We start from the raw sequence: 62,834 nt of genomic DNA on the forward strand, positions 1-62,834 counted from the left end.
AGACGAACACAATTAAGTTCTTGTATTGAGAAAAGTTTCTTATTGAACACTAGTCGTAATGAGTTTGAGCAAATGTGTAGTTTAGAAGTACTTGGATTGTAAGACACAACTAGAGAGTCAATGTTTCACTAAGACTTCAGCGAAAAATTTCATCAAACTGACGAAGGTTGTTATGAAACCAGAATGCCGTGGAAAAAGGGTGTTGTTAAACTGCCAAACAACAGAAATCTTGCTCTTAAAAGATTGGGAAGTGTAACGACTCGATCGAAAAAACTTAAAAAACTAGAACAGTATAATGATATAATGATGGAGCAGATCAATGAGGATATATTGGAAATGGCACCAGTAAAACCTACGGGAGAAATTATTCACTACAATCCTCATCAAGCTGTAATCAAAGAAAATGCCGAGTCAACGAAATCGAGTATTGTTAATGATTTTTCAGCTAGAAAAGACGCTCAATCATCTTCATTAAACGACTGTCTAGAAGTGAGACAATCGCTGCAACCCTTAATAATCGACTCATACGAAATCGGAGGAATAAACTCTGCGTATTAGATGACGTGAGGAAGGCGTTTCTACAAAGTCGAATACACGAAATGGATAGAGACGCACAACGCTTAATTTGGTATAAGGACTTAAAGAAAACGGAATTAACGGAGTTACGATTTACAAGAGTGATTTTTGGTTTAAGTTCAAGTCCTTACATTCTAGGCGCCACGATTAAAAAGCATATAGAAAAATACATGGATATTTATCCAAAAACGGTGCTTGCTTTGGAAGAAGATACTTATGTCGATGATATACAAGCAGGTGGAGAAACGGAAGTAGAACTTATCAGGTTTAAAAATGAATAAACGCAAATCTTAATGGAGCTGGTTTCCAGGTGCACAAATGGCATAGCAACGAAAGCAAATTGGAAAGCAACGCTGAGGCTAAATCAACAAAAATACTTGGGATTCCTTGGAAAAAAGAAATTATCGATTAAAACTATCGAAACTATCGATTGACTTTACTTCTTGTATCACTATCGAAAATAAAGAAGTGATAGCAAAAAGGACAATGCTATCCGCCATCAACAGTGTCTTTGACGTATTGGGATTTAGTGCACCTGTTTTAATCACTGGAAAAATACTATACAGTCGACTATGCTTGTTAAAACTCGGATGGGATCGACAAATTCCAAATGAATTTTCAGAAGAATAGAAGACCTGGATCAAGGCAATAAGAATTAAAAGAACTATTTCAATTCCGCGGAGCGCTTTGTCCGAAAGATTCATTAAAATGGAGCTCCATGGATTTTCAGACGCTTGTAAATCAGCAATATATGCATGCGTCTACATTTCAGTGTGGCATCAATATTCAAAAACGAGCAACCTACTTGTAGCAAAAGCTCTGATTGCATCAAGGGATCTTAGTATTCCTAGACTGGAGCTGGTAGCGGCGCACATCTTGAGCAAGTTGATGAATCATGTTAGGAAGACATTAAACAAGTATAATGTTATTGAAGTATATCATTGGGTTGACTGCAGTACTTTACTGGTTAAAAGAAAGGGGCAGTTGGTCACAGCTTGTGAGGAACCGAGTTCAACAGATCTTATTGAATGGAGAAGTAAAATGGCTTTAAGTCTCAACAAAAGAAAACCCAAGTGATCTTGGAACAAGAGGAGTGAGTCCTGGTATATTATAAAGCTTGTGGCTTAATGGACCTATATGGTTGAAACACAAAGAAAATTGGCCAATCCAACCACAATAATCGAAGCGCCCTACGCATCATGTGAAACTATTAGTGTAATAAAGAAACGAGACAGGCGAAATTGGATGCAAAGCAAAATATCAATTACATTATGGAAGACGAGATGGAAGATAGTTGGTTAAAGCCAAAGTCTCAGCTTTAATTTTATTAGTGTGTGTGAAGGTTTTAATATTTGTAGGTGCTAATGTGTGTAAGTGGTAATGTTTGTAGGTGCTAATTTGTGTAGGTGTTAATGTATGTAATTGTTAATGCATTCAATATGTCAAAATGACGCGATTGTAAAAATGTATAAAAAGAGAGTGTATTTTGTAAAATGTATTGATTCGCAGTCAGATGTAAAAAATATTATCAAGTTCAAAAAGAAATAGTGACTCTTTAGTGTTTAAGGGAAAGTCTAAATAATTCCCCACATCCATCCTCTGTAACGTTCTTTTAGTTTTCTTAAAGAAATGAATAAATAAACAGTAGCTCTTTAAAACAAAAATATTTAAAGTAAAAGTTCAATTGAAGGATTTTTTGGTTAAGCGTAAACGTTCTTCGAAGTTTCTTGTTCCGTGTCCCACAGCTCTATGTACAGCCAAAATCCAAAAAAACTGGCAAAAAGCCTCCAAAAAATCAGTTGCTAAGAACTAATAAATTGGGTTATAATGTAGCTAATACCACCAGAAAACTGGAAATAATTTCTTTTTGGTTAATTTTTAAGGGTTCATTAAACTTGGAGCTTTCCCTGAGACATACTATTTTATTTATTTTTTATTGAGAAACTTGGTAACAAAACGTTCGCTTTAGTATCACTCTTTTAAGGTTGATACGGGTAAAAACAGTTCAAAATTTAATTTGATGGGATTTGTTTTAGATATTTGGTAGCTATAAACAATATTTTTGGCACTGCCGTTTGATTTTAGATTTTCATTCCTAAGATCTTAAAAAAAGTGTCCCATAATGAATTTTATTTTATATCTATATTCAGATTCCACCAGATTCTATCGTAGTTTTAATATTTTCCCATCGATAAGTATACAGTGAGAACAGAATTTAATTGTACAAAGTAATTTTTCAATAAAATTAACATCTTTGAATAAAATACTATATCAAGCAGTAATTATAAAGAACTTTTTTTTTTCTCTAATTATTTTTTTGGTAAAAAACCTTCAAAAAAATTAAAGTTTGTCTATATGATTTTGAATTACCTTGTTAAGAATTCGAAACAAAAAGAAGGGGATAAAAACACTTGCACATAAAATAATTGTCCAAGAAAAACTTTATAGGTTTAAGCTAAGAAAAAATACCAGCTTATTAAAATAACTGAGAAACAGCTTCAAGTTTTTGTATTTTATTAATATACTTTAATATTTAGTTAGTCCTCCTTTTGCTTTAATTACATTTAACAAGCGTTTTGGCATCGATTCTACCAGACATTTGATTTGATTATTGTCAATATTAGACCATGATTTAACAACAGCTTTCTTTAAATCTTCTTTTTTCGTAAATGCTCTATTACCTATTTTTTTATCTAATTAAGTCCATAAATGCTCTATTGGATTCAAATCTGGGCTCTGTGAAGGCCATTCTAAAACATTTATGCCATTTTCATCAAAAAAAGTTTTAGTTTTTTTAGCAGTATGTTTTGGATCATTGTCTTATTGAAACAAAATACTGTTTCCCAACCTATGACTTTTAGCAGAAGATTTTAAATTTCGTTTCAATATATTGTTATACAAATCAGCATTCATTGTTTCATCAACAAATTCTAGTTTACCAACACCATTCCATACCATACAACCCCATAACATTACACTTCCAACACCATGTTTAATTGTTCCTCTTGTGCAACTCAAATTAAATGCTTCACCCCTCTTTCGCCAAACTCTCTGTGCACCATCAGATTTTTTTAAATTAAACTTGGATTCATCAGACCAAAGTACTTTTTTCCAAAATAATGCTGGCATTAAATAATACTTTTTTGCAAAATTCATTCTTCTCTTCATATGATTTTTTGTTAAAAACGGTTTTTTCCGAGCTATACATCCACTAAACCTTGCTTTATGAATGCGATTTCTAATTGATGTTTGTGAAATTGTTTTACTGTTAAACTCTTTAGACAATTTGCTATATTTTTTGCACTTTCAAACTGATTTTTTTTAATCATTCTTAAAATTTCTCTATCATCTCGTGAGGTTGTCTTCAGCTTTCGCCCTCGTCCAGTTCGAATTTCAAACGTTTCATATTGTTTGTATTTATTTACAATGGCTCCAACTGTTGTAAATGGAATATTTTTAAGTTGTTCAACTTTTCTATAATTATTTCCTTGTTTAACCAAGTCTACAACAAGTTTTCGTTGAGTAGTATTTAAATACTTACCTTTGGGTGCCATAATGTTCGATGAACAGAGTTTTTAATGACGTTTATTTATCAAAAATGTTAATAATTGTTGAAAATAATATTCTAGAAATATAAATTCAATAATAAAATTGATATTTTATAAATTAAAAAAAACAATAAACATTCATAATAAATAATAAAACAGTTTTGTACAATTAATTGTTGTGCATGCAAATTGATACGTCTGTAAGTAAAAAATCAAAAATTGTATAGCAAACACATTTTCTTATATTTTTACTGATTAATTATAAATAAGAAATAGCCATAATAAATTTAAAAAAATTGGTTCAGTTATTTTCATTATTAATCAAGATTAAAGCAAGCTTTAGCAAAATAAAATGCAAAAATTACTTTGTACAATTAAATTCTGTTCTCACTGTATATGAAAGCAGGAAAAAAAAAATCAGTTGCCAAAACTTTCCTCTATTCAATATACAACCTTTTAAAAAAAGTGAACTTTAAAATTTCACATTAATTATTTTTCACACATTTTTCACACTACAGTACTACGGAGCTAGTTAGTCAACTCAAAAACCAACATTCTAAAACTCATGCTCAAACAAATCATGCTAAATTTCAAATCTCAAAAACCAAACGTTGCATGATCTGACTGCCTGATATAAATGTTTGAAAAAACACTCATTCAAAATAAACGAATAATTTCGTTCGTTGCTTACAATCATCATAAAAATACATTTAGTTCCTATCATTCAAGAGTTAGGAACTAATCATGATAGGCTACTTGAGGCTCTTCCACTTGAGTTTCGTTGATTGAAGGGTCTAGACCATGGAAGTATTGATGAACCTGGAATGATAAATCTAAAAAAGTTCAAATCTAAGTTTCTAAAACATTCAAGAACCTTCTCAAAACTTCTGGAACATGAACCAATCCGGTTGGATAAAGAAAGAACAGTTAACAAAAAAGATATTGCGGCAGGTCCAGGTAGAAAGAAAAAGGACTGGGAAGATCTAAGTGAGGGAAGCAAAATATCTAAGGTATTAATACATCAATTGAATTCATACTAATTCCAGAAGTAGTTCACCTACTTGAATAACAAATATTATTTTGTTTAAGGTTACCGATTGGCTGAACATCCTGCTAAAGCATTGGCATTAGCTTCAATAAGAAGCAAGAAAGAATATTTTTCTTTATCTTAAAAAATGCTATAAGTCCAGGCAAAGTCAAAACCATGGAGGTTAGTTTTCCGATTACAATGAAGATTGAAGATGCCTTGAGCTAAAAAAGTCAGTGTAATCTTTCCGATGAACAGCAAATGATCAGAAATTCACCCATAATACAGAATCTTTACTTCATGAAATTAAGAATGAAAGACAGAAATGTTATCCTGTGTGAGGGTGTAGTTCTGACAGAAATATTTGTTTCAACTCCTCTACAGAGTACTCTGACAAGGATACTAACTTTTACTGAATTCCAAAACTCTATGAGAATATTTGCTGAGAGTGGTAGAAAGTTTGAAGGTGTACTTCACTTTAAAGGGTGTTTATATGGTGTCCCCTAAATATTGGCGTGGTTCAAGTTAACGAGCAAAGTCTTTTTCAGACAGAAGGAAACAGTATGGCTGAGTAAAAAGCCCTCTGGTACACATTATTATACACCCCTACATCTCCAATATCAAAAAGAAACGAAAGAGCTGATCAGAAATGAAGATGAACATCTTAAAACTGAAATGAATTGATTAGTCGAGTTCGAGGTAAAGTGAAAGTTGCGGAAGGCAATCCCTGAAATTATTAGTTTCATTTACCGCAGTAGTTTCAAACACCTGGAAATGGAAAACCACTTCTCCCTGAAATTTCGTCTTTTATAATGGCGTATTAATAAAATAAAGCTATTTTTGCTAATAATACATTTTCCTCCTTTTTTTGTTTGGTCATGGAATAGTAAGATAAGATAATACGGTATTTTGGTTTTTTGAATCCAAATCTTTTATTTTAATTAGTATATGAGCGCGTTTTAGTTTGAGGAACCCAAATTTTTTTGTTTATATATATATCTTTGAGCGCGTAAAAGACTCTGACAAGCATACGCAGTGTGTATTACTCGCCTTAGATACCCGTAAAATTTATTTAAAAAATATTTGGCATATACTTTACACGTGGTTTAATATGGTATTTGAGATCGAGGAATTCAAATTTTTTATTTAAATTAATGTTTGCGCACATAAATCGAACTGAATCGTGTACGCGCGCGTAATACGTGTCATAGGTACGCGTAAAATTTATTTTTGACAAATTTAGAATTTCTGACCCAGAAGTTCTAGTAATAATGTATCACATGTTTACATTTGATAATTATTATTAGAGGAAAAACTTACGAAGTTTTGCCGAGCTTAAAGATTAGATAATAAAATTACGTGCGTTCGTAAAATTAACCGAACACAACGATTAACGGTATAAATTAAATTGTAATATTTGTAATTATTAATAATTTGTCCTGCTTGAAATTCTTCGTCTTCTTTTTTCTTTTCAAAAATTGATCTATAAATTTCACTTTCTCTCCATTTGAGTTGTCTTAAAATTTTGCCTTTTTTCGTTCGGAAGACGTGAATTTCATTTCTGCCTGTTCAGGATCAAATTTTTTAATGGAAAAAGTTTCTCGAATAGGAGATCTCATTTTTTAAATATGACAAGAAATTTAAGTCAAAATTTTCACAAAATTAAATATAAAAAAGGGATGCTTGAGAATGGGGAGTTGGGTCCGAGAAGCAATCCGGAGCCGACAGACTCGTATCCTTTTCCACTTTTTACATAAAAGCTATCTCTGACTGAGCTCCCTTTCACCCACGGCGTTAAAAAAAGTCCATCACCTCTTAGAATTTTCATCTTTATTCCGTTTCCATTTCTTTTGACGTAAACGACACCTCTTCCTGAAATTTTGTCGATCACGGTGGAACCAATCGAAGAGGCACCTCCTCCAAGCAATCCAGCGGCAAGTACTGGAGCGGCTCGCGCTGCAAGCATGCCGATTAAAGGCAAAAGAGCTCCAATAAATCCTCCTTTCACTTTCGAGTTGTACTCCACCTGAGTTTTGCTCATTTTAAAGGTCACTCCAACTCCTCGTTGGAGAGCGTCCACAATTTTTTCATGTTGCCTTTCAGTCACAAACAAAACGTCTTTTCCGTTAAAATCATCTTTTGAAAGCCTGATGCTCACTGGCTTGCCTTCCATCATGGATCTTTTTATTTTATCGGTCTAACCCTGAGATACATTTACTTTGACACTGAAATATCTGCTCGTTTTTTTAACGTCGGAAAAATAATTATTTCACTTCTCGAATGTGATATCTGATCGTGATGTCTTCGCCACGAAAGTTGATTAAATTTCCATTTTGATTGAAAATGCTAGTGACCATTGTGGAAATTTCGCTCAGTTTGACAGGGAGATAAACCAAATGGGTCGGCCTCTCGATGATTTTAAAACCTGGACCAACGTCTGGGTAAAAGGAGTAAATGCAATTTAATTGGGAACCATTGATGTATGCCGACCCGATGACGTGTTGACGATTCTGATCGTGTTGACGCTTGAAATTCTGACGATATCGTCGGACTCGTATTCAGAATTGGAATCCAGCTGCCTTTTTGTAAATCCCAAAACTGACGAGATGCTGTTTTCTACGTTCAAGTCCATCAAATAATTTAAACCGAATTTAATCTTTGATTTTAAAGTGTTGAAATTGGATCCGATTTTGATGTTTTCCGGGGAGTAACTGATTTTATTTGCAGTGACGTAACTTCCGCTTTGTGACACGTAACTTTTTATTGTGTTTGAGACGGGACTTTTGCAAGTAATTGTTAATGTCGATGATGTCGTAAATCCCTTCTGGAATGACGATGTTTTCCCAATTGTTGCTCCATTGTTCATGCTGTACCTGAAAGAATTGTTTTTGCTGGTGATGTTTGGAAAGCTGTTGTACGTCTCCAGACCGAGAAAAGCCACTTCATAAGTTTTCCCTTTTTCAAAAACGATTTTTTCCAAAAAAGTTGTTGTGATCACGTTGGAATTTCCATCCACGTCGAGGATTATGCCTGACATATTTTATCATTCGCTAATTTTTTAAATTGTCTCTTGGAAAATAAAAAGTGTCAAATCCGCTCAGATATTTTCCATGACTCTTTTTGGAGGACAAATCAATCACCGCAAATTCGTGAGGCTCAGACCAACAATGCCTGCAAAACTTTTCTTTTTTCATGTCGCTCGAAACATGGTCTCGATAAATGTGGTCTACGTTTTTTGAATCCTGTGGAAACAGGAAATTAAAATTGGCATATTCTCTGATGGTTTGTCTCGGGAGCATGAAATAATTTTGAGCTAGGTAAATGCAATCGACGTTGGAATGCCTTTCTCGGATGTAATATTTTTCGCACTTGTTTTGTTTGATCAATTGCAAATCGTCAAAAATCATCAAATTACTTTTAGTTGAATCGAGATCTTCAGGTTCAGGAATGTTGTCTGCTGTTTCAAAAAACTGACACTCCATGTCCTCTTTGTCGACATAATTTTTTGAAAGGTCCTCAATGACGCATTCAGGATTTAAATTCAATTTTTCGATTTCCCCTTAAGCTTTAAACAAATCGAGAATAACCTTTTTCGGAAGCATCTTCTGGAATGAACTTTTCAGTATTTTGTACTCTGGCTGGAAAAGAGATTTCCCAAAAACTTGCAAATGGTTGTAATCCAACCATCCAGGTCTCAGCAGCAAATTCAGAAGTAAAGTCGTTTTTCCACAACCAGACTTTCCGACTATGATTCCTCGAATGCTCCTCGGCAAAAGCTTGTTTTTGTTCCTTTTGCTCTTTCCAATATTCCATGACAAATCAGTGACTTCCATTTTTATTTTTAAAAAAATATTTTAAATATAAAAACGTACTGCGTCAAATGCAAAAGGAAAACGGAAACGATCCATTTGAAAAACGAAGTCTCCAAAAACAACAGAAATATGCTCAAAGGGACTTGCGACGTTTGCGGAACGACAAAAAGCAAGTTTGCTCCTTCGCATGGATCATTTCAAAAAGGTGGAGACTTGGTGGAATTGATCAACAAACTGTCCAGAAAAATCAAACTCCCTTGGGGAAAATTCCCAAGAGAAATGCTTATTCCAGGATTGAAATTTGCAGGGCCTGGCACAAACTTGGACAAGAGTCTCACTTCCACCGACATGTATCAGGAGTGGAGAAAACCTGTGGATAGAGTGGACAACGCAGCATACTATCACGACCTTGATTACAAATATTTCAGTGACAGGCAAAACAGAAATTTGGCAGATCAAATGAAGCTTGAAGAATTGATCTCCATACCCAACCAAACTCAAAGAGAAATCAACGAAAGAAAGGTCATCACTCCCATCATCAACGCCGAAGCCAAATTCGGTCTCGGTGTTAAAAAAAAAAATTTCCCACGAAGAACCTGAAATGGACTGATCAGCTTGCAGAGGAGCTTCACAAATCAGTGATTCATTATTTTAAAAGAAGAAAAGTGTTTGTGAATGACGTCGATGAAATATAGGCTGCAGACTTAGTCAACATGCGCTCTTTTTCAAAATTCAACAACGGAATAAAATACTTGCTCATGGTGATTGACGTGTTTTCAAATTATGGATGGATCACACCCTTAAAAAGCAAAACGGGTCTTGCTGTGGCTGAAGTTTTCAGTAAAATCTTCGAAAAAAGAAAGTGCAGCAAAATGTGAGTGGACAAAGGAAAAGAATTTTACAACAAGCATGTGAAAGCGCTGGGTGTGCAATTATACTCCACGGAAAACGAAGAAAAAGTTGCGTTGTTGAACGATGGAACAGAACGATGAAAGAAAAAATGTTCAAGTTCTTTTCAGCAAACAGCACCAAAAATTACATTGACGTTTTAAGTGAAATGGTGAGCAATTACAACAACACAAAACGCTCTTCCATCAAAATGACTCCAGTTGAAGCCAGCGATAAAAAGAATAAAAATAAGGTCTGGATTAACCTAAATGGAAATGTGCAAACAGAAAGATCCGAGCCAAAATTTTCCATGGACGAAAAAGTGAGGATCACAAAAAAGAAGTCCAAATTTGAAAAAGGCTACACGCCGAGATGGACTGAAGAGGTTTTCACGGTGTCAAAAATTCAGTACACGGATCCACCCACGTACAAAGTCACCGACGCTAATGGCAAAGAAATTCAACGAACATTTTACAAGCAGGACATGCAAAAGACCCATCAAGACATATTCAGAATTGAAAAAATCATTCGCAAACAAAAGAACAAGTTATTGGTCAAGTGGTTTGGGTATCCAGACTCGTTCAACTCGTGGGTGGACCATAAAGAATTGATCCGTTTTCAAAAATGATTTTAAAAAAAATTTTCTTTTTAAAAAGATGAATTTTGTTACGATTCAATATTTTGACGAGAGCAAATTATTGGTTGGAGAAATATATTCGGCAACAAAACCAATTCAGTACCAAAATATTCCGCTGTTTTATGAATATTCGTCGGGAAAATGTCCTGTTGTTTTAAGGACTCCCGTTTTGTTTTCGCTGGGTGTGTTTGAAAGCCGCCGTTTTGAAACGAAAGAACTGACTGGATATTCCATGTCTTTTCTCGGCTTTAACAAAAAAAATGGAAAAGGCGAAGAAGAAAGAAAATTCATCGAGGTGACTAAAACAATATCAAAATTTCTTCGCAAACAAATCAAGGAAATGATGCCCACTTTGAGAAATGGAGGAAGAGCAAAAAAAATCATGACGGAAGATTTTTTCCATTTTGAAAAACAAATCGGAAAATCTAAACGCAGCTCCAATTTTTTCGGAAAGTTGTTCACAAAGAAAAATGGAAAAAACATTGAAGTGACTTCTTCGTTTTTCAAAAAGAAAACAAAAGACGAAAAGTACGTCAATGAAAATAAAATGCTCGTGAAAGCAAATCCTTTGGAATTCATTCGACAAAAGTGCTTCACCATCGCCTCTTTGAAAATTGAAGGTGTTTTTATCGGAGAGCAGATCGAGTCCATCCAAGTAAAACTTCCCGAAGTTGTCATCACAAAAAATGCGCCTTCTTTTCAAAGCACTATGGGTGACGATTTGGATTTGGGAGAAGTGGAATCTGATGATGACTTGTGAAATCACGGAAAATTCATGAAAATAAAATTATTTAAAAATTTTTCTTTTCATATAAAAATGCACGCTCCTCACAAGTTGTTTAAAAACAGCGCCTCAGCAGAAGTCCACAGTTTGGATTTGCATTTGGGTCATTTGGAGGAAAGAATTAAAGAGTTGGAACGAAAAAATCCAAAAAACATTATTGTGGTAAAAAAAAAATAGTATCATCCCACCTATTTCAACGTCAACGGACAGCACGAGATTTTTGCTCAACAAGACATTAAATTTGTTCCTTTCTCACACAAGCAGATATCGATGTCAGTCGGACTGAATTTGGAAAAGGGAATCGCTGTCGTCACTTTGATGAACAAAATCAATGATCAATTGAACTACCACAAAAACGATGTTATTCTTTCAGAGTCTGTGGATAACGTTGTCATAGTTATACACAATTAGAGCAACCAGGAAGTCACCGTCAAAAAAGGTGAAAAGCTCTGCAAAATTAACCACATCAAATCGAATTAAAAAATCATGACTTGGTTAAAAAGATGGAAATATTAAAAAACACGGATAAAATTTACCTAGTTCTTCCAACAGTACTGAAAGAACCGACGGCTCCGTTGGATGAAAGACTCGATTATCGCCTTCAAAAGATCAGCGAGATCCAAAAAGAAATTGAATTGAAAAAGGAGAAAAGGATGTCTCTTAGCAAAAAGTACCATCGAGCTGCGAAGATTATTTATTACACAGATGATGGATTGCAAGCAGCGTGTCTTGCCCTTGGTGCAGTCGGAGTTGGATATTTGTCAACCATTGCCGCCGCTTCCGTCGCTTTGGGAGCTGGTTTTTTATCGATTGTCGGAGGACAAGTCAACAAAAAACTGATGCTGAAGGCTGAAAAGCACGAGAAATCGAAAGTTCTTGCAGAGTCAAAATTGAACACTATCAGCGACCACATTTCCAGAGCTTTAATGGACGGTGTGGTGAGCGATTCCGAGTACGAATTTATTTTGAACGAATGTCAAAAGTTCAAGTCCCTGGAGAACGAAATCAGAACAAAGATCAAAACGAGTCCATTGGCTTTCACTTATCCAGAAAGCGAGACGTCTTTTGAAAATTTCAAGAGTGTTAAACTTTCAAAGCCTCTTGAAAGAATGAATATTGGAGGCCTCGCGTCTTTTTATTTGATGCATTACGCGATGAAAAAAGAAACGTGTGACAGAGTGTTTTGAATTCACGCAAAAGATGGCAAAATGTAGATTGGAAAAGAAGAAATTGTCATCGATGAAAACGACGTCATTGTTGGTGGAGAAAGGTACGAGGGATAAAGAGGTCTTTGGGAGCTGATTTCAAGGTCTGAAATTGATAAAAACAAGTTCACGGATGAGAACCTTCAAAATTATGAAAATAATACTTATAAAAACGAATGCAATGGTGAGAGAGGGGAGTAAAGGCATACCAAGGTGTTCAAGATCTCCAAAATGGAAAACGACTATTAAGGTCACGGAGTGATCATACTTCCGAGCGATCCGAATGCGCTTGTGCAAAGACTTAACTTGAGCATCGCCGCATGGCATGCTGGAAATGTCGCATCGAGAAACAAAGCTGTCGCGATTTGTGACGAGCTGCTGAGGCAGGGGGAATCAACAAGGAGGAGTGCAACTTGATTCAAAAATACATCGAGTCGCAATAAACCAAAGGAGTTAAAAAAGTATTTTCTCATTTTAAAAATGCTCATTGTGAACAACAGAAGATATGTAAAAAAGCACGTCGTCGGAGGGGGAGGAATCGTGGCCACGATTAAAAATTTTTTGAGGTGGCAGCAAGCGCGTCGAGATTGTCTCTTCACTTGTTAAAAAAGGCGGCAGCAAGCGAAATTGGGAGGGAGGCGATCACAGCAGCCAAGAATTTGCCTCTTCCGCCATATTGACAGCCAAAGACGTCGCCATCGACAAAGGCAAGAAAGCGATTGAGAGAGTGTACACCAAGACAGGAACGGTGAATCCAAACCAATTGATCAACACGATTGTGAACGAAGCGGCAAAGACAGATCAGTATGTGTCTATTAATCCGATGGAAGAGCTGCATAAAAAATTGTTCATTCAAGGAAAAAGGAAAATGACGGAAAAGAATGCAACCAGAATTCAAGACCTCGTCAGAATGGGGAGTGGACTTTTGATTGCGTGAAAAACGATTTAAGTTTTTTTATTTTTCATATAAAAAATGATAAACACCGACAGATTAAGAGTTGATGAAAATTCAGAGTTTGACACTGGAATTGAAAAAATTGATTTTTTTGAGTACCTTCCCACAAATCTCGATTTGAATTCTTCAGGAATTAGGCAAAATTTTTTTTCTTTTCAAAATAAAAACATGAGAATCACAAAAAATCATCTGAAAGAATTGCTGAGAGAAAATTTAGTCACAAAAACTTCAAACAATTTGATGACGTTGATGATGATTGCGGTTGAGAGCAATCTGATCAGCAAAGACTTGCTTTTGGAGGGAGCAAAAGAGGACAGGCCTGTGGGTCGACCGAAAAAAGAAGGGAAAAGGAAAATTTGAAGACGGAAAAAGTGAAACCAGAAAAGGTGAAAAAAACCGACCGACCCCAAGTACGAGCGTCTTGGTTTGATTCGTAAAAAACCTGTGACTGTGAAAACGTCCAACATCGAAACTGGAGAGGTGGTTGAATACGGATCCCTTTACAGAGTGATGAAAAAGACTGGACACGGATGGAGATATTTGGAGCGTCGAGATGGAAAGGTGGAAAATGTAATCAAGATTGAAATTTTTAATTCTGAAAAACTCGAAAACTGCAAAAAAAATAAAGTCGAAAAAAATTAAAAAAAGACGACAAAGTTCAAAAAAATTTTTTAACATGAAAAAAGTTAAAAAGTTAAAAAAATACGAAAAATTGATTTTGAGTTAAATAAATTTCTTGTCATAATAAAAATGGAAAACAAAACTGTCAAAGAATTGCGAGAAATTGCCAAAGACCGAGCAATAAAAAACTATTCAAAGATGGGAAAGGCTGATCTTGTTGAAGCAATAAAAAATACGAGATCTGTCATCGCTCGGCGTCAAATTGTTCAAAGACCTGTCATCGAGCCGAGATCTGTCGTTGTGAGACCTGTTCCTGCTCCGTGCTCGATTGCTCAAAGTCCCGTTTCGAGACCGGTTCCTGCTCCGCGTCAGATTGCTGAAAGGGCTGTTCCTGCTCCAAGACCGATTTCTGATTTATTTTCAAGGTTGACGACAGCTGCAAGAAATGCTGTCGTCGACAGTTTCAACAAAGTTTTTGAATCGATTGATCCGTACGTCCCAGAGGCGGTGAAGATAAAAGTAATAGATGCAAGAGACGGAGTCGAAAAAAGAATAAAGTTGATCATATTCAACAGACCGGTTCCAGCACCGCGTGAGATTGTCCAAAAACCGGTTCCTGCACCTCGTCCTGGATTATTTTCAAGGTTTGCAACACCTGTAAGAAATATCGTTGCGAGACCTGTGCCTGCTCCGCGACCTGTCGGGACACAAATTAATTTTCAATTAACCAATCACGCTCTTAGACATGTCACCAAACAATTTTCACACTCCGTTGAAGAAAATCAACATGACGTTTCTGTCTTTTTAGACTTGGCGAAAGACGGTGCGATGAAAACATTTCAAGAAAATAAAAATAAAAAAGCGTACATTGTTGTGACGTGCGAGATGAGGTGTGTGAGCATTGCCACCGGAGAGGAGACAACTCGAATTGTCAAAAAAGCAATCATCAACATGGTCAACGAAGACAACGAATGTTTCAAGTGGTGCGTCGCAAGAGCGCTGAACATGAACGAGAGAATTGACAAAGACTTGATTGAAAAATCGAAAGAGTTGAATTGGGAAGGGATTGAATTTCCAGTCTCGCTCCCTCAAATCAAAAAATTTGAAAAAAACAATCCAGACATCACCGTGGTTGTTTTCGGATGTGAAAACAATTCAATTTATCCTTTGAGAATATCGAAATGTTTGAACAAAAAGCATCAAGTCGATTTGCTGCTCATTTCAGACGAAATGACGAATCATTATTGTTTAATCAAAAGTCTAAGTCGAATGATCTCCTCTCAACCATCTCTCAAAACATTCAACTTATTGCAAAGAGCACAGCTTGGTCCGAATTGAACTTCCCGAAAAAAATTCGTCAAAAAATGACAAAGTGCGCGACCACTGCCATTTGACTGGAAACTACCGAGGAACTGCACACAATACTTGCAACACAAAATACAAAATTCCAAAACTCTTCCCTGTTGTTTTTCATAATTTGTCAGGTTACGACAGCCACTTGTTCATCAAAAAATTGTCTGGTGGAAAATTAAGCTGCATCCCAAACAACGAGGAAAAGTACATCAGCTTCACCAAGGAAATCAAAGTGGGAGAATTTGAAAAAAGAGGGAAAGGTTGTTGAAATTAAAAAAGAGTTGACATTTATCGACAGTTTCAAATTCATTGCTTCCAGTTTGGACAATCTGTCCAAAAATCTGACCAAAGACCAGTGCAAAAACATTGCCAAATATCACTCTGGAAAAAAGTTGGATTTGCTTCTCAGAAAAGGTGTTTACCCTTACGATTGGATGGACTCGATCAAAAAGTTTTCTGAAACGCAATTGCCTCCCAAAGAGTCGTTTTTCTCCGAACTGAACGACGATGAAATAAGCGACGAAAACTATTCGCACGCCAAAACGGTTTGGGACGAGTTTCATTGCAAAACGTTCAGAGACTACCACGATTTGTACAAAGTGTCGGACGTTTTGATGCTGGCGGATGTCTTTGAAAATTTCATGGACGTCTGTGTGAAAAATTACAAACTCAACCCAGCATGGCACTACACATCCCCCGGATTGGCTTGGGACGCCGCTCTCAAAATGACAAAAATCAATTTGGAACTGCTGAGCGATTTCGACATCACGCTGATGATCAAAAAAGGAATCCGTGGAGGAATCTGTATGATTTTGAACCAACTTGGAACCTCAAACAATAAATACATGGGAGATTTGTTTGACCCCAACAGAGAGTCAACCTTCACCCAGTACTTGGACGCCAACAACCTGAACGGATGGGCCATGAGCAAACCTCTTCCCACTCATGGTTTCGAATGGATGAACGAAGACGAGCTTTCCGATTGGAAATCTTTGCCGTGCATTTTGGAAGTTGATTTGGATTATCCGGAAAGTCTCCACGATGAGCACAACGACTACCCTCTGGCGCCGGAAAGAATGACCATTGAAAAAATGGACAAACTCGTTTCAAATTTGAACGACAAAAAGAATTACGTCCTTCACAGCGAAAATCTGAAATTGAATGAACGATTTGAATGAAAATTGCAAGGGTGCACAGGGGCATCAAATTTGAGGAACGGGATTGGTTAAAAGAATACATTGACCTCAACACCAATTTGAGAACAAAAGCCACCAACGACTTTGAGTAGGATTTTTTCAAGCTGATGAACAATTCGGTGTTTGGAAAAACCATGGAAAATATTGGAAGGGAAGAAGCTGCGAAATTGTCATCCAAGCCCAACTACGATCGACACACGATTTTCGATGAAAACTTGATCGCCGTGCACATGAAAAGCACAAAACTGGTTTACGACAAACCGATTAATTTGGGAATGTGCATTTTGGATTTGAGCAAGACTTTGATGTTTAAATTCCACTACGACTACATTAGAAAAAAAATACTCCGACAAAGTTGTTGATGACGGATACGGACTCGTTGATTTATGAATTCAAAACGGACGATTTTTACAAAGACATTGCCGAGGATGTGGAAAGCAAATTCAACGCAAGCGAATTTGACAAAAACCATGCCGCCATTCAGAGCGTCGGGTTCAAAGTTGGTGCAAACAAAAAGGTGATTGGCATGTTCAAAGACGAAACTGCAGGAAAACAGATTGAAGATTTTGTCGGCCTCCGGTCGAAATTGTACTCTTGCAAACTCCATGAAAAAGAGCGCAAAAGATGCAAAGGGGTCAAAAGAAATGTGGTTCAAAAATACATCACACACGAAGACTACAAAAACGGCTTGAAAAGCAAAAATGAAAAGGTGAGTAAAATGAACGTCATCCGATCCCATTTGCACAAAATTTACACTGACGAAATAAACAAAGTCTCGCTCAGCGCTGACGACGATAAAAGAGTCATTTTGGAAGATGGAATTCACACGTTGGCTTATGGGCATTAAAAAAACAGGTTTAATTGGTCAATTACTGGAAGTTTGTCGGTTCAGAAGACACGGATCCGCAAGCGGATTTAAAAACCCCAGAGCAAGAGGTAGAGCAAACCCCAGAGCAAACCCCAGAGTCAGAGCCAGAGCAAACCCTAGAGCCAGAGCCAGAGTCAGAGGCAAAAAGGTTGATCACGGAGTGCAGAAAGTTATTCGCAGAGAACAATGAAATTTCAAAGAAGTCAAAAAGTTTGATCGCGGAGTGCAGAGAAATAATCGCAGTCCAAAGGATTTTCAAAAATTTAACAAAATAAAAAAATGATCAATGTGGAAGGAATTGTTTTGCCAAACGAAGCTTTGACAAATTTTCAATTTACAAAGGCAGCAAAAAAAATGAAATTAAAAAACTTTAGGGGAGTTTTTGTCAGAGACGAATTGCCGAAAAAGCCAAGAAGAAAAGAATGCGGAATTGTCAACACGGGGGACTCGAGCATGGACGAGTTTCATTGGGTGTGTTGAGACGGGGATGAGAAGTTCAGTTTTGACTCTTACGCCCAACCTCCTCTTGTCGAGCTGGTTGAATATTTGAAAAGTCCCGTCTTTTACAACAGCGAAAGAGTTCTGTTTGGCGACACGTCTTATTGTGGTCACTAGTGGCTTTACGTATTAAAAACATATGACGAGGGAAACAGCTTTCAAAGCGTCGTTAACACCCTTTGGTGATCGCTGGCGAATTAAAAAAATTTACCCATTTAAAAATGATTGACAAATTCAATAGAAGCGAATTCAGCGTTTATTTTGACTCTCTTTCAACAGACCTCTCCCGCAACGTTTTTATTAAAACGGATGGGTCGAGCACCATCACTTCAGACATTGATTTCAATTCAAACAAAATCATCAACCTGGCAGAACCGACCAACTCGCACGACGCCGCCACAAAAAATTACGTGGACACGCATTCGTCGGGAAGAACTGGCATTGTGATTGGAACTGTGGACTTGGATTTAAATTTTCACAAAGCGATCGATTTGAATGAACCGACAATTCTTCATAACGCCGCCACAAAAAAATATGTGGACGTCAGCTCGAGCATGCGCATTAAAACAGACGGGTCGAGCACGATCACGGGAGACTTGGGTTTAAATTCCCACAAATTGCTCAATGTCTCTGATCCCACCACTTCTCACGACGCAGCCACAAAAGGGTATGTGGACACTCGAGTGGCGTACTCGAGCATCAATTACTCAGACATGTGGGGAATTATTCGACGGTCACAGACGTTGATGGTGTGGACAGTGTTGGTCTTGCTTGCGACTTGCTCTTCTCCCCTCTCGGCGGTCCGTTTTACGCCAACTCTTTGCAAGGATGCAACGTTTTCAGCACCACTTCCTTGGAGGATATTTTACGCTTGACATGCCGTGTAAACAAGTTTAGAAATACAACTGTTCAACAAGAATGCTTCTGCAATCACCTACTGGATTCAGCCCTTCATTTCTACGTTCACCACCATCCCTCCCCTCCTCTCCTCCGTTAAATTGTACGCGAGGACGTTCACGTACCTCAACACCACTTACGGAAAAGAATATGTGCCTCTCAACTCTGAAGGAAAAGGAAATGGCGTTTTTCTAAATTACATCAGGGTGCACATCATCGGCGCCTCTGGAAACTGGTGGGAGTCCAGAGTTAGAATGTACGACAGAAATTTGCCTCCCGGCAACGGAACTGTCCTCAGTCCATGGACGCCATACAACACAAACAACTACACTTACTTCCCAGGGTATGACGGCGACAGCAAATGCATATTCTCATCGTCTGGATTGGAAGATTTTTACTTGTCTTCATGGAACGGATCAACCGTGACCTCGTTCAACAACAAGTTGATTGGACTGTTGTACCAATCCGGTTCTTCCATTGGTTCCACTACCACCATTTCGTTTTACGGAAATTTTGCAGAGGCGGACTCCATGCCAAGCGTTTCCGGCAGAAGGCTCGTCGTCACACTAAACTCCAGTGACGTGCAAGTCGGACAATCCGGAAGTTTTTACCTTCTCCTCGGACAGATGTACTTTTACGCCTGAGTGGTTCGACGCTTCAGCTCACGCATGAAAAATATTTTGAATTTTGACTTAAATAAATTTCTTGTCATATTAAAAAAATGAGATCTCCCATTTGAGAAACTTTTTCCATTAAAAAATTTGATCCTGAAACAGGCAAAAATGAAATTCACGTGTTCCGAACGAAAAAAGGCAAAATTTTTAGACAACTCAAATGGAGAGAAAGAGAAATTTATAGATCAATTTTCGAAAAGAAAAAAGAAGACGAAGAATTTCAAGCAAGACAAAATGCAAGAAATATTAAATACCTTCACAAAAAATAAAAAAACCAAAATTTTTTCAGCACGACACAGCACCTGATGAAAATAATATGCTCACGTCACCCTCAAAAAAAATTTTGTCTCAGAACTCCTAAATCCTAGTAGTCCAATATATTTTGTTTACATAATGACATCTCCAGAAGTATAACCCCTATTAGTTTTTCTTTTAAAATTTCGTATCATGTTTTTACTAAGCAAAGAAAAAAATTTGAAAATAAATGTGTATATACACACACACACACACACACACACACACACACACACACACACACACACACACACACACACACACACACACACACAAAATCTAAACAATGTATAAACAAAACAACAGACAATTGTACAAACAAAACAAAAAAACAGTTGAACTTTTGTATTCCTCTTTCTATAACAATATTAAACATTGGATCAAAATTTAAAGTTACACACATTGAAATAAAAAATAATTTAGATTATAGATATTTAGTTAAACAAATATAACACATTGACTTTAGATTTTTAAATATCTTAAACATTAAAATATTCCTCAATAATACGGACAAATAAACAAGGAATATCTAAAAGCGGCGTTTAGTTTGCAACACACGGAGTCGAGGCAATTGTGACAACCATCCCCATATATTTTGTGACATGCAAGCCCTTCTATGTAAGTTGCAAGACACCTGTAAATTTACCTAAAAGCGTGTGAACTTCATGAGAACTTTTTTGTGAATTAAATTAATCAAATGAATAAAAAAATTAAAAATGTACATTCAAAGCACAACAAAATAATTTTCGTTTGCTAAAAGGAAATTTCTAAGTGCGCGAAATTTAACTTTTTCATATTAAAAACATATAAAAACAAATAACTTGTTTTTCTACACGCTGAAAAAAGCTTTAAATTATAGTGAAAATATTTTTTTTATATAACATTTTGATTGTATGATTTTAAAGTTCTAAGTCTTATCTACGTTTTAACCCCGCGTGACAACCAACCCCGCTTGACAATCAACCCCGCTCTCCCCTATACTAATTAATGTGTTTTATAGATGAGTTTTTTTTTCATAAATAGATAATTTATAAATTTATCTCATATTAGCTTAACACAGATATTCCACAATTGGATCAGCACATATGATTATGGAAGATTGTGAGGATAGCGAAGATGATGATATTGAAGGTTCGGATTCATTTTTCGCTTATACTACTAAGTCTTCGAGCTTGACTGCATCAGAATCAGGTTCTGAAGATAATAACACTGAAGAAATTGATGACAATCAGTTAACAGACATTTATCTAGCAGCCACTGTAGAAGTTTTTTTAATGCCGCCGAAAAGAGCTAGAACAACGGTTGGTCTTGCTTATAGACAAAATCAAAATAAAGCTCAACAAGTAGATCTTATAAGTAATATTTTGCCTGACGAAACAACTTCTGAAACAAATCCATCTAGAAATTCAAACCAATTGAAAGATGAGCCGAATATTGTAAAACAAATTCTATTTACTGGTTTGAAGAGAAGGTAAAAGCTTCCGGATTGTCCGATTGTCCGATTCAGGTTTGAAGATAAAGATGGAGAGCAAGAAGCCATTAGATTTCTTTAGACTATTTGTTACAGAAGAGCTTATAAATACTATGTAGTAGTTGAAACTAATTGCTTCGCAACGCAAGAAATAAATAAGCAGCGTCCCCTCAGAAGAAGCTCACGTTTTAAAGATTGTAAGCCAGTAATGAAGTTCTTCTTCATATGGAGTGTGTCAAATGCCATCTTTAGAACACTATTGGTCTATGAACAGTCTCTATAGATTTCCCTTATTTTCTAGAATAATGTCCCGAAATAAATTCCAACTAATGTGAAGATTCAGGTAGTGGACGCTTGTGTAAAATTATTGGACTTCTCAATCACTTAAATAATACAATGGATAATATTTACTGTCCTAATAAAAATATATCAATCGATGGGTCAATGATGCTTTGGAAGGGATGTCTTGTATTCAGGCAGTATGTGAAAAATAAAAGACTTAAGCATTGTATCAAGTTCTTTGAGCTTTGCGAATCAGATGGTATTGTACTAAAAGTAAAGATTTATTGGAAAAATTTAGATTTATTGGAAAAATTTCTTGGAAAAGGTTATCACCTGTACACCGATAACTTTTACAATTCCTTGGAATTAATAAAGCACATAATAAATCAAAAAAACATATATTTGTGGTACTTTAAGAACTGACCAAAAGTCAAATCCAAAAGAGTATACAAAAGCAAAACTGAAACACGGAGACGTTATAAGCAGAAGCAGAGAGGGAGCAATGGTTGCTAAATGGAAAGAAAAAAGAGATGTGCTAATGATTAGCAACTTGTATTCGTTGCAAATGATTGAAGTGACAAACAGGAGAGGAGAGAAGAAAATGAAACCTTACATTATTAAAGATAAATACCAATGTATGTCAGGAGTAGATAGGGCGGAACAAATGGGATTATATTATGATTGCCTAAGAAAGACAATCAGATGGTATAAAAAAGTAGCACTTCATCTCTTTGATACTTTTTTGTTCAATACTTACTGTCTAAACAGCAAATATGGAGTAGATTAAACAATTTCCTTGCTTAAGTTTAGAGAATTAATTGTTGCGGATTTATTGGGTGAACGTTTGAATGAAATTGTACCTCGAATCACCAAAACTAGCTTCTACTACTTGTTTTCAATACCACCGAATAAAAAGAAAAAATTCCCAATAAAACCATGTCGAGTCTACTCTAAAATAAAACGTAAAGAAACACGATATGAATGTGCTGTTTGTGAAAATAGACCTCCTTTATGTATTGATGAATATTTCAGAATGTATCATTCAAAAGACTAGGTTTACACTAAAATTTTTATGAAATTAAAATAAAATCAATATCAATATTTTACTTTTATCTGCTTTAAACTATTTCTGCGTTTATCCGCATTTAAATTAGGTTCCTTGGATTTTTAAAATAAAAACTTGAATGTAATATTTTCTGAAATCAAATGTGAAGCTAAGAAAAGAAAAAAAAAATGAACAGACAAAGCCAGTCATGCACAAAAATTATTTGAAATAAGTTAGTATAACTACGAGTTTACTCGTAGTTGGCAAACTCATGACGCCGGCTTACTACTCAGGTAATTTAAGGCCAGTCCAAATTTTTATGGTAGTTCGTCCTACCTTCTATAACTTCTTTTTACAAAAAACTATTTTTGAAAATTTGTTGTCTAAGCTGAATAATACTTTGCAAAATTTGGGCTAAGTTGAAAAAAATATTATTGACAAAAATATGGTGGATGACGCATATTGTCCTTAAACTTAAAGATGAATGTTTCAAAAAATAAGGGTTTAAATTGTTAAGCACAACTTTTCTAGTTATCTACAAGCTAAAAGACATCGATATTGAATTATGTTGTTTTTTCATACTTTGATTTAGAAGGTAGAGTAGAAAATCCGACGTTTAATTATTTCTTTCAACGACGTACAATGAAGTGTCGAGAACTCGGGAATATTTAGCGATTTTGTTTTGAAAGGCTTTTTGATGACCGCATAAACAAAATGGTTTCTGTGGGTGAAAGTTATTCGTAATAAACAAAATAGAGCATGTGGTTACTATATATATATATATATATATATATATATATATATATATATATATATATATATATATATATATATATATATATATATATATATATATATATATATATATATACAGTGGCGGCCGGTGACATTAAACTTTGGTGGGGCCAGCAAATATTAACCGAAAAATATCGCAACGATTTGCTGTCAGCGTAATTGATACTTCGGTGTTTGTTAGAAAGTCTTTGGTCGCTAGCGTTTTTCGATTGGTTGACAGAGTTAAGCGCTAGCATACTCCCAAAATAAAGCATAAGTATTTAATGGCATTGAATTGAACCTTCGTAAAAAGCAGTAAAAGCTGCCCTGAAAGTGCTGCATTATAATTTGAACAGATTTTAATATTACTTCTTTAGATTTTTTTTTTATTTTAATTTTATGGTAAAAACTTTTAGTTAGTTAGAAGTAAGTCACAAATATAAAAAGTTACGATTAACACTATAATTTTTATAAAGGTATAATATCTCTTGAAATAAAGAATGATGTTAAAAACAAAGATTTAAGCATATTATTTATACAAATATTCTGCTCTTCTCTGTTTCATAAGAGAAAACATTTCGATTACTTTTTGATTAAACTGATCAATATCCTGTAAATAATCTTTATGTATTGATAGTACAGCTAATGCATTCAACCGATCTTGACCTGTGGAATTTCTTAAAAGTGTCTTAACTCTTTTTAAAGTACTAAAACACCGTTCAGCATCAGCTGTAGACACAGGTGTGACCAAAACAATCTCTATCAACTTTGATACTTCAGAAAATGTTTCAATCAGGTTATTTTTATGCATAAATTGGGATAGGGCATTAATATTGCCAACATCACTAAAAAAAAGCATTTTCATACAAAACGGTTAATTCGGACATCAATTTAACTTCACTCAGCATTGGATAGTTTGTTAGAATATTTTTTATAAGATTCCGAGGAAAATGTTGTCTGTTAAAATTGAAATTTTTCGGATCCAAAATTGAAAATGATTTAAATATTTCAATGCTTCTAAACCTGTCGCTAATTTCGAAAATAACTTTATCACAAGCATCTTTAGCATCTTCTATTAGTAGTTCAATTGATGTGTTTCGTTTCATTTGGTTTTCAGGTATTTCTTTGCAATCGTTAAGAATCGATCCAGGAACTTCATCAGTGATGCTTTTTCGCACAAAATTTATGGATAACTCAAATTTTTCAAAAGCTTCCTTGATTGTAATAGTGTTGCTGTTACTTGATTGCAATATATTGTAAAGTACATCAACATGTTTTAAAATTGAATAAAAAGAAAGATAAAAAAAAGTTGAACTCTAAATCTTCCAAACATTTTTTGAACCCAACAGATTGCCACACGCTTGTATCATCCCATCCTTCATCGTTTATGATTTTATTAAAACAATCCACAATCTTTGTTTAGTTTTCTTTTATGCAAGTAACTATTTTTGAACGAAAATTCCATCGTGTTTCGCAAACTCTTGGTATCTGCTTAAAAAAAATTTCGCGAAGTAAATCATTTCGTTTTGGCAAGGACGTAAAGAACACGCCAAATCCACTTAAAGTAGAAAAAAATGTTCTTACTCGCTTATTCGACGAACAAACTTTTTTCAAAACTAAATTTAATTGGTGTGCATAGCAGTGAACATAATGGGCATTTGGGTAAACTTCTTTCATGAGACTTTGGACTCCATTCCTTGATCCGCTCATAACTGCTGCACCATCATAAGCCTGTGCAATTAATTTTTCTTTCAGACCAAAACAATTCAATTCTTCTTTTAATACATTTGTAAGACCCATAGCAGTTCTATCATTAACATCAATAAATGCTATAAATCTTTCAACTGGTTGATAACCTTTTAAATAACGCAAAATAATGACGAACTGAGAACGACAAGATACATCAGTTGTTTCATCTGCTTGCAAGGAAACAAATCTTGCTTTATCAATCTCACGTTTAATTTCTTCTATGTATACTTTATACATACATTCTAAAATGTCATTTTGGTTTGTTTTCGAAGTATTTTTTGTTATTTTTGAATTTTTAAGATTATCGCTAAACACTATCTAATGTAGCTGTGTATGAAACCATATCTAAAAATACCCCTCGATTATTTGAGTCAATAGTTTCGTCATGTCCTCTTAAGGGCAATTCGTGTACACCACAAAATTTTATACAATCTATAATCCTCGATAATGTTTGTCTGTTTTTGTCAACTAATTCATTATGTTTTTTTATGCTAAGACTGTATCCAGCATCAATTGTCGATAAAATATTTGTCTTTCCGAGCATTTGAAACTGCAACGAATTATTTATATGTGTTTTACTGGATTCGTGTTTTTGTATTCGCTCAGAGAGATGTTTCATATCTTTACAGCCATTTTCTGTCCACAAGCTCTCGCCACCAAACAAAACACAATAAAAACAAAACAACGAATTTTTTTCATCACTCACACTTAACCATGATTTTTTTTCAAACCATGCTACACAAAATGTTCGTGTTTTTTTACCATCAACTTGAGTTATACGAACACCTTTTGGTTGGTATGCCCCAAGATTTTTGATTTCTAGTTTTTCTTGAAGGCCCAATGACGAGAAACGTTTAGCTAACAAACTATCAATTTTGTTCATGTTAAATTATCTTATTGATGAACCTAAGTTATTGTAATAAGATAACTTTAAACTATATTGTAACTAGAATATGACTTTCGCATGGTTTAAAAATTTTTATCAACAGTAGTTCAGTCAAGAAGGGCACTTAATCTTAATTAACACTCGATAACATAAAAAAGAATGTAACATTACATATACATTTAACTATCTCTGAATAATATTACATGTTAATCAGAGATTAACATGTAATTCACATAACGTTTTCTGAGAATGACGAAAAGGTCAAGAAAAACAGAAGATACATTAAAAAATTTTTAAACATGTTTTTTAAAGGATTTTTTCATAATGCAACACATATTTTTTTTAATTAAATACATATTTTTCATACTTAATTAAATCCATAATTCTTAAATACAACATTTACAATGTCAGTCATAAATAATAGTAAACTTCTCAAGATTATTTACATTGTCAAAGATGCTTTAACGATTTTATGTAATAAAAATAAAAACTTCATATCTGTTTGTAAGCATACACAACAATACATGAATATTTTTACAGTTTAAGTTCTTTGGCTTTAGCTTTAACCCCCCCCCCCCCCCAAAAAAAAAAAAATTTCAATAAAATATTCTGATTATTTTATTTCGATGGTAACGGTCAATGTCCAACATTTTTAAATAATCTAAACTTTGAATATATTTTCAATTAGTGCCTTTTTGGAAGCAGCAATTGTTGAAGTTGTATTATGAAATGTAACAGTACCACCAGTGGTAGAGTTTTTGTAATTGAAAAAAAAAAAGTTATTTATATCTTCTGTTGTTTAGCTGTTTGTAAGTTTGTTGTATCAAACTAATAATAATATTGACTAATTTTAATCTTTACTTGAAAATCTAGTCTTTAAAACTTGTGTTGAATGCTTATCATCATGGTTGATATTGGCTCTGGTTCAGTGTCAACCTAATTGGCAACTTAAAAGGTAGAATGACTAAACTGCCACCAAAAAATGTAAATAATTTTCAATGACTGATTCATTATGCAACAAAATATAATACATAAGCTATTTGAAAAAAATAAACTTTAGCAATCCCTCATTGAGAAAAGAACAAGAATTTCAAAAGTGCAAACAGTTTGTAGCTCTTATTATATTCGTAGAAATGGCTAAGCTTTCTCGAGTCACAATATATAAACTTGCTAAACAATACACAAACCAAGATCATTATTAATATGGTTGAGTCACAATTTTTTTCCCTGTAAAAAAAAAAAGAAAACAAGCTTTAAAATTTTTAAAAATAAATAAAACAATATATGCCTGAAAATTCTAGTTCACTAAACAAAATTATAAAATGTACAAGATAGTTGATTATAAAAGAAGTGCAAAACTTTTCCATGATATTTTAAAATCAATTTTCCAAACTAATCAATGAACTTATAATTTTTATTATTCCTGTTTATAATTATAGAATAAAATGACTTGTCCTAGAAGATCTAGTTTCAGAAAATTATTAAAAATTAATTTCTTTCACCTAACTGTCTCCTAAATCTCTTTAAATGTTTATGTCAGACCAACATTTATACCAGTAATTTCTGTTACATTATTTTAAATATCATGTTTGCCATGTTTTTATTCCTATTAATTTATACTCCTAATGACTTTTTGCAGCAGTAAATTCTTCCCTCTTTAAATCGAGAATTAAAAATGGTGGATGAAATTTTTGAACTTAGCGATGTTTTTAAGGCTCTTTTCTTCAAGGGCCAGTTCAATGAGGCCCTGCGGTGCGTTTTTTCGTCCCATCTGAAAGCACAACAAATTCTGCGCGCGCATCAAAAATAATATTAATATAAACATAATAAATAGGGCCAGTAAAAATCGGCCCAGCCGCTATTGGCAATGAATTAAAACAACGCTACAATACTTTGAATAAATTGCAAATAAACATATTACTTATAAATTAATATAGTTTAAAATAGGGTTCATTATCGAAATTGCAAATTTCGAAAATTTTCGATTAAAACGGTACCGAAATACTTCTTTCTTTTCGAAATCTATAAAAACTTATGAAAATAATCGAACTAGCCAAATTAATTTCGAAAATAAAAAAGGAATTTCGAAATGTGAAATTAATTTCGAAATAAAAAAATGTACTTCGAAAAGTGAAATTAATTTCGAAAGAAAAAACGGAATTTCGAAATGTGAAATTAACTTCGAAAAAAAAAAGTGTATTTCGAAAAGTGAAATTAATTTCGAAAGAAAAAACAGAATTTCGAAATGTGAAATTAACTTCGAAAAAAAAAAGTGTATTTCGAAAAGTAAAATTAATTTCGAAAGAAAAAACAGAATTTCGAAATGTGAAATTAACTTCGAAAAAAAAAAGTGTATTTCGAAAACTGATTTTAATTTCGAAAGAAAAAACAAAATTTCGAAATGTGGAATTATTTTCCAAAGAAAAAAAAGAATTTCGAAAAGTGAAATTAATTACAAGAAGAAAAAAAAAGAATTTTGGAAAGTTAAATTTATTCCAAAAAGTAATTTTAATACCTTATATTTTATTTGCATAATAATATTAAAATAACCGGGTGCCTAAATAATTTACCACGGGGTTTTTCGGCAAGTATACCTTTTATTATTATTATTATTATTATTATTATATATATATATATATATATATATATATATATATATATATATATATATATATATATATATATATATATAATAATTTGCCATACATACATATATATGAATAATATATATAGATATATATAGATATATTATACATATATATATGTGGCAAAATAATACTATCTTGGTAAATTTAAGGTGGCACACAACTGAAAACAAGTTGTTTTTTTTAGTAATCAAAATTATGATTTTTTTTTTTTTGATGAGAATAAATTTATATTAAAATGAAATAAAAAACAGCTAATTTTTTTTTTTTTAATTTTACTATCCATAATGGCCAAAAATGTGTTGTAAAACACGTGTTTTTAGTAAATTTTTAAAACCTAATAACTTGATTTTGCCTCAACAACTCGAACTAAAATTTTTAGTTATGTAACAAAAAGATTGCTAAGGTATAAATATAATTGTTTGAAATCGCTGTAAATCTCATCTAAATAATCCCAAGAGAGTAATTAGCCGTTTACATTGCAACAATGGTTTCATATACGTGCGTTACAGGCCTTAAAGGAATTGCATATTATAACTTTTAAATTATATCATTTAGGAAAAGCGCACGAACTTTTATGTAAATTCTATAAAATTTTATAAAGTTCTATAAAGTTCTATAAAAATTCTAAATCTAAAGTTTAAACTTACGTTATGCAAATTTAAAATTAAAGTGTTTAAACTGGTGTTGTTATCGACTAAGACTAAATCGACTAAAAGTCGAAATTAGTCGACTTTGAAAAATCTAAGAGTCGATGTAATCGACTTTGGATTTTCTACTAATCGACTAAAAGTCGATTTAGTTAAATAGTAGTACTTATACATGTATTTCTAATCTCTTTTTATTTGATTGAACATTATAAATCTTTTTAATTTTATTTTGTTAACAAAAGCAAATATGACTGTTGAATAGAATGTAGTTTTTTCAGAGCCGGAATAAAATATTTACTCCCTTTCCTTTCATATTAAATTAGAAATTAAAATATAGCATCTCCCTCCATCATATTAATTATTGAATGAAGATGCTTTTAAGCATCTTCATTCAATAATTAATAAGTAAAAATTTGAATAGTAAAAATTTTAAAAATTCTACGTTCAAAATTTACAATTTAAATTGTAAACAAAAACACTTTAGTAGCTTTTGCTATAGGTAGGTTTTATTCACTTTGAGAGGGCTAATATTTTATATGAAACATTTCACCGTGTAGAGGTAAGTGGTCATTCGCAAATTATGTCACGCAAAAAACTTTTCAGATCCCCCTTCTCCCTTTTCCGCAAAATGTCACAAAATATCAAACCCCTATCTTATCCTGAGCGTTTTAATCCCTGTAAAAGAACCTTTGGGGTTCTAATCCCTGCAAAAATATTTCGAAGCAAATTTTAGAATTTCGAAGGTAAAAAATCGTTTCGGTATTATTTTCAGAATTTCGAAATCGCAAAAACATTTCGAAGCAAATTTTAGAATTTCGAAGGTAAAAAATCGTTTCGGTATTATTTTCAGAATTTCGAAATCGCAAAAACATTTCGAAGCAAATTTTAGAATTTCGAAGGTAAAAAATCGTTTCGGTAATATTTTTAGAATTTCGAAATCGCAAAAATGTTTCGAAACAAATTTGACAATTTCGAAATGAAAAAATCGTTTCGATGCAAAATTAATTAGTTTGAAATTATTTCGAACTTACCGAAACAAAAATAGAGTTTCGAAAACTTTTTTTTTTATCGAAAATTCAACTTTTGCTTCCGTGAAGAACCTTAGTTTAAAATTAGAACTAACTTAGAACTATTTATTTTTATAAAACCTGTCTGCAAATAGTTTAGGCTAATAGTTGCATATATATATATATATATATATATATATATATATATATATATATATATATATATATATATATATATATATATATATATAATTTTTAATTGGTATTTAGAATTAAGTAAATTTGGTTAATAAGTTTGGTCATTTGTTTTTATAATTTTTTAAAAGGTACTTATTTTCATGTCTGCATTTAGAAATAAGCTCAATATTTTTTATTTAGTAAAGTTTCTTGATCTAAATAAGTAATAATTTCAAAGTTTTTTGTTAACAAAATATACATTTTTGAGATATGTTATTATAGGTAGGCGCAGTTTTTAGAATAGACCAGTTTAATTTAAATTTAATATTTTTTTCTTTTAGTTGCCAAATATATTTTGACAGCATAGTCTCTTTTGAGTACTTTTCATGATTTTTTTTTATTTTTTAATGTAGTTGATGGAACTTCCTGGTCAAATAAATCAATTACTATTTTACAATGCTTACTATATAACTAAAAAAAAAATATTTACAAGTATATTTTATAATTATATAGAAATATGATTTATTTTACTATGGATCCTGCTTAAGTACAACACATTGAAATTTGACTGATAGCATGTTTAATTTGTATAGTAAAGATAAATAAAACTGGAGAAAATGAAGAAAAAGAAAATGTTTATTTAACAAGAATGAAAGTATTGCGAGAAAGAAAAAGATTTAGATTGAAATTAAATAAATCAATAAAATCAGCAGTAGTTTTTAGTAGACGTGGACAAAATGAATTTAACCAATTTGTTTGGAAGAAATAGAAATCGATTTATTAAATTCTTTTGTAGTAAAATTATTATTATTCAAAATACATTACAAATCAATGACAACAAATGCATGGACATTAGTTGAATTAACAAGTAATTTACATAAATTTATTAAAAGCAGCTAAATAAGTTTAAAGATTATGGTAATTGTTGAATGTTTATATACATCAAAATGAATTGGAAAAACCTTTGCAATTGGTTTTGAAAACATCCTTTGTGCGCACACACACACACACACACACACACACACACACACACACACACACACACACACACACACACACACACACACACACACACACACACACACACACACACACACACACACACACACATATATATATATATATATATATATATATATATATATATATATATATATATATATATATATATATATATATGGTTCGTACTGTACCAGGAAAACCTGGAAAATTAGCCAATTTTGGCTAAAGTCATGGAAAACCTAGAAAAGTCAGGGAGTTTTTATTTTTTCTTCAGATAGTCAGGGAATTCTGTTTGAGAAATTTTACAATTAAGCTATTATGTTTCTGTTGGTGCTACCCATTTATTTTGACAATTAAAAAATTCCCTACAGTGTTTCACAGGAAGGCATGTGATCGAACACCTTTATATGACCACACATATTTTATTTTTACAATTTGACTGTGGCTTTTTAACTTTTTTATAAGTTGAATATTTTTTAATACTTAATATTTAGGTTTTCTTGAAGATTATCTGAAACTAAAATTTATGTGCATAATATTTCGATTTTTCTTGAAGATCATCTGAAACTTCTTAGTGTTCATTCTTAGTCATCCTTAATAATAAAATCCATACTAATATGTATAATAAAATCCATACTAACATCCAACTTAATTAATAGCTAAGTTTTATAAGTTTTGTCATTCAAAGCATGTATAATTTTAGCATTTTATAACAATAGTAATTTTAAACATTTTATAAAAACCATTGCAAATCTTGAAAATGGTCAGGGAAATTCATTTGATTTTTCAAAAAAGTCAGGGAGAAGTCAGGGAATTTTACATAAATATTTGGCTACGAACCCTGTATATAAGTACACACACACGCACACACACACACACACACACACATGTGCTGCCAGTTTCTCTTTTCAGAATCGTCAAGAAGTCTTTCTATTTCCTTGTTCTTTAAGAACATTAAGCATTTTCTATTTTCTATGTTCTATTCTGAACATTGAGCACTAATTTTGTAAAATACACTAACACAATTTACATCCAATTTAAGAAATCTATTGCAAGTAATAAGTATTCAAGATTTGAATAATAAATAATGTGGTTTGTTATAAATCATTATACTATATACTAATTCATGTTATGAACTCATGATATATACTAAAAAAATTAGAAAATTTTCTTGTCGGACTTTTTTAGTCACCGCTTTATTATAAACGTTTAGAGAAACCCCGCGGGATCTGAACGGCACAATTTTACGTCACCCTCAGATAAACGAAACAAACTCCAAATTTACGGAGACTGGCCTTAAACTACCTGAGTACGAGTATTCTCGTAGTTAAAAAATATCAAAATCCCGCTAAGTACGAGTATACTCGTAGTTGGCAAATAAATGACGCCAACTTGCTACGAGTATACTCGTAGTTGGCGGCGAATAGGTGAAAATATTGATCTTTTATCGACATTTCAACCGCGAAAATAAAGTTTACCCACCAAGTTACAAATTCCTGGATCCGCGCCTGATGTGGTTTCCAACAAAAAAATAAGCTCACGTTTTGCACAAAAAAATAACACCATGTTTACATCTTGACACATTAACCATCGAGAATGCTGGTTTATTTACATATTTGAACTCCCTTTTGTGTCAATAAAACTTGTGTAGATAAATGTCCAAATATTGCGTAAATAATTTCAAACCAAGATCAATCAGAATTTTTGGGCTTCAAAGGTAGAAAAACATTTTGTTTTAATCCTGAAACAGTCTAGAATATGCTTAACTTTGGGACGTATTGAACTTCTTTTTCGCTTTCTAAAGTGATAACAATCTGGAGGCTGTTGTGATTAATTTTGAATAATGAGTCTAGATTTTTTATTAGCTAAGTCATTTTCAATTTACCAGTTTGAATGTTGCAATTTGTTGTAAAAGATACCTTTAATCAGTTCTCAATTTAATATCTTTTGATAGGATAAGGGAACCCTATCATATTTTATTACCTTTCCTGCAGTCAAAATAGAAGCATAAGCTCATTAATCTTGTAATCTCTGGTACTTTTTCTTAGCTACGATTTCTACATCTTTTCTCAAACCTTACAAAATTACAATTGGTGGCCAAAGTCAGTCCAGTTATTAACTTCTATCAATAACTAACTCATTATTTTTTTACATTTGAAAAAATTTTTAAATCTTTTATTGGATACAAAAATTTAAAAAGCTCACTTTTTATATATTATAAAGTCCGATGAAATTTGTATTGTATAATTTTTTTAAACTCAATAAAAAGTAAAAAAAAGGTTTGTGTGTTGTATTACAGTATTGCATAAACTTGCTTTTATTAGACAAAAGAATGGGGCAAATTCAAAAAGGGTTTGCATTAACCATAGCAATATGTGGCCTTGTTTACCTTATCTCTGGCATAATATCTTCTGTGTGTGGTTGGGTTTTGGCTTCTAAAGTACCAGATGGTTTCTCTATTTCAATCATTTCTGGCTCTTCAGCTGCTTACGTACAGTTTGGAATATACTGGTGGGGCGGATGCTCTGTAAGACTTATCATACACACACACATACATACATACATACATACATACATACATACATACATACATACATACATACATACATACATACATACATACATACATACATACATACATACATACATACATACATACATACATACATACATACATACATACATACATACATACATACATACATACATACATACATACATACATACATACATACATACATACATATATATATATATATATATATATATATATATATATATATATATATATATATACACACACACACTATTGTTTGTCATTATATTATTATTTCTATAAAAAATCAATACTTCTAATACCATTTGGGAGAAAAATTGTTTTTAGATGAAAAATGTTTTAGATTTGCAAATAAAGTTTATTAATTCTTTAGAAATTTTTTTCTCTGCAAATCATAATGAAAGTTCACAAAGACAATCGCATATTCGAAACTTCTATAAACAATTTTAAAAAATTTTTGTCAAGTTAAAATATAGTTTTAAATATGTAAAGCCTTTACTTTTTTACACTTTTTTATATTCATTTAAGCTTTAAAAACTGTTTTAAAATTTAATATATATTCAGCTGTGATTTTAAGCACTCAACTGTTGGGAGAATCAGAATTTTACTTTAAGCACTCTTTTTTTTTCCCTCTATCTGCTGCCAAAAGAACTCACACACACACACAGATATATATATATATATATATATATATATATATATATATATATATATATATATATATATATATATATATATATATATATATATATATATATCTACTGTTATAAGAACATATATATATATATATATATATATATATATATATATATATATATATATATATATATATATATATATATATATATATATATGTTCTTTTTACAGTAGATAGAGGGAAATATTTTTCTTAATGCAGTTTTAATAATTGTTTATAGCTGTTTATTCCTGGAATCCTTGGCATAGTAGCTGCTTGTACAAGAAATATATGTGCAGTAAGTTATCACTTTTTAAATTGATGCATAAAGAAGGACACTTAAAAATGAAATATCTTCATTTTTAGATAACTGGTGCTCTTCTTATACCTATGAAATTTAAATATATGACTTTAAAGTGCTTTATACAGCAACACTAGAATTAATTGAACATAAATTTCTCATTAATGTATCTTTTAATTTAAATTCTTTACTTAAAGCATCTTTTTACCTTCAATTTTATCAACAAAAAATGTTTAATATTTTAGTGGTTTAGATGACAGTAGAAATCAAAAGTATGTTGGCAATTACATTTTCTTGAACAACTCTGTAATAAATGAAGCTTACTCTTTGAAATTTTTAAAAATTATTTGACTTTAAAAATTGAAGAACTCAATTTTTTTTTGATTGAAAAAACTCTTTCAAGTCATCTTACTGCATCAGAACCAAGTATCATAAATGTACATTAATTGCTTCAATGTACTTTTGACCATTATTGTGATTTCCATGAGAAAATCTTTCTTTAAAACTTCAACTCTTCCTTTTTAATTCTTATTATACTGTTATTGCTATTATTCAATCATTCAATTCTTATCTATTTTCTTATTCAATTCTTATCTACACTATGTATTAATGGTTTCTTTGCCAGATGATTTAAAGTAGATTTGCTTTGTAGTTGAGTCTACAGTTTTAATTGGTTTTTAAATCTGTATCAATTTTACACATTTTCTTGAATAAATCTGCTACAGATCAAGCTAAGTTCTTGAATTTTACCAAATATTTGGTAAAATTCAAGAACTTATGCTTTCCTTCTATACATGATTTTGAAATATATAACTTCATTGCACTTAACATAGTGACACTGGAATCACCTGAACAGCTTGCCTTTGTCAAAATCTCATAAGTTTCACAGTTATGTATCTTTTGACTAAGAGTTCTTTACTTGAAGCACCTTTTTATCCTCACTTTCATCATTAAAAAATGTTAAATGTTAATAATTGAATAACTAACAATATCACATTATACTTGAATATCTTTGAAACAAATCAACACGGTTATCATGAAATCCAATATTGCCAACCTAGCTGACCCAAGAATGCCACTTATATGGGGTGATAGTGTACACATCCCAGGGTCACCTGATGCAAATTTTAAAATCTTTTAGGTACGTCTGCGGGAAAAAAATGACTTTGAAGTTACAAAAATGGAAAAAATTTACCTTCATTTTTGACATAGAAAAACTGCTGTAAAATCCATACCATTTGTCATAGACCAATAAAATTTGGAGGCGATGTAGCCTATGTCAATACCAAGATTTGGGTAAAGTTTTATCCCAATCCTTGCAGTATAACAAAAGTTATGGTAGTTTTAGTGTTGATTTTTTGTTGATTTTTTCACTTACAGTGCAAAACTTTTCTGATTATGGCCTATTACAAGCTCCAAGGCCATAATGTGGGTAACACATGTGCTCCAGTTGAATATACCAATAACATTATAAAATAAGAATTTTCATGTTCTTACCAAAATTTTATGTTTTGGGGGTTAAAACTGTTGTTCTTGGTTGAGCCCTATTTACAGCATATGCACCTTTTTCTATATAAAACTTTATATGACAGTGCTATTAGTGCCCCATAAGCATTCTTTTAACTAAACCACTACCTTAGAAGTTAGTTGAGACATTTTAACAGATTTTTTGATGAAAATTATGAAAAATCTTGACATTTTTTACTCTTGTAAATTTGCGCTTATTCTACACATGGATTTAGCCCTGAGGATTTGTGAGCAAAGCAAAGAAATGTGTTGAAAACCTTTTGCATGGGATTTTTAACTGGTCAACATGTATTTTGTGTTGAAAAACCCATTTCATACATAAAATCACCAAAAAATGCCTAGAATTTCCTTAGTGCTTTGTTTCCAAAATCATTATCAAATGTATAAACTGTAAAGTTCAATAAATTTACACTAACAGTGAATTAATTTCTAAAATTGATTCAATTCTATTCATTTCTTGTGATATCTTGACACTCTTTAATTTATTTGATATGACATTTAAAGCAATGGTCAGCTTACTATTCTCAAATGGCACTAAACTTTGAAATAAGATTGGCACAAGTTTTAAATATTTTTTTTGAAATTGACTATAATTCATCAAAATGGTTACTTATGAGCTTAAATTCTCTTCTAACAATTAATATTAATCCACTAAAATGAAGCTGAATGGATGAAAATTCTTAATAATTTTCTAAAGGTGTTTGCTCTGCAAATCCACAAGTCAACTGAACAGCCTTCCTTTGTATTCAGGGTGGGTTTTATCTCTCTTGTATCGTGACCAATGCTGGTGAAAATCTTGATGTGCAGTCTCAACAGCTTGTTCACCGAATTGTCCTAAGGGCAATTGTTTCATGTTTACAAAGTCCTTAATGTGGTGGAATACTGTGTAGATTTTGGGCGTGACACTTCCGAGTTGGATTGCCAAATATGTGGCTTTAAATTGATCAATCTTGAAAGAAAAATCCTTTTCTTGTACTTTTCTAAAGCATGAAGTCACAACCAAATTAAACTTTTTTGAATGTTTCAATGACAGCTCTGCAAGCAAGGTTCTTTGAGTCAATATCACATGAATAACAAGGGTGCATGCTTGAGTGTATTTGAAGTCCACAAATAATGTTGGCAACTTTCATGTCACATGCAATAATCATTGATGAGTGACCAGACCTTTTGAATATTAGAAAAGGTTTCTGGCAAATCTTCAGAGACTGCTACAAGAATTTGTCTTTTCACACTTGTTGCTTTTGCTGCTCTGGAACTCAAAAGTCGCCTTTGAGGTGGTGAGTTCGATTTATCTTGTTCTGTGGAACTCTCAATAGCACTGACACAAAACTTGAGGAAACCTTTGCCTTCATCAATGCCTAATTTAACAAAGTAGCCACCTGGATTGAATGATTTGTCTAACCAGAACAGACAAATATTTGCAATGAATAACAGCATGGGTTGTGTCACAAACTTTGGAATCTGTGGTTTTTAAGTCTGTAAAGTAAAAAACTCCTTAGGTTTTTGACCAGCCATTTGAAAATTGGCATAAAAGTTGGGCTCGACCATCTTCTTGTCTGATGACTGATGAACAGTTTTCACTAATTTTTTGATCCCATTGTTGGAGAGACCAGTGTTAATTTGTACATTGATTAGGTCTTGGGTTGTCAATGTTGATGTGGCAGAATTTAATCTTGCTGCATTTGACCCTATAGAAAATTTGCATTCATTACCTCCAGCAAACAAAAATTACAAAAACTATCATTTTATATTTAATCACTTACAAAATTATAATATTATAATTAATTTTTGCTGACATTGTACCTGGAGTAACAGGGAGTGGATGACCTCCAGATGCTTTTGCCAAACGAATTATGGCTTTTGGAGATGCTAACTTACTTTCAATCACATTGGATGCTATCTGTTCTGCAGCTTTGGCATCTAATGAAGCCAATTTCAGTATATTTTCGCTGAACTTTAGCTGTGAACGACGATGTGGTAATCCCTTACCTAATGGGCTGAGGCAAGTACTGCATCTCACAGCTGGCATTTGATTCACTTTCATTTTTACACAAGGTTCACAAGGCTTTTTCTTGAAACCTAGACTGTCCAATTTTGCAAATCAAGCAATCACACACATGACTACATGTTTTAGCTCTGACTCGGATAGTTTTGAAATCAAACAACTTTGGCAAACAACATCCTTTCCTTCCTCTTTTCATCTTAAGGCAGTTCTGCATGATTAACAAATACCTTGAGGCACACAAGAGTCACACACATCAAGATTTGTCTGGTAAATGCGACAAACTCTTTCAGCCTGAAAAGCAGTCATCTGTCGGCCAGATTTTTGGAGGCAGAGTATGCAGACACACTTTCTGTTCTGCTCATGGTTTCTTGCCTGATTTGGCATCTTAAGGAGCCAGTGGATTGTAGCTGTGTACCTAAGCAAACTTAGCCATAATATGAAATTAAAGAACATGATTGACAAATATTAAGATATCTGGCAATGTTATTTCATTATTAACATTACTAGCGGACTCTGTAATGTCATCATAAGAGATGCCTAGACTTTTTTTGATTGGATTTCAAGATTATGATGTGCTTTAGAATCCTGCCATCTTTGATAGTTTGAATTTAACACACTAACATATACGTCACATTGACTCAAGCAGGTGTATTTCAAATAAATAACATATTGCTGCAAGTAGAGCTACATATTTACCTAAGCAATAGGCTTCAGCCTAACAATTTCTATATTATAAAAATGAAATGCAAATTTTTTACCAAATACAATTTTCAAGTGAAAGGTTTAACAATTTTGGATATTTCTGCAAACGTTTCATTTCAGTGCTACAAAAACAAAGTTTTGTTGTTATATTAAGTTTTTATGATATGTATGTCACAGCATACAAAACCAAAGCAAAAATCAAGTTAATAATGTAGGCTCTTATTCACCTGATGAAGGTTTGACATTGTTAATTCCTCTTATGCAAACCCTTTTTTTTTTTCTAATCGTTGTTAAAACAAAAATGGATCAAGAGCAAAACTAAAACACTTAAAACTTTGAAACTAAATTTAAGTATATCTTATGATAGAGCAGATAAAAATATTCAATTTAAGAATAATAAGCTGACCAGTGCTTTAAATGTCATATCAAATAAATTAAAGAGTGTCAAGATATCACAAGAAATGAATAGAATTGAATCAATTTTAGAAATTAATTCACTGTTAGTGTAAATTTATTGAACTTTACAGTTTATACATTTGATAATGATTTTGGAAACAAAGCACTAAGGAAATTCTAGGCATTTTTTGGTGATTTTATGTATGAAATGGGTTTTTCAACACAAAATACATGTTGACCAGTTAAAAATCCCATGCAAAAGGTTTTCAACACATTTCTTTGCTTTGCTCACAAATCCTCAGGGCTAAATCCATGTGTAGAATAAGCGCAAATTTACAAGAGTAAAAAATGTCAAGATTTTTCATAATTTTCATCAAAAAATCTGTTAAAATGTCTCAACTAACTTCTAAGGTAGTGGTTTAGTTAAAAGAATGCTTATGGGGCACTAATAGCACTGTCATATAAAGTTTTATATAGAAAAAGGTGCATATGCTGTAAATAGGGCTCAACCAAGAACAACAGTTTTAACCCCCAAAACATAAAATTTTGGTAAGAACATGAAAATTCTTATTTTATAATGTTATTGGTATATTCAACTGGAGCACATGTGTTACCCACATTATGGCCTTGGAGCTTGTAATAGGCCATAATCAGAAAAGTTTTGCACTGTAAGTGAAAAAATCAACAAAAAATCAACACTAAAACTACCATAACTTTTGTTATACTGCAAGGATTGGGATAAAACTTTACCCAAATCTTGGTATTGACATAGGCTACATCGCCTCCAAATTTTATTGGTCTATGACAAATGGTATGGATTTTACAGCAGTTTTTCTATGTCAAAAATGAAGGTAAATTTTTTCCATTTTTGTAACTTCAAAGTCATTTTTTTCCCGCAGACGTACCTAAAAGATTTTAAAATTTGCATCAGGTGACCCTGGGATGTGTACACTATCACCCCATATAAGTGGCATTCTTGGGTCAGCTAGGTTGGCAATATTGGATTTCATGATAACCGTGTCAAGCAAACTTCTTAAATATTTTGTCAATTACTTATGATATTATTGAGAGATTGAACCACTTTGATTAAAAAGAGATGTTAAATTACAAAAGTTTTGCCTACATAATAGATAACTTATAGATTAAAGTAAGACGAGGACAAAATGTCAATAAATATTACATCAAAAAATACAATTACTTTTACTGCATGCATTTTTAAAAATATTAAAACTTTTAGCTGAGCAATGGTTTTTATGCCATGAATTTTTAAAATTTTTTGATAGGGTTTAACTGTAAGTTTGGAGATATTCATTTAAGAACTGAATTTTTTTTGATTGAAAAAACTCCTTCACAACTTTTAATCATTGTTTTGAATTAATATCTTTTTGGAATATAATTCCATGGCCAGCATCACACCTCTAATAATGTTTTTGTATCCATTTCCATCGGTTATGTCATCAACTTGATGAGTTGGACCAGAACCATTACAAGTAAAACATCCCCAAACCATTTTATTTCTTCCACCAAGCCTAAAAATTGGAATAAACTTAGATTGGTTGCTTCAGAGTGCTTTTGACTATGGTTGTGAGTTCCTTGATAAATGCTTTTTTTAAAACTCAACTCTTCCTTTTCAATTTATAGCTGATATCAATGGTTTGTTTGCCAGATGTTTTTCAAGTAGATTTGCTGCATTCAAATGACATTTTGTAGTTGAAATACCAAGTTTACCCCAGAATTGGTTTAAAAATCAACAGTTATTAAGGCTGCATTCAATTTTGGGTCAGCTTCTAAATAACAAGCAGTTTGACTTTTTTTTTTTGTTTCTTTTTTCTTTTTTTTTTGAAATCAAACTGGCCAGACTTCTTTGCTCTGTGAACAGATTCTATAAATAAAAAATGCTTCAAAACTCAAAGAATTGCTTGCTTTTTTAGACTAAATGTTTTTGAAATTTTTATATAGGTTTAAATTACTTAGTTTTATCAAAAAAATATTTTTTAACAACTTGTCAATTACAAAAACAAAGGGTTCATCAACATACTTTTGAATATTCAGCTTTTAACAAATGAAATAGCAGTTTGTCTTTTCTTTCTGTCTTTTATTTGCAATCATCCAGACTTCTTTGCTTAGTGAACAGATCCAGTGGAACAAAAATAAATCAAAACATGTTGAATGGTTTGCTTTTTTAGACAAAATATTTTCAGATTTCACTATGTAAGTCTTTCCTGGATATGCTATGTTAGCATGTGATGCCAAATTCATGCACAAATAATGTATTGTTTACTCAAGTTTATCTAAATAAATGTTTAAAAAACTTGTTGATAAAAATACTCTGAAAGGGTCATCAACATACTCTTGAATTATGAGTTTTCTTTTATGTAAGCAAAACTTTTAGTAATTTAGCATCTCATTAAATAAAGTAGTTTAATCTCTTACTAACAGGATAAGAAATAGTTCGTGAATATTTAAATATTATAAATCAAGAGTTTATCTTGATTTTTTGCAGAGTTATTCAACTAAAGATGACCTTTTACATACTTTTAAGAGCTATTGTAACAAGTTATGTTACCACAAATATTTTTGTTTTATGAAGTTACTTTTGCTTAAATGGGGATTCAATTATGAGGGCATAAAATAAAGCACAATTACTGTTCAAAATTATGCTTATCTTAATGTTAATATAAAGATTATATTAAGTCAAATTAACTTTTAAGATAAAATTACCTATTATACTTGTCAGTATTTGATTGATGATTGAATGTTATTTCAAGCCCTGAATTACTTAAATGATATTTCTTACACAAGTGCCTAATATTAACCTTAGCACCTACCTATGAATGTATAAATATAAAATAAATTTAGTGGAAGTTAAAAAGTTTAACTAAACTTCTTTTTACTTTTACGTTTTTTTGTTTCTTTATTTTTGGGTTGTTTTTCTTTTAAGTTAAAATACAGCTTAAATATGCACAATGGCAAATTTATATTTACCCTCAATACATCCACATGTGATTTTTATCTTATTTGTTTTGTTTTTAGATGGTTGCATTTCTGATCTTTAACATTATTGGTATGTTAGCTGCCATTGGATGTACAATATATGTTGCCATAATTATGGTGGTATGGATGCCTATAGCCACACTGAATAAAGAAAATAAATGTCTTACATTACTTAATATTTGTACTTGTTCAAATCCAAGTGAACTTTTCAAGGATGTTTATTCTAGTAAGTTGTAATATAGTTTTAGAGCCTAAAAATATTATTGTTAAACAATGCAATATGATTATGTTGAACAATACAATATGGCTTTTGTTTGTATGCGTGTATGCTAATGTGCTTATATAGCATGTATGAAAAATTTGTCTCAATCTAACATGTTTAATTAGCCTACTAAAGTAGTAGGCTAACTATAATCTATGTTTGTGGAGCATATTGGTCTGAAATATCTTTTACTTCTTTCTAAAAGTAAAAGCTTTTAGTGAAGCATGGCAATTACATCAGAAGCAAGCTGGTAGTAAAAAAAAAAAGGCCCCATCAGGTTGGCATGTTTATCAGATCATTTTTTGAGTATACTCCAACCATTAGATGTTGGAGTATCTTACTATGTTAAAAAATCTAAGTAAAAACCTCTTCAGCATGCATACATACATGCATGCATACATACATACATACATACATACATACATACATACATACATACATACATACATACATACATACATACATACATACATACATACATATATTACATACATACATATTAGGGTGTCCCGTTTTTAGGGTCACATTTTATTTTGACTGCTCCTAGCATTTTTCTGCTGCGTATGTGTGAGAAAATGAGGTCTGTAAAGTTTTAGAGCTCTAACTTTATTTTTGTGACTACACAAGCCACCTTAAGTTTAAAAAATCATGATTTTTGGGTGAAAAAAGCCTATTTTTACAGTGCTTGTGTAGTCACAGTTTGAAAGATACAGGCTAATCTTATGTTGAACCATGTACTATTAACCCTCATTAGTTAGAAAAAAATTGGAAGCAGTTTGAATAAAACCGTTACTTAGGTTTGAAGTGAGTTCAAAGATACGCAGTTGACGCAATTCACCCATTTTTATGCGGTTTGACGCGGTTGACAAAACCAAACAAAATACTGATCTAATCATTATCAAATGGGTCTAAATCGATTTCTGAATCCTTTTCACACCTAATTAGACCAACGAAAATCCAAAATCTGTTATAATATGTTAAAGTTATAAATCATTTTGCTTTCTTGCATTGTCTCAAAAATGTCTGAAACGTTTTAAAAGCAAAAGAATAATTTTATTTTATACCGCTTAACTGAAGGATTACCAAAAGTGCTTCAAAGTAGTGATAGAACACTATTATTGGAACTTTCAGAAACTTTATCTTTTTTATGTGAAAGAAAACTTTATAATTCTTTAAGTGATAGGACACTTTTATAAACTTCTGTATATTATAGTTGTTATTTGACTCCAGTGCAGAGAGTAAACTTAATTGAACAGAATGGCTAAAACCAGAAAAAAGAAAGAAATATTTCTTCTTAAGAGTATAAGTGACAAGTTGAATGACAATCAACTCCCTTCTAACAAAGACATTTTGGAGCATTATTATTTTTTAAAGTTTGAAAATCCTAAGATCAAAGATAACACCCTTCTCTGCTGTGGATTCTCTCATGATTTCAAGCTCATTTGTGAGGAAAATTGTCAGTGTTTGGTTAAAAAGGTCACTGCTATTTATGAAAAAGCTGGAATTCCAACATCCAGAGTGGACAAAGTACAGAAGAAAATGAGTGAATTGCTAGCCAAGCACAAAAAATTGATTTCTCTTCAAAAAAGGCAAAACACTAAAGAAGTAGAAAAAAGAATAATTTTCAAAGACAATATTTTGCCTGTTCTTTTTGATGTTATGACCAGTGATGTGATACAAATATTAGAGAAAGATAAGAAAAGATCTCAGGTAGACAAGGCAGAAGATATCATTTTCATAAATGATCAAAGAAGTTGCAGGAAAATGTACATTGGGAAAAAAGATAAAAGGTACATTTATTCTGCTCAAAGATCTCAACAGGCAAGAGTAAGAATGTCTGGAGCAGATCATGACCAGAGTTATCAGTCTGAGCTGCAGGTTTCATCTTCAAGTGAAACAGAATTATCTTCAGAGGAAACAGACACCTCTAATTCTATAGACTTGAGTAAAGATGAGATAGATCCACAACCATCTACATCTGCTGGCATAGTAGGAGATACTGCCCTTATTTCGAAGGTTAAACATGTAAGCATCAGAGCTCAATCCGATATTTTAAAGCAGGTGGCTAATACAAGTGGACTTTCCAGTAAAGGTATGTCAAAATCCAATTTACACAGAATTGGCAGAATGGTCATACAGGAAACAGCGGAGGAAGCAAGGGAAGCTTTAAGAGCAAAAGCTGGATCAAACATGATTCTTCATTATGATGGAAAGCTAGTCAAAGAGTATACTGATGGAAAGAAACTCAAAAGAGAACGCTTAGCACTGAGTGTAACTTGCGATGGAGAACATTTTTTGCTTGGAGTACCTCCTGTCACTGATTCTACTGGAGCTTGTCATACTGAGAAGATTATTGAGATTTTAGAAGAAAACTCACTCAAAGAAGACATTAAAGGTCTAGTATTTGACACCACTGCGTCAAATACAGGCAAAGAAAAAGGAGTAAATTCCAGGTTAAACATCTATCTTGGAAGACCTGTTATGCATCTTGCTTGCAGACATCATATCTATGAGTGTCATATTAAGAATGTTGCAAAGCTCTTCAACCTCAGGTCCAGATAATCAATTCTTCAAGAAACTGTTGGATGAGTTTTCTCTTATTCAGATTGATCAAAATAAATTTTGCAAATTCAAATATGGAGTAAATCAACAACTTGACAATGCTGCTAGAGTATCCCTAGTAATCATCACAAAGTTATTGGATGAAGACAAAATACCCAGAGGTGATTATTGGGAGCTAGCAGAAATTGTTCAATTCTATTTATCCCCAGAGATTGATCAACTGAGAGTTCGACAACCTGGAGCAATTCATCATGCAAGGTTTATGGCACAGGCTATATATTACATGAAGCTGCAAATTCTGAGCCAAATGACAGATATTGTTTCCACAGCTTCTACAAAAAGAGGAGTTGAAGCCATCTCTGAGTTTGTAGCGTCTCAGACTGTAATTTCTCCAAGACATGACATAGAAGCAATCTGGGAGATGAAGTCATACATGCAGAGCAGACCTAATGTTGCAGCCATATGTCTCGATAGCATTGCAAACCATACATGGTATCTTCATCCAACTTTAATCCCATTTAGTTTATTGGATCCTGGAGTGTCAGATGAGGAAAAGACTGAAATTGCTGAAAGAATCCTGATGATAAATGATTCAAAGAAAAATGTTCCTCTGTCATTTATGTATAAGAAGGTTAATGTATCAGGTTTCATTGACAGAGAAGGAGAGAGGCCCAGGTTGTCTGAGTTTGTTGATTCAGAATCCATTTTGATATTTAACATCTTAAAAATGGATAGCCAGCAGCTTGAATGGATGAAGATTCCACCTAGTATGTGGAACAGATTGTCTGGCTACACAAAGTTCAAGGAATTTATCTCCAACATTCCTGTAACTAATGATGCTGCAGAAAGGAATGTTAAGCTTATACAGGACTTTGTTGATGGAAGCCATAATGAAGAGCTGAGGCAAGATCTTCTCCTAGCAGTGGACCAGAAAAGAAAGGCTGGAAGACCCCAAGGGAGTGGTGGAAAGAAAAGAAAATGTTAATATGTTGTAGAATTAGTGGTTAAAATGTCTAGTATAGTATATAAACAAAATTAAACATATAAGTAGTACTTTTTAACCGATTTTGGATTTTCGTTGGTCTAATTAGGTGTGAAAAGGGTTCAGAAATCGATTTAGACCCATTTGATAATGATTAGATCAGTATTTTGTTTGGTTTTGTCAACCGCGTCAAACCGCATAAAAATGGGTGAATTGCGTCAACTGCGTATCTTTGAACTCACTTCAAACCTAAGTAACGGTTTTATTCAAACTGCTTCCAATTTTTTTCTAACTAATGAGGGTTAATAGTACATGGTTCAACATAAGATTAGCCTGTATCTTTCAAACTGTGACTACACAAGCACTGTAAAAATAGGCTTTTTTCACCCAAAAATCATGATTTTTTAAACTTAAGGTGGCTTGTGTAGTCACAAAAATAAAGTTAGAGCTCTAAAACTTTACAGACCTCATTTTCTCACACATACGCAGCAGAAAAATGCTAGGAGCAGTCAAAATAAAATGTGACCCTAAAAACGGGACACCCTAATACATATATTACATACATACAAACAAACAAACAAACAAACAAACAAACAAACAAACAAACAAAACATACAAGCATACATGGATGCATACACACACTTATACATTTTAAAAGTTCTTTTTAAAGTGAATAATATACAAGCTCTTCTTTTAAAGTGAATGCCCCTTGCAAAGAAATGTCATCTGTTGAGCCTCTTCTTTTGGGAATAGTAATTGGTGTGGCTTTATGTGGATTTGTTGCTTTTATATCTTCTTATGTCAGCTGTTGTGCACTTTGCAACACAGAACAGGTATTTTTTGTCAATAGTAAGTTATCATGGTAACCATTGTGTTTACGGCATTACTGTAAAAGTTGTACATTTCAGATCGATCTAACAATCAACAATATTAAAAGTAAGAACTAATAATTAAATAATTAATAATTTAACGAATCTCTCTATAGGTTTCTGTTGGAATGGTTGTTCAACAGCCTCCAGCTATGGTTTTTATGGCAAACGCTCAGACCAATCAAAGCTATCATCCACAACAGCCCTACTTCTTCAACCAGCATGTGCCTTATGGAGGCGCCCCACCAGTTTACTCACCTGCTCCCGTGGTTTCCTACGATAATTTCTCCTCTAACGATAAGGTGAAATTGATTGACAACCGTATAGTGTAAGCATGAAGATAAATATTTTTATTACACTCATTAAGATTGTGTTTAAATTTTGTTTAAATTTGAAAAAGGTTTTTATTTTTGTCTTGACTTACTTCCTCAAGTTCTCGGTCGTTTCTAAATATTTGTACAATTTCTTATCACTGAATGTCACAAAATGTTTTCTCTCCTCACGTTCTTTATCTTTTTTTTCTAATACTTTTATGCTGGAGAAATTATGAACAGTTATGTATTCAATCAAATGCTGTTTTTTTATATATGTAGTAATATTAACTTTTTGTTTTTTTCTTTTTTGATCTTTCTTTTAAATAAAGAGGTGAAACTGTATTTTTGTTTGACAAAAGTTGTCTTATTTCGGAAAAATCAACCCCTACGTCGTAAAGGCTTTGAAAAAAGGCAACGTAGTCAAATATTCATAACGCTCAAGCCATATAACCATAAATTAACAACCTTCACGTTGGGTAGACTTGGGTCGAATATATCAATTTAACTTTGAGCTGAAATTACCAAGAAATTATTCAATATACACAGAGGCAACAGTGTATCTGTATAGCTAATATATTCAGCTATTTAATGAATGTAATATGACATATTTCAAAACATTAATAACTGAGAAATAGAACAAAATTCACAAGATGGGAATGTGACTCAACCGTCCCGGACCCCGGGGCGTTTGAATCACCTCTAGGGGTCGATTTCATCACGGCAGGTTATTAAAGAATTACTTATTAATAGAACAATAAAGTAAACGAGATCCAATATATGTTTTTATACCCACAAGACAATACAACAAATGAAAAAAATCAGCAAATTCTAAAAAATGTATAAATGTGAATTATTTCACTTAACAATTAACAAAAATATTTCGAAAAGTAAAAATATGAAGAAAATAAAAAAAAACGAGACACTTAACCTCTTTAAGTATTTTTGTATCCAAAAAATAAACTGTGACTCTCTCTTATGACATTTACAAATGAAAAACAATATCTCAAAAAATATCAAAAAAGATAATAAAGAAAATACACAGTCAATCACAAAAACAAAAAACGACATCGAAACCTATAATTTAATAATAAAGATTAACATTGAAATTGGCTCTATTACATTACTTACTAAATAAACAAAAATAAATAACAATAATCCCGTAACATAAAAAATATTTAGAAACTTCTCATCAAAATTACATAAAGTAACAAACCTTTATTCAGATTCACAATTTTTGCAAACATAATAATCGATTTGATGTGCACAATCCTCATGTGTCCAATTTTTGCAGTCCATGCACTGAACCCACTTTTCGTTAGGTTTACTTTTATAGAAAGGCGTCAAACAAATTAAACATAAACATTCGTTGCTATCGTCATCGCTGTCTATATTTTTCCTTACTTTTCTTTTTTTAGCTGCATGTTTTGTTTTGCTTTTATCCATTTTCATGACCTTTTCACGGTTTTCCATTCTGATTTTTTCCTTTCCGGGTGTATCTGTGTACACAGCCGACTTTCTTTTCTTTTTTTCCTCTTGTGCTTTCCTTTCTAGGTGGAGCTTTCAAGAAAGGGCGAACGCTTTCAGGATTAAAAACTGTTGACGTGGACGGTATTGGATCATCTGCAAAATTTTCTAGCCTGTTTTCTGACAATGGTGTCACTTCTGACATTTGTCTATTGTTTGTCGATGGACTGTCTTCTGTAACTGGTCTGTTTTCTAGAATTGGTCTATCTTCTGGCATTGGTCTGTCCGTAACAAATGTTGGCGCAAAATCTAAGTCTGTAAAAACTTGTCTATTATATGGATAAATACCGATACACCTAAACACCTAAGCTTGAATATTAGTAGACGTGAATGCTATTGGTAAAGCTGTTTGAATAATAGATGGTATGTTATGTATCGTCATGGTTTTACCTGGATTATTTCGCATTTAAGCATCACTGGTTGAGTAAACAGCTTTTTTGAATGGGCCAAATACAGAACGGTCCAAAGGCTTCAGTTTGTGTGAGCAATGGGAAAAATAAAACTTCTATTCCATTTTCACTACAATAATCCAATGCCCGAATTGAAATATGTGACAAATTAAATATGTGACAGTTCTCATCTAGCTCCAAAGCCTGAAATAACTTGAAATAACTCAATCCCCGAATTGAAATATTGTGACGAATGATTATCCAAAAGGAGGAGAATTTTTCTGTCTGTTGATGACAATGTGTACTTTTGAAAGTGCTTCAAAAATATCAGGAATTCATCTTCCTGCATCCAGCCACTGCTGTTACCAGCGTCAATACTTCCCACTGGACCGTCTCTTACGAAGCGATCCTGATATCTAACCCGAGAAAATACAAACATAGGGGGTATATAGTTTCCTATTGCATTCACTGTACATGCAACGGTAATCAGATTTCCACGTTCTGCAGAAGTTAAGGCGCCGACCTGACGAGATCCTTTTTCTTCGTCACAATTTTACATGGTTTCTGTACCGTCGTGACACCGGTTTCATCTACGTTGCATGTCTTTTGGTTCAAATTTGCGTTTGTCTAGAACCTTTTCGTAATTTTCAAAGAATAAATTCACATTTGCTTCATTGAAGCTTGTAGCCCTTGCTAAGCTAGTGGGTTGGGCGCATCTTAATGACAATTCCGGATGTCGTTTCATGAAACCGCTGAAGCAATCTTCCCCTGCACATTTGTTTTTTTTCTATTGTAACGGCATATTGAGCTCATATATAGATGCCATTTCTTATGCCAGTCTTCTTATTTCCCGCGGCGAAAATCCGTAATATATATCAGATGTCTTCAATATATAATTCTTCATAGAAATTTCGTGGTCAGCAGTAAAAACTTTGTTCCATGCTTGGTAACCAACATTTAGAGGTTCGTTTGATGTTTTTCTTTTTAATATATATCTCCGTAATGACGTATAGCACAAACCTTGGTTTTGTGCAGCTTATTAGAAACTCCCTCTTTGACTACATCACTGTAGGCAGATTCGTACGAAGATTGGGGTTTGGCTACCCCTATCTGTTCTTTTTATGCGGTTTCGGGGCATCCTGAAGTAGAAAAAATCCTTATTAGTTTATAACAATAAATTTAATATGTATTCAATGAGTTTTTTTGGACATTTTCTGTGCTCTTGTCAACATTTACTAAATATTGTATAAAAAAAACTTAAAATATGAAACCTGTATACTTTGTTACCTACAAGTAAAATACAGAGGTACGAACCACAACGAACATAAAAAATATTTATTTTGTCAGTTCGAATGCAAATGAACCATAACAAATATCAAAAATGATATCCTGGGGTCGGTTGTATCGGTTCAGTTGACACCGGGATTTTGTGTCGTTCATTGATACAACCGCCCCGGTAGGTTCATTTTCGTTTGACATTATATATTTTTTATTTAATCGTGGTAAAGATTATCTAAATTCACACTAAATTACGTAAAAATAACAATATTTTGAAATTACCAAAACAGAATGCACTCACCTGACACAGAAATTGTATTATTGTCTTCCAAATACGGTGTAAAAATGTTAGTTTTACATAAATAAACACCATGCACCATAGAATACGCGAACGACTCGTGCGCCGGTGGCAAACAAACTTAAGCAACAGTGGACATCGATTGTAGGTAAAAATCATCGAATATGGCGGCGTCCTATCTATAGTATGTACAGAGATATTCACACTGATACAACCGATAAAGTGTAATGAAAAAAATATCAACAAATCGTTGAAAATGTTATCAAATAAGATTATTTAATTTTTTATCAATTGGAAGTGAAAAATCATGAAAAAGTACAAAATTTTTACTTATTTAAAAAGTTTTTAAAAATAAGTACATAATAAGTTTTTATAATACATAAGTACATAATAAGTTTTAACTGGACTGACGTCATCTGTCGTAGTGAGTAGAAAATACCTTCGAGAATATTAAGACATTTTATTGAACCAAAAACACACCCATCCAAAAATGGTCCCAACCTCAATTTTGAGGACCAAAAAACGACCGATGGGGCATTAATCTGCAAGGTCTCAGATATCACCAGATGAAAAAATTAAAATCTAATCTCTATAGCCAAAGGAGAAAAACACATTTAAAGTTTATAGCATTTTGCGCAACTCATCGCACTTGGAGCCCCGTCGTAAATCTATTTTGTTTTTTTTTTCACTTTTGGGTTATGGATTTTTTAAAAAATATCAAAAATTTTTCACATATATGTATTGGCTATAACCTGACAAAAAATCAGCTCTTTAACACTTGTGGTTTGTGTACAGGGACCTAAAGCATAGGGTATGGCACTAAAAGCCTCTTTAAAAAGAGACAACGGATGCTTAACGTTTTTATTCTAACCTTATTATCGACTAAGGAAGTTTCAAAGTTTAATAGAATGAAGCCTTGGCATTTATCTTTCAGGCAAAAAAAATAGAAGCAAGATATCTTTTATCTGTGCAAAGATATAGCTCTTATAGTAGGAATCTCGCCTTTGAAAAAACGGCCGAAATATAGCAACTTTTTGTGGTTTTTATGCTTTTTAAAGATTCAAAGTTACATCAAATAACTAATTTAGTAACAACATTATGTGACTAGTGGATATGGGATTCTATGGTTGTTAGACTTCACATTTGTGTGTGCTTTGTCTGCAAAAAGAGTGCTATTTTTGTCCAAGTTTGTATAAAATATTGGGAAGAAAACACATTGTTAGAGGCATTTTTTCTAATTATTCTGAATTTAAAACACATAAAAACCTCTTTGCATTTTAGTTGTTAAACCCACAGGTTTGCTTTGTTGTTTTTGTTTAAAATGAGTGAACAAATATTGGAAATACACACAATAATGGCAACTTTTTTTAATTTTAAAAAGAAATATATCTTTACTGAAATAGGTTTTAACAAGATATCAAACATATGAAAATCCCATTTAAACTTGATCTCCTATTGTAAAAACACATACAAACATGAAATGATTTCCTTTAAAAAAAAATTATGGTGGTGTTGTGATGTTTATTACTTTTTCTTCAAATTGCTGTTGAGATTTTTTTATTTAGTGCTTGCAAAATAAGATATATACTTCTGATTAATTTGTTGTAAACTTATGATATTTTATGAAAATATAAATAAATTGATACAGTGTATAATATAAACAAAAATTTTAGACAAGAACGAAATTCTAGAAATCACTGTTTAACTGTTTAAAAAAAAAAGAATCATTTTAAAAATTTAATTTAAAGATGCTTGCTGTTATAATCAATAACACATTTCAGTAACTGGCCTCCATAACGAGGGTGATCAGGGTTTCTTTTGTACCTAGCCCATTGAGCACTGAAGATTGAATGTAAGGCTTCTGTTGATTGCTCACTAAAAATGCCCAATGCTGTACCCTTTAGAGCAATAAACTGAGGAACATGGTAGAACACTGCATGGGCTTTTGGGGTGACTGAAACTGGGAGTTGAAGATATGAGTTTTTAAAGTCTTTGATATGTTGAACATATTCAGTATTTAATGTCCTTCCAAAACAGGAGCTAACAACACTCTTAAAATGTTGGAATGTTTTCACAAAACCAAGCATATGGTCTGCCTTTTCTCTTTCAATAATTTTTCGCAAAACATCCGTATTCTTCCAAAGCTTATGACAATCATTCCCAACAAACTCTCCACCATGATGAGGTTGTAATTTCATTTTGAGAAGTAATGGCCCATCTTTGCCTTTAGGCTATATCTTTTGCATTGATTTGTAAAGATGATTTACAATTCCAAGGAGACGGTGAAGTTCCATTGGGGGAATAAACTCAATAACTTGTTTGACATCTTCTTGGTCAAACAATGGGTTAGGAACAACATTATGAAAATCCTTTGCACACATTTTTCCATTCTCTTTCTCAATGAATGCTTTGCATTGCATCCTCATGGATTTGAAGTTTCTTGGAGTTCCCTGTTCTCTGAGGTCACTAAATTTAATACCACACCAACAGCAAGGATGTTTGCTTGAGTGAGACTGAATACCACAGATGATATTGGCTAACTTCATGTCAAATGCAATAAAGAAAGGCGCATCAATTTTCTCAAATAAACTTAGCTAGAAATAACAAGTAGCTGACGCTTGGCACTTGTTTCTTTCCCATGTTCTACAGCCAGTAATCTTTTGTCATTTGAGGCTGAACTTGTTTTGACATTTTGACATCCACCATTGGAGATAACACTCAAGCTGAATTTGAGGAATGTTCCTCCACCATCAATACCTAGTTTGATGAGAATCGGTGAAGTGATTGCTCTAACTCTGAGAATTGTGTTATAAAAATCCCCTAAACTCTTGCAGTGAACAACCTTTGCCAAATAATCAGTTTTTGTTGATGGCCTTGTAAGTGAGATTTTGGAAAGTTTGAATAAACTTTCAACTTTTCGACCAGCCATTGTAAAATTTTCCCTTAATTTTGTTTCAACAATTTTTGAATTTGTAGTCTTGTTTAATGTTATAGCCAGTTCTTGCATCTTTTTATTGGAAAGACCAGTATTGATTTGAACTTGAACCATGTCTAAAGTATTTAGAGAAGTTCTTGATATGCACTGAACTCTGGAGGGACCTGGAGTGATTGTTAAAGCTCTACCTCTTTCTCTGCTCAACCTAACAGTGCCCTGTGGAGAAAATACCTTTTGAGTTATTACAGAGGACGCAATTTTTTCAGCAGTTCTGGAATCAGTTGCTAACATTTTCTTTAAGTTTTCAAACTTGGTGGCTTGTGAACAATTATGTGTTATTCCTTTCCTCTTTTGACTGCACTGAGACAGTTTGAGCATAGTTTATCAAAGCTACTTGATGGTTCTTTCAAATCTTGATCGGTTGAAAAAGTGAGCTTTGTAGAATGTCCTTTTAGTTGGCCAACTTGGTAAATTAAACAATTACAAGAATCAAATCCTCTGGTCTGTGGTCTAATAATCACTTTGTTAAAGTCATGTAGTTTGGGAAGAGGCAAGTTTCTATCGCCTTTCCCATGCTTTTGTACCATTGCTCTGCAGGAATTGCATATCCGATGGAACTCTATCATCCTTAAAATCAATGGAATTTCCAGAAAAAATACCCAGTATTCTTTTCTTGTTGAAATTAGAAATATGTCTGTCACATTTTGAAAAACAAAAGAAGCATACAGATTGCCGACAATCTTGATGAGTTTTTCTTTTATATGGCTTTTCAGTGCTTAAAAAACTGATGTTTGAAAAAAAAAACTCAGTACAAGCTTGTGTTGATAAAAAATCTTTTTAGTTGTTTAGCCTGTTGACTGCTTAAATGTAATTACTTAATATTGTGGCTTTTCCCGGAAATAAGAAACATTTGTTTACACATATTTAAATAGTCGAAAAAAACTCGGCCAAAGCAATGAAAGAATTTAGGAGATACTTCAATGCAAGAAAAAAAAAGCACAACAAGGTTATACATATTTGATTTAAATAAAAAAAACTTGATTCTAGCATTAACTTTGAAATTTTTTTATAAATTACCAATTTATTTTTAATTTACAATTCTAAAGTAATTTTTACAATATGAAAAAAAAAATTTATTATATCTAATATTTGTTCACTCATTTTAAACAAAAACAACAAAGCAAACCTGTGGGTTTAACAACTAAAATGCAAAGAGGTTTTTATGTGTTTTAAATTCAGAATAATTAGAAAAAATGCCTCTAACAATGTGTTTTCTTCCCAATATTTTATACAAACTTGGACAAAAATAGCACTCTTTTTGCAGACAAAGCACACACAAATGTGAAGTCTAACAACCATAGAATCCCATATCCACTAGTCACATAATGTTGTTACTAAATTAGTTATTTGATGTAACTTTGAATCTTTAAAAAGCATAAAAACCACAAAAAGTTGCTATATTTCGGCCGTTTTTTCAAAGGCGAGATTCCTACTATAAGAGCTATATCTTTGCACAGATAAAAGATATCTTGCTTCTATTTTTTTTGCCTGAAAGATAAATGCCAAGGCTTCATTCTATTAAACTTTGAAACTTCCTTAGTCGATAATAAGGTTAGAATAAAAACGTTAAGCATCCGTTGTCTCTTTTTAAAGAGGCTTTTAGTGCCATACCCTATGCTTTAGGTCCCTGTACACAAACCACAAGTGTTAAAGAGCTGATTTTTTGTCAGGTTATAGCCAATACATATATGTGAAAAATTTTTGATATTTTTTAAAAAATCCATAACCCAAAAGTGAAAAAAAAACAAAATAGATTTACGACGGGGCTCCAAGTGCGATGAGTTGCGCAAAATGCTATAAACATTAAATGTGTTTTTCTCCTTTGGCTATAGAGATTAGATTTTAATTTTTTCATCTGGTGATATCTGAGACCTTGCAGATTAATGCCCCATCGGTCGTTTTTTTGGTCCTCAAAATTGAGGTTGGGACCATTTTTGGATAGGTGTGAAAAGTAATTGAATAATTTTCGAACTATTTAGAGCTTTTGATGTCGGTGGGAACCATTGTTGCTCTTATTTATGCAAGACAAATCTAATGTTCGAACTCCAATTAGATTGATGTACCTTTTACAGAAAACCTTTATCTTATTTGACCTCACGCTATTTAATAAAATTTTTTTTTTTTTCTTTTTTTGTCATAATTACTATTGTATTTTATCACAACCAAATCGTAATAAAATAAATTAGGGGTACCGAATTTATAAATTTGATCGTGATCCATGTAATCAGTTGGAGCAAAAACAGCTAATAGAAAGGTTTTAACAGGTTTGCTGCCGAGTGACATTTCCACCGAGCAACAGATAAACGATCGTAATGGTAACAACAACAACTTAAAACCTTATACTTTTAAAAAGGTGATGCTCTCTCTGAGTTTTTTTCCATGAAATTCAAGTTAACCAAACAAGTTCAACTGTATTTTTCGTTTTTTCATACTTGAAGATATCAATAGCTTACTTATGCAAAAGTTTGTAATTTGGAATTCTCTGTACAGGGTGGCCCGAAAAATGACCCTCTTTTGTTTATAGAATTTCTTTAGAAATCACCGAAAATTTAATGCAAATCAATTTTAAAACTTTTCAATTTTTTATAAGCATCACGTTTATTTTCAATATATACAACACCTGGTAATTATAAGCATCACGTTTATTTTTAACGTTTAAAAAACGCGGCACTCATAAAAAGGTATTAATATCCGAATTTAACAATTGGAAGGTTTTCTTGACAAAGAAGAAATTTTTCCAATTTTTTTATGAGAAGCCTGTTTCTTTCATTTTACACTTTACATATTCCCAGCAGTCGAAAGCAATCTTTCAGCATCTGTTGATTCGAAAGCAATCTTTCAGCATCTGTTGATTCGAAAGCAATCTTTCAGCATCTGTTGATTCGAAAGCAATCTTTCAGCATCTGTTGATTCACGATCAAATTTATAAACGATCCTAATGGCAACAACTTAAACTTCACTGGTGCCAGATTTTCAAAGACAAGTAAATGAGCCTTCATTTACTTGTATTTGAAGTTTTCGTGACAATGGTCTCAAGAGATATTCTAAAAGCAAAAGTTGGTCCCTTTTTTGTGCAACCCTGTTGGCGCGTGAAAACATGAATGGATGTCAAGCTATAGCCCGTTTGAATTATTAGTTTGGTGAGAAAGGAAAACGAAGGAAATTTTAAACATCATATCTAAGTTTTACCCAACTCAAAAAAAAAAAGAGTAAGACAGTCAAAACACCAGGTGGACACATGTAAAGTTACATGAAAGATAAATCAGTCACATTATTAAAGTTTAAAACTGTTTATGCAAAAATGATTAGAAATTCAATTAGAAATTCATTGAACCTACATGATAAATTGATAATATTTCAATAAATAAAGTTCGCGAAAAATCTGCAGCCATTTTAAGACAAACACTAATGAAAAGATAACTGGCAAAACCTGTTTTAGAGAACGATGATTCAGGTTTTAGAGAAATATGAAATAAAATAATAACAGTAAACGGACTTGAAAATTAGTTGTCTAATTTAGAACAACATCTAATTCAAGATAAATCTGCGGACATATAAAAAGAACGGTTGAAGAAATCTCATGGATTTTGAAAAATTGCTTAGGAGATTATGTTTGTGGGAGATAATCTTTATAAGAAGAGATTTTGAGGTGATTCTCTTTTTAGGGAGACGAGTCCGAATTCGTTTGCATATTATTATCGGCATGAATATATATTTATTTGTATATATTAATATTAAAAGAATATATTCATGAGATAAATAGCTGAGAATATTTATTAACTATTATAACTTAGTAAAAAAAAAAACAATGGTAAGTATTATCATTTTAGATATATTTTGATTTAGACATTATTATTACTGTTACAATATGAACTATATTTTTATTAAAAATTGTTACCACCCTCACACATTCCCGCGTACCATCTTTTAATCTATCTTCACATGGACTTCTGGAACAAAGTTTTCTGAAAAAGTTAACAATATGCGTCCTTTTTCCAAGCACTTACCCCAAATAGCTGAGGCTCTGAAAGGAGTACCTAAACTAACTTTTAGTTTTAAACTTCAAACTGAAATTAAAGGATCTCTGAAGTACATAAAGTCATTAAATGTTATCTTGCTATCATAATCGTTACTGATACCATGGCCGAAATAAAATTCTATTGCCAGCTTGGTCACACTTCCTAAAGACTGGTGCAGGGACTTAACTTAGTAGACCATGTAACAAACTTGAAAATTTATTGCAAATGGGGATTTGATGACTACACTGGGCATAGTGAATTCAAATAGGCACGTGAATTTGACGAACGCACAATTAAGTACGAAATAGCATTTGCTTTACTTCGATGGCCCTAAATTGTATTATGAAGGATGCAGAAATTATTTCCGAAAACGAATGTCCTTCTTCAACTCGATATTGTCGACCTATTCCTTTTCATTTTTTCAAACAAAAAATAGTTCCACAACAGTTGATTTAGAAGACGGGTAACAACTTTTGTTGTTCTAGAAAGCAAACTAATTTTTTCATATAATAAAATTTTTTTTTACATAAAAATTTAAATGGGGTAGGGAGGGTGGGGGGAGACAAATACCTCTTTTGGGCTCCTTAATGTCCCCGGGGTGTTGCACATGAATAAATTAGCTAGAGTATTTGTCCAGCTTTAAAACAAACCCTCAGTAGCTAGTTTATTTTACTCCGTTTACAAGTTATTAAACACCCTGTTTTTTATACCGATTTTGTAAAACTTGGAGCAGAACACCATTTCAATTATTTAAAAAAACTTCTGGATTGAATCATGATAAAATTTTTGGAATTGTGACGATTGCTTTGAGAGATTTTTGTTCACCTTCAGTTTTTGCTCCTATTGCTGATCGTTCAGCAAACTTAAACTATTCGTTCTACAATGAGTCAAGAAGCGTTCATTACAAGCGTTCAATACAAGCGTTCTACAATGAGTCAAGAAAAAATCTTTGAATTTTTTTTGGCAAGAAAGTTTAATTTTTCTGAAGTCATTAATGCATTTGCAAAGAAGAAGGCGCGAAAAGTTATACTTTAGGTGCAAGAGGCAGCATTTGATTTTCACAGAGCATATTATCTTAATTCGAATTCAGGATTTATTATTTTGAAATCACTAATTATTTGAAACGAAGATAATCGTTTAATGAAGATGTTAATTGAATATGCATCATTTTGAACGACAAATAACTGCAAAGAAACTCGCCTTTAAATAAACATACTCATTTCATTACAATTAAAAACCAGATAATGTTTAATCTCTTTTTTTCGATTTAATGCACAGTCTATAATGAACGGTGTTCTTTCATATTTATCATTTCTTTTGTTATTGTCAGAAAACTATCAGGATATATGAAATCATTGACCGTAACTTTGCAGAAAAATGAGATGAAAATTTAGGATGCAGAAACTTTTAAAATAGTTTGGAAAGTTTGCAACCCTAAGAAAATAAGTTCTCAAAGTAAAACAGGTTCTCTTTTAGCAATACCATAGCAGTGACAACTTGGGTCAGCTGCGAAAAGATTTTCGTAGCATTAAGAAGGAAAATCGTTTAAAAAGGTACTGCAACGCTGTATATTCATAGGGATTTTCCTATTAATGTTAATATTTCATTTAAAAAATTTGAAAATCCTTAACCTCACAAAACGACAATAAAAATCTACTTTCTGTTAAATGATAAGATTTGACTTAATAAAGTTTCTAGTTAAATCCCTATTATTATTGTTTATATTTCTTATCATTTAAGTATAACCGTTAGATTGCTTTAATGGAATTTTTATTGATGTTTTATTCCTTATTGTAAACAGAATTGGGAATTATTTTAAGTTTAGAAAGAACAGAATTTTAAATTGTTATATTAAGTTAGGATGATGTGTCCTAACTAAATGAAGAAAAATCACGCTTTTTTCTGACTGGTAAGCATTGTTTATAAAAGGTTTAAGGGCGTTGGGGTGGGTGGGTGGAAGAGGGCTATATTGAATGAACATTAAACAAAAATTATCTTCTCTAACCAGAGTCAGATAAAAAAATCTGGATCTATTTTTAATTTAGCAGCAGGTGTACCTATATCCCCATCTGAGACAAACAAACTGAGCATTTATTATGCACACCATGTTGTAGCGAGGAGAATTTGTTCACCCAAACTTGTTTTATTTGCACTCAGTTGATAAAATGATACTTTTTAGCTGAAGCCAGCTTGTGCTTTACATTTACTATAGACTTTATGTCAGTGAGTTCATGCCAAGCGAATTAGTTTGTATATAAATTGTGTTGAATTTTACACAGATACATTGGCGTTTACGCATAACTATAAACGATCTTTTTTATGAGAAACTACAAGCTATTTCGGCGAAATGTCGACTAAACTTGATTTAAAGTTAATTCCAGAGTTTAGTGGGAACAATAAATAGTCAGTTACAGAGTGGTTGGAAAAAGTTGAATTGGTATGTAAAATAATTGGTGTAACCAATCTGGCACGTGTGGTTCCTCTCCGTCTCACTGAGGTGCATTCGTAGTATATCAACAGTTAGCAGAGACTAATAAAGAAAATTTTAAGAGAATATAGAAGGCTTTGCTTGAAGCTTTTGCCGTTGATGCATTCACAGCCTACAAGCAGTTTGTCACGAGAATGCTGAAACATGGAGAGGCAGTTGATGTTTATTTGGCGGAACTGCGAAGATTGTTTACCCTAATTGGTGGGCTACCAGACAAACCAGTCGCATGTGCCTTTGTTGCTGTGCTCCCCGAGGAAGTTCGACGGATGCTTAGCTCGAGTTTCCGTATGGACGATCTAACAACTGTATAAATATTTGCACGAGCAAGGGCTCTTATGATTAAGAAACGAAACAATAGGATGGTGGAGAAATTTGCTGTAGCTGCAATGAAAAGTAGTGATCTGAGGTTGCTAGAAGATAAAACACAATCAATGTGTTTTGAGTGCGAACTTCTCAATCACTTTGCGAGAGATTGTCATCTAAGAAGAAATAATAATTGAAATAAGTGAGGTAGAAGACGAGAGACAAGCGTTGTGCTGTGTTACTTGTGTCAAGAGTATTGACACATATCGAGAATGTGTACAAAAAATGGAGTGAGGGAGAAGACCTCTGCGCCAGTTCTCTCCCTAAACAATCAGTAATGGCGTTACCTACCATACTCTTGGATATTATTGGTGTAACTCAGGATGTGCTAATTGACACCAGGATGTACCTGCTGCATCATTTATAAAAAATGTGCGACAAAAATAACGAAGAAAGAAGTTAGCGTGGTAACTGTAAATGGACAACAATAGCAGTGCGAAAACGTTAGCTAAACTCGAATCACCGCACCGAATGGAAATAAAGTGTGTGTAGAAGCACTTGTGGTTGATTTCAAACCACTGGGTTTTTGTTTCATAATGGGTATGAATGGAATAGTGTAATAATGGAACACTTGAAAAATAGAGAATGGATAATTGCGAGGAAATGGAATGCCAAACCTGAAAATCTAGTGAATAGAATTGCCGAATATACTATCCCTATCGGCATAAAATACGATTACGAAAAAGAAATTGAAGTTGATAGAGAAAAAATAGCTGCAAAAGTACGAAGCGAAAAAACACGGTCCAGTAAAAGGTTTGGTTCCACTTATGGCAGTGGTGCACCAAAACAAAGGGAAAGTGCGACCAGTGTTAGACTTCAGGGAGCTGAGCACGTGTATTGAACCATTTACGGCGAACACGAATGTATGTGCTGACAAACTTTGAGACTGGAGATGGCTTGGAGAAAATATTTCAATAATTGATTTATCTTCGGCCTATATGCTACTCAAAATCAGCGAGGAACTCTGGGCTTACCAAACTGTTATGTTCCGTGGTCAGAGGTTTTGGTTAACAAGTTTGGGATTTTGCCAAAACGTTGCACCCGTCATAATGAAAACGGTGTTGGACAAAGTTCTATCGCAAGATAAAAAGATCTTGGAAGGGAACATCATCATACATTGATGATATTCTTGTAAATGAAGACATCGTATTGGTTCGCAGTGTACTTGACCATTTGGAAATGTATGGACTACATTTTAAGCCGGCGGTTCGTGTGTCCGAAGGAGCAAGAGTTCTAGAGTTACAAGTTGGAATTGAGAATAAGAAGTTATTTTGGAAGAGAGACAACAATTTTGGTGAAGTTCCAAGTTCACTAACGAGGCGAAAAATCTTCTCTTTATGTGGAAAGTTGAAAGGGAATCTTCCAGTTTATGGTTGGTTGCGTGTAGCTTCGTCATTTTTTGAAAGAACAGCAAACCCCCTAACGAAAACATAAGATGAGAAGATACAATGCAATTTTGTTGAAAAAATGGTGAACGATACGGCAAAAAAAACACGTAACGACGATCCTGCCAAAGGAGTTTGGAATGTTTATGGAAACGAGGCAACATTGTGGGTGGATACTAGTTTAGTAGCGTTAGGTGTGAGTGTCGAAGTTGATGGCAATATAATCGAAGGCACTTGTTGGTTAAGATAAGATGATACAACACATATAAACATGTTGGAACTGGATGCATTAATCAAGGCATTAAACATGGGTCTCAATTGGAAGATGAATATCTTGCATATTTTCACTGATTCGAAAGCAGTATTACATTGGGTCATCGATGCACTGACTGGAAAATCCAGATTGAAGATAAAAGCTTCGAACTAA

General features: G+C 32.7%; 4 protein-coding genes across 4 annotated transcripts; 2 read left to right on the forward strand and 2 right to left on the reverse strand.

The window, feature by feature from the left end:
* Positions 1-20,820: 20,820 nt before the first annotated feature.
* Positions 20,821-21,308, forward strand: LOC149890767 (uncharacterized). The gene is made up of 2 exons (XM_090080940.1): positions 20,821-20,837; positions 20,894-21,308. The coding sequence occupies exons 1-2, from the start codon at positions 20,821-20,823 to the stop codon at positions 21,306-21,308; spliced, it is 432 nt and encodes a 143-aa protein (XP_089937066.1).
* Positions 21,309-23,934: 2,626 nt separating this feature from the next.
* LOC149890768 (uncharacterized) lies at positions 23,935-25,391 on the reverse strand. Its single transcript, XM_090081968.1, has 3 exons — positions 24,990-25,391; positions 24,429-24,619; positions 23,935-24,250 (listed from the first exon to the last, which is right to left on the reverse strand). The coding sequence occupies exons 1-3, from the start codon at positions 25,389-25,391 to the stop codon at positions 23,935-23,937; spliced, it is 909 nt and encodes a 302-aa protein (XP_089938094.1).
* Positions 25,392-25,461: 70 nt separating this feature from the next.
* LOC149890769 (zinc finger MYM-type protein 1-like) lies at positions 25,462-26,037 on the reverse strand. Its single transcript, XM_090081969.1, has one exon. The coding sequence runs from the start codon at positions 26,035-26,037 to the stop codon at positions 25,462-25,464; it is 576 nt and encodes a 191-aa protein (XP_089938095.1).
* A 6,844-nt stretch (positions 26,038-32,881) lies between these two features.
* LOC149890770 (uncharacterized) lies at positions 32,882-48,026 on the forward strand. Its single transcript, XM_090082158.1, has 6 exons — positions 32,882-33,238; positions 33,846-34,048; positions 34,996-35,052; positions 42,719-42,905; positions 47,185-47,318; positions 47,471-48,026. The coding sequence occupies exons 2-6, from the start codon at positions 33,854-33,856 to the stop codon at positions 47,684-47,686; spliced, it is 789 nt and encodes a 262-aa protein (XP_089938284.1). The 5' UTR covers positions 32,882-33,238; positions 33,846-33,853; the 3' UTR covers positions 47,687-48,026.
* Positions 48,027-62,834: the final 14,808 nt, after the last annotated feature.

The sequence above is a fragment of the Hydra viridissima genome, unplaced genomic scaffold (assembly GCF_058129835.1).
Source record: "Hydra viridissima isolate aposymbiotic clone 2 unplaced genomic scaffold, HvirCarnegie_v1 scaffold_3, whole genome shotgun sequence".
Taxonomy (NCBI): domain Eukaryota; kingdom Metazoa; phylum Cnidaria; class Hydrozoa; order Anthoathecata; family Hydridae; genus Hydra; species Hydra viridissima.

Excerpts from the sequence above, each read along its gene's own strand:
- LOC149890768 (XM_090081968.1), bottom strand. The coding sequence starts at position 25,391 with ATGTATAAAGTATACATAGAAGAAATTAAACGTGAGATTGATAAAGCA. Across the intron at positions 24,620-24,989 it reads TTTGTTCGTCGAATAAGCGA|GAAGCTTTTGAAAAATTTGA; the intron begins GTAAGAACATTT and ends ATTACAATCAAG. Across the intron at positions 24,251-24,428 it reads ATTTTCGAAATTAGCGACAG|TGATGTTGGCAATATTAATG; the intron begins GTTTAGAAGCAT and ends GCTTTTTTTTAG.
- LOC149890769 (XM_090081969.1), bottom strand. The coding sequence starts at position 26,037 with ATGAACAAAATTGATAGTTTGTTAGCTAAACGTTTCTCGTCATTGGGC.
- LOC149890770 (XM_090082158.1), top strand. The coding sequence starts at position 33,854 with ATGGGGCAAATTCAAAAAGGGTTTGCATTAACCATAGCAATATGTGGC. Across the intron at positions 34,049-34,995 it reads ACTGGTGGGGCGGATGCTCT|CTGTTTATTCCTGGAATCCT; the intron begins GTAAGACTTATC and ends AATTGTTTATAG. Across the intron at positions 42,906-47,184 it reads TTTCAAGGATGTTTATTCTA|TGAATGCCCCTTGCAAAGAA; the intron begins GTAAGTTGTAAT and ends CTTCTTTTAAAG.